This window comes from Lethenteron reissneri, chromosome 51, assembly GCF_015708825.2.
Source record: "Lethenteron reissneri isolate LAM-NWPU_2019-01 chromosome 51, ASM1570882v1, whole genome shotgun sequence".
In the NCBI taxonomy this organism is placed as follows: Eukaryota; Metazoa; Chordata; class Hyperoartia; order Petromyzontiformes; family Petromyzontidae; genus Lethenteron; species Lethenteron reissneri.
The window spans coordinates 9,861,783-9,933,871 of record NC_083829.1 but is presented as its reverse complement, the minus strand read 5'-3'; the positions used below and the strand labels follow the sequence as shown (position 1 = coordinate 9,933,871).

The 72,089-nt window shown below is 44.0% G+C and overlaps 1 protein-coding gene across 1 annotated transcript; it reads right to left on the bottom strand.

Moving 5' to 3' along the window:
- Positions 1-16,907: 16,907 nt before the first annotated feature.
- On the bottom strand, positions 16,908-70,967 carry LOC133355613 (E3 ubiquitin-protein ligase TRAIP-like). Its single transcript, XM_061572966.1, has 16 exons — positions 70,817-70,967; positions 66,923-67,057; positions 65,216-65,273; positions 57,322-57,405; positions 53,306-53,345; positions 50,961-51,088; positions 48,900-48,994; positions 47,843-47,956; positions 44,955-45,042; positions 43,490-43,579; positions 39,216-39,304; positions 36,035-36,193; positions 31,879-31,918; positions 23,093-23,206; positions 22,439-22,489; positions 16,908-21,191 (listed from the first exon to the last, which is right to left on the bottom strand). The coding sequence occupies exons 2-16, from the start codon at positions 67,018-67,020 to the stop codon at positions 21,054-21,056; spliced, it is 1,386 nt and encodes a 461-aa protein (XP_061428950.1). The 5' UTR covers positions 67,021-67,057; positions 70,817-70,967; the 3' UTR covers positions 16,908-21,053.
- Positions 70,968-72,089: the final 1,122 nt, after the last annotated feature.

The window sequence follows — 72,089 nt, the reverse complement described above, 5'->3', positions numbered from 1 at the left end:
ACTGGTGTTGGACGTGAGCGGGAATCGAACCCCGGTGGCCGGGTTCGTAGCGCAGCGTAGTGCTAACCACGACACCACCGCTCCCCACACTGCAGTGTTTCAAATACTTCTTTAGAGAAATTGGCCACACTTGATAAAACACAAACTACTGAAAATGCCCGAAATCGAGCCTTTGTCTGGGAATGCAGAGGGTATCGTTTCACTTTACATGTAGCTCTCTTTCTTAGCAGAGGCTCCTAAAAACAATGGCGTAATAAATAACAAAAAATATTTGAAAAAATGATGTCATTTAGTTGAGTGGCTGCGCTTTCACGGGCCCGCTAACCCTGACCTGCACACATCTCAAGTTCAAGATGACGCCATGACTGCAAGCGAGCAAGGGGTCAGCTTAATCAGAGGAGAGTAACCAGCCGTGTCACCTGAGCTTCATGGGAGGAGGGCATGCGAGGTGACGCACGCGCAATGCACGTTGCATTAGCAAGTTGAAGCGACGTCTCCTTGCTAATGTCGGCACGGGGCAGTGTTCATTTCTGACAGAGTGCCCGGGAGCTCGCCCGTGAGAATTCCACATTGCAATAGGCCGAAGCACCGATGCGTGCGTTTCTCACACTCGGGGAGTTTTCAAGATTTATCCATAACAAAGGGGTATTGTTTCTTTTGGGTTAGAGCGCGTAAGTTTATAAATGCGTCGATAAAACACGCCACTACCCGACACAGCCAATGAACAAGGTTTGTCACGTAAACAAAACGTGGCCAATTCGTTACAAGTACGTTGGAGAATAAATTCCCCACAACTTCTCCACAATTCCGGTAAATCGCCTCATCAAGCTGATTGTAAATGTTGTTGGCTTTGCTTTCCAATGCACAACCGGTGTGCTGAAGTAGTAACTAATTGCCACGTTTTGTTTCCGTGACAAACCGTACTAATTGGCTGTGGTCGGGTGGTGGCGGGTTTAACGACACAAAAAAACAATTATCATATTTTTCTACTGGCAAAGGAAGTTCCAATGGTGTAAATGCTTACCCCGAGCTCTCATACTCTGATGGTGCATTGTCTTTGAGTTGTGCGCCTTTTGGCGTCATCTGGTCCAACACAATATGAGACTAGGCTCTAAGTAAAAGCTGTCTCGGGTGTGGACCAATCAATTCCAAGGACAGTGCATACATTATCAGAGTTGTGTTTTTTGTTTGCATTCCGACCGCAGGTATTCTGGTCAATGCAAACATGACTCCTTGTAAAAATTGTGTCAGTTTTGTTGCCAGATAAAAGGGTAAAAAACAAATCATCATATTTTGCTACTGGCAAAGGAGGTTCCAATGGTGTAACCCAACAACAACTTTTTTTATGGATAATATTGGTCGATAAAGCCCTACTAATACGACTATAAGTGTTCAACTGTTCGAGACTCGCCAAAGACGAGGGTGCCAACGTGGACGTGAAGCGTCTCGCCAAAAAACAACGAGCAGCCCGCTGCGAAACGCCGCTGCGTTTCACGTCACGGTTGGGATCATGCTGCTAATTACATTCATAGAGCGGATGTTGATCAAGTATCTCAAAGCGCTGTACCAAGACACAGCAGCAGCAGACACTCGATACATGAAAATAATGATATAAATACATACAAATAATTATCCGTATAGCAGTTGTTGTTTTTGTCATCGCCACGGAAGTTGATACATACTAGCACCATAGTGCACTGCCAATTGTTCAGAGTGTGTAAGTTATACATGCGTGTTATAGAGGGGCGATAGTTGCTGTATAAACTTAAACTATCTTAAACTAGTTTTAATTTTACCAGGTTAAAAAAAATTGCTATGGATGATATTGGTCGCGAAAGCCTATGTGTTAAAATAAAAAATAATGATATTATATTCCAGTTACCAAATGAACTAAAAGTTTAATAAGCGAAGATGCAGAAACGCTCACAGTGACGGCTCATAGTTAATGTACAACCTGCGTTGGAAGGGCGACTTTTCAAAAGTAATTAGCTTCTTGTTATTAATATTTTTTTTATATTTCACCTGGAAAAACATCGACATTGAACGGCGCCCATGTGCGCAGATGCCCGAGTTGTCGGCTGACACGTGCATTTTCAAACGCGCGTCGAAGCATGCGTTGAAACATTTTAAATCCATCCTGCAACTTAATTGTGGACCCCTTGAGGTATCTTAACAGTAATTCATCATCCCGTAGCCGTTGTTTTTCAAAGTAACATGATCTGAATAAAGTATTTGATTACTGTTATGATGTGCATTCCTCGAAACCGATGGACATCGTTGGGGCTTGATTTACAGGCGCGGTCTTGGGAGTGTGGTTTAGACTTTGTGCCTTAGGCCCAAGATTTAGGCACATTCATTTACACCTTTGTGGGATTTTTTCGTTTTTGGGGAGAAATTATTTTCGACTTTTTCCCAAAATGAAAGTAATCGTGAAACAGAAAGTCTACCGGTACATGTCCACTTCACGGTAATCTGATTCCACACGGACGCAGAACAACAATAATAACCACAACATGAGATTACTCGTAACCGTATTGGGTAATCTTATTACATTTTTGATTTAAAGCTTTCGTGACTGCAGGGATTCATATTCACGTAGACGGGAAATAATAAAATAATACAAATATAAAAAATAAAAATTCTCACGACGTTTCGACTGCAACACAAGCAATGGTCATCAGGTGTGAAATAAACAGCAAGAAAATTTGAAAAAAAAATTATTGCTGTGGATTTCACAGAGGCGCAGTACAACATAAAAAACGTTGTACTCTACCTCTAAGCTCCCACGTTTACCAACGGACACTGACCCAGTGTGGTGAAGTATGGTTAAATAACACACCACGACGCGCATTGCTTGGGGAGTAGACCCCTACCCCCCTCTCCATCCAGCAGTGGACTGACACACGAGGCTGTAAATGTGCACGCATGCTGCAAATTTGCTGCCGAGTGTAACCACGGATACACATGTATAATGCAAAGGTGCTTGAAATGCAAATGCGAGGGTGGTCTTCTTCGTGTTCTCCTCCCCAGCCTCTCCACGGTGGTCTTTGCCCAATATTCTGCACAGGCCACCGCTTCTGGCGTTGGCATCGCCAAATCTTGCGGAGGAGCATTGTGGGTGCTGCCAGGGCATCTCGGGAGACGTCCCACCGTGGGCTTCTCTGGACAAAATATTCTCAGGTTTTTTCGGTAAAGTCACGTAGGAAAAAAATTAAAATTAATAAAAGTAAAATAAAAATCACGACGTCTCGGAGGCAACACAAGCCTCCGTCTTCAGGTGGAATCTCTGGACAAAGCAAATAGTTTGGTTGCGCAGAATTCCCGTGATTTCATGGGCCTTCTGCGCGAGGGGTGGTACGATACCACATTTGGAATTGCACTCTTTGCATTGACGGCATTTTATCGGTAGAAATACACCCAGCGCTCGCTGGCTTCAGTGCACAAATCATTGTAGATTGCGCGCACACACACACACACAAACCTCTGAAGCTTGACAAAAGAAACAGCTATCGATAATGAACCGCGTAACCAAAGAGATAAACCGGAGCCCCGAGTGGCTTTGGTGCTAATTGACGTAAACAAACCCTCGAAGACAAATCACAGACAACGTCAATTGATAAAAAAAAACCCTACGATATCTTGCTCGGCAAAAGTTTTAATTTATCATCAGCAGCTGATAAGAGGATGGACCTACAACCCTCCCCGCCCGCCCCCCTACTCTCCTTGCGAGCAAAATTGTCGCGGTGCAACTTGAATGCCCAGAGAGATGAACAACGCGAGGTGTGTAACCTCGGATGGAGGGAGGATTGGGAGAGAGAGATAGAGGCGCGCGGGGCCATCCAATGTCGCGTTGAACTTTGCTCGCCGGCGCATACGCGCGTCGGCTGTAAGTCAACAGAGGGTAATGAAATCCAGCTAAAGGCCACCCATCTGTGTCCAGGGTCCCAGACAGGAGTCACCTGATAAAGCCCTTTGATAAACAAGGAGAGATGAGGAGGAGGAGGTGAGGCTCGCCCGCGCGTCACACACCGTTGAGCCGTGTCAGACCTCCTGCCTCCCGGACCACTGACGACAACGCGAGTTCTGCATCACGCTGGTAGCGGCACAATGCGCCGTCTTTATGGCCGTGGGGGGGGTGCGGGGTGCCCACTTCAAAGCCACGTCCTTGGCACGAGACAGACACAGAGGGCTCCTGTTTAGACACAGCTCTGTGCAGTCTCAAAATGTCACCCCCCTTCACCCCCGTCCAGCCACCTCCAGCTGAGCGCGTGTTTTCCTGCCGCAATCGGCACGCGTCGGTTGCTCTGTGCTGAACGCGATTTGTCCCATGTGTGTGTGTGTGTCAGTGTGTGCGTGCGTACATGGGGAGCGGTGGTGTTGCGGTTAGCGCTGCGCTACGCTACGAACCCGGCCACCCGTGTTCGATTCCCGCTCACGGCCACCAACACCCAGTGACGATTGTCTGAACCAAAGTTCAAAGTTCATTGATTAGGTACAGCCCTGTGAGCCATTCGGCTCTTGAATCGGGTGCAACCGCAACAAACAAAAAAGAAAAACATGAACAAGAAAACATCTTAAAGTGACTGTGTGCAAACAGAAAATCCAAGAAAAGACAGCAAAATATTGCAGAAAAAATCACCGTACACCAACCCTGTGCAAATATCCCAGTGGGATGCAAGAACCGGGCCTGGGCCTCCCCTAGGTTGACTGCCTCAAATGAGAACCTGGTGAGGCGTGTGTAAACATCGCCACTAGGGGAGACAAAGGCGGCCGGGCGTGGTGCTGGCCACCCACCCTCTCGTGTGCCATTCCGGCCTTCATAGGTGCTCGCGAACAGCACTTGCACCAACAGTCTGTTCAGGCTACACGGGGGATCTTTGTTTTTTGTGTGCGTGTCTTTCTCTTTTACGGATGAGTATCAAATGAGCGGCGATTCAAGCCGAGGGATAATCATCTGAAGCCTCGTCACCACCGCCGCGGCCATCATCTTCGCCGTCGCCTCGGAAGTTGATAAATATTAGCACCAGAGTTCACTGCCAATCGCTGTTATAACTGTTTGTAAGTTATGTGTGTGTTATGGAGTGGTAATGTTGGCGGTATAAACTTAAAACTATTTTAAACCATTTATATTTTCACAGGTAAGGCCCACTGAGCTGAATAGCTGTTTTTCAGAAGTGACCTGGCAATCCCAAATGATAGCCCAACGAAGTGGCTTATTACGTGGGCATTTATATCAGACATACTGTAAACGCACGTTCATTCTAAATGTGGAAGGGGAAAAAAACCAGGGTACCTGGAGAAAAATCCACGCGACCGCGGGGAGAACGTGCTAATATTCCACAGGGGTCAGGATCGGGATCGAACCTACGAACTCCTGTGTACCAGGCGAGGTAGTCAACATCTCCCAGCCACCGCACCGCTCCAGTGCCCTCCCACAAACAAAGCATTCCTTGGAAACGAATTGCTAAAAACACAAACAATTCTCAATGCCTGCCAGACATTGCTGTGAGCCTGGAGAAAGACAACCCCGGACTGGTGGCAAAAGGCCCTTCATCCCTCCCCAGGTGAGAGGGCCTGGCCTCTAGCAAGCACTCGCTCCTCAGACGGGTTCAGGGCAAAGGAAGGTGCCGCGTGACTTGGGGAGATGACACGTGCGTTGCACGTGGAGCTGGCGCAGAGCCAAGAGTGGCGAGCATCAGAGTCACTTTAATAATGAATCTGCAAGCCACTTGGATTCAATTTTGGAGCTCTGAGTTTGCCACAGGAGAAAACGGATACCTGTGAGAGTGCTAAATTCGATTAACTTGTGTTCCCCGCCGTTCTAAGTTCGAACGCGACAGTGTGATATTTCACCCGTGCTCCAGCTTTAATTCGATTGAGGGCTCGTATCTGGTGTTGATTAATCATTGCCTCTGAATGCTTTTGCGACCGTTAAACGAATGCAATCGTTCCTGCGGATTTCCAGGTTTCTAGCTGCAATCATTACTCGCGCTCAAATTAGATTACGATGCAATTGAACTTCTACGCATGCGGTGATTTGCAGCAATGCTTTGCTGTTTTGCTCGCGCACCTTGAAGGGCGTTGCAGTCCTCGGTTCCTGCAGTCGAGTTAAAGTCAAAGTGCCCCGCTGCAAATGCAACGGGGAAGCGTTCATTTACGTTGGCTGAGCCAAGGGCGGAAATTCCACGTTCCCATGGTTGTCGATCAGTGCATTCTCAAAAGCGTGAGTCGTGAACGCCAAGGCCATCGGGGTAGCGGAAGGTCTTCCCTCCCTCCCTGCCGCTTTCTTTGCAGATCTCGCTCAACGTCTCTCTCCTTGTCATTCTCCAACCTCGCGTGCAAGGGGCGTCGCGGTGGCTAGGAGATGTTAACTACCTCGCCTGGTACACAGGAGGTCGTGGGTTCGATCCCGACCCTGACGCCTGCTGCTGTATATCTGGAATTTGCATGTTCTCTCACCTTAGTCATGTGTATTTTTCTCTGGGTCCTCCGGTTTTTCGCTCTACATTTAGAATCAACATCATGCGTTTAGAGTATTCGGCTGCTATAAATCTCCACGTGATAAGCCACTTCGTTGAGTTATCATTTGTTGCCAGGTCGCTTATGAAAAAGAGCTATATAGCTCAGTGGGCCTTAGTAAAAACTATTTTTAAAAAATTGTTTATACTCATTGGTTTTTTCGGTAAAATCACGTATGTAGAAATAAAATAAAATGTAAATAAATAAATTGTAATAAATCACCATTGGTTTTTTCGGTAAAGTCACGTATGTAGAAATGAAATAAAATTTAAATAAATTAAATAAAATTTAAATACATCATAATATTAAAATTTTATTTCATTTCTACATACGTGACTTTACCGAAAAAACCAATGAGTATAGTTTCTACAGTCACGAAAGCTTCAATCCTAGATAAAAAAAATAGTTAAGTTTATCTCTCGTCATGTCGCTCCTTCCTCGTGTCTCTCGTGATGCATTCTTTCCTCAAGTCTCTCTTCTCGTGTCCCTCCTTGTATTGAGGTGCTCCCTAATGCTCCTTCTAGTGGAGGCCCTTCTGCCAGCAGTGGCGTGAGCGGGCAATTGCAGAGCTGCGCCTTTATCCTGCCGTTATTAATGAGCTATTTTTTTTAAACGTGAGCCAAGCACTATGGCAAACAGTGCCTTCTTCTTTAGAGCTAAGCCCCCGGAATATTTAACGTCTACTGCAGATGTGCGCACCGATAATAATCATGGCCTACAGCATTACCGGCACAAAGGTGGGATCCAAGTGGCAATCTGCCATCTGTCTGGTGACTTCCAAAGACATCCGCGGAAGAAGTCACGGCTTTGTCGACAGCCAACCTGGAGTGGTGACCTGGATTGGTGAAATCATTGAGCGACCGACTCCCCCCCCCCTCCCCACCGCGGCACTTTGTGGTAACAGTGACGGGCTGAGACGATTGGCCCAGGCGGGCATTCGTAGACGCACAGGAGGCCCAAATTGCCGTTGCGATCTCATCGGGCCCCGTTTGGAGACTGGGTCCTAAAAACAAATGGGAGCCGCGAGGAAGAATCTTTGGGGCGCCCGAATGTGCCAGCCGAGAGCGTAAATAAGCAATGAAGCGTACACATAGGAGGGAGTAAAATATTTTAATTGCAAAAATAAATACATTTAGAATTTAAAGCTTTCGTGACTGCAGGGATTCATCTTCTTGGTTCTTTCGGTAAAGTCACGTAGCAGGGAAATAATGAAATAAAATAAATAAAACATAATAAAATACAATTCTCACGACGTTTCGGCCACAACGCAAGCAGCCGTCCTCAGGTGAAGAACAGGTCTGTCGGAAAGACAGCACACAGACCGGCCCTCCTCGGAATTGACCGGGCCCACCACGGGCATTTGCCCTCGGCACTGCGGCCTCGTGGCCAGTTGGGGGCCCGTCTGTGGCTGCCGTGAAAGTGGCCTCTTTCGCTGCTCTCGCCGCGCTTCCCAATGGATGTAATTTTTTCTAGATTTGAAGCTTTCGTGACTGCAAGGATTCATATTCTTAGGTTTTTTCGGTAAAGTCACGTAGGTAAAAAATTTAAATTAATAAAAGTACAATAAATAAAAATCACGACGTTTCGGAGGCAACACAAGCCGCCGTCTTCAGGTGGAACCGTCACAGCACGATAGCTGTATGAGAGAAATTTCTCTCACTTGATACGTCGTGATTTTTTATTTATTTTACTTTTATTAATTTAATTTTTTTACTTACGTGACTTTACCGAAAAAACCTACGAATAATGGATGTCATCTCAACGCGGCCGTGTGAATCCGCGTTCGCCCGTGCTGCTGTGGGTGCTAATTTCCGATTCGTCTCGTGCTGCTGTGCGGGTACGTCGACACAATGGCAACTATTGATGCCCAGAACGCTCCATGACGACACTCGTCATCTGACCCTGCTGAGCTGGGGTGGAGTGGCCGGGGGCTTGTTGAGATGAGGGCTAACTGCCCGGTTCATTCTTTAATGAGTATCGCCCACGTGCTGTGCACAAGGTCGCTTCGGCTGGTCCCTAAAACTGAGAGGGCATTTAGCGGCCCGAGTTCATTGAAGACACAAATCAATTGTGCAACACACGCGATTATGATGTTAGTCTGTAGTTGGTATGTTTTGGGAAAAGTGACAGGTTTCAACAATAAACGTTATAGTTCATTTCTTTAGAACAAACGTTTGCTGTCCTTCCCCCGCACCTCCGATTAGCAGGGTTGGCTCCTTACAATGCGAAAAGAGTTCAGCATTGTCACTCTACAATATCTAGCGCGGTATTATAAACATACGGGGTGGAGTGGTGGTGCAGTGGTGAGTACACTCCACCATGCACCTGGCGATCCGAGTTTAATTCCCGATTCTGTGGGTCCCTTCTGCCCCCCGCTACGGCAGTGACCAGTGTGGTGAAGTATGGTCGAACAGCCCCCATGACCTAAAGGCTCGAGGTCTTTATCCGGCAGTGGGTTGACAGAGGCTTGCAAATGATTACGATACATTTTCTACGACAAAACGTGTCGTTCAGTTGGGTGGCACTGTGGGCAAAAATCACAAAACTAGTATACGCAAGATTGCGAATTAAAATGCTATACTCAGCCCATTGTTTTGCCCACGGTCGATAAAATACCTACCACTTTGCGAGAAGTAAACCGTGATTGTCCCACCGTAGGAATATAGAATTGTCACCAGCGGTTAACGGCACATGTTGTACGGAATACGTGTCCACCCCTTATCAGTGCTCTCCCTATCTTATTACAGACCAATTCAGACCTTATTGCTCACCCCGTTCCCGTATAAATCTCAACATTCATCCCACAAAATCACAAGGGAGAAACACAAACAAATAGACCAATAAACAAAGTTTGTTTTGCTCGTATTGAAACGGCTGTACGCCGTATAGACTTGAAAACTCTCTTTTGTTGCACAAAGAATGCGGCTAAACCGAATGCGGCTCAACTGTTGACGGGTACGGACACGCTTTGGCTATCCGGCATTCACTCCCCCTTTGCTAATATTGCCTTGAGAGCACAAATACTGGAGCATATTCGAGTGACCTCAAGTATATTTTGTGAGTGATTAGTTTTTACCTTTCTATACTCTGCACTCCTATCGTTTTGTTGTTGTTGCATCGTTCGTTCTTGTTACTTTCTGACCTGCCAACCCCTCTACTGGACATCCGTGAAAAAATAGCTTCATAGGCTCATCGGATTCCTCCCGTGGTATAAATACATGTTCCGATTCTGGCTGTCTGTGGCATACTCTTAGTTTTTTCGGTAAAGTCACGTAGTTAAAAAATGAAATTAAAATTAATTGTAGGTAAAAATGAAATTAAAATTAATTTTAATTTCATTTTTTACCTACGTGACTTTACCGAAGCCGGGTTTCGGGTAGGGTACGGGTATCGGGTACCCGGTTGCGACCTCTGCCAGGTACACATTTTGAGGCTGAGTCCCCGGTTCAGATAGTCATCACTGGTGTTGGCCGTGAGCGGGAATTGAATCCGGGTGGGCGGGTTTGTAGCGCAGCGCGCTAACCGCTACACCACCGCTCATAATCCCCTCCGCATACACACATAGACATTCGGGTTTTTTTTCTACACTTGCACTCACAGAGACAAAGGCGATACTAAGATCTATCAAATCTCATGTCAAGCATCGTAATGTGTCGGTGTCTGCATATGTCTTTAAATGTGTTTATCTCTCTCTATCATTGAAGGTCTCTGTGTTGGAATCTCTGTTTCTCTCTGTGTCTCTGTGTGTGTCAGGATCTCTCCGTGTCTTTCTCCGTGTCACTTTGTGTCAATCTCTCTCCTTGTTTCTTTTCATCTGTTCTCTGCATCTCCTCTGTGTGTCTATCTCTGTCGGTATCTCTCCATCTCTCTGTGTGCCTCTGCGTCGGTCTCATCTCTGTCAGTATCTCTCATCTCTCTGGCTCTGTCTGCCACTCTCTGTCGGTATCTCTCCATCTCTGTTGTGTGTGTCAGACTCTGCATGTCTCTCTCCATCTCTCTCTCTCTCTGTGTGTCTGTATCACACTCTGCATGTCTCTCTCTCCGTATCTGCCTCCACGTCTCATTCGAGGCTGAGTGGACCTAGGCGAGGCCCAGGACCGATTCAGATAATCGTCACCGGTGTTGGTGGCCGTGGAGCTGAGATCGAACGCGGGTGGCCGGGTTCGTAGCGCGGCGTAGCGCTGACCGCGTACTACGCTACCGCTCCCCCAGATTGCTGGGTCCACCCACTCGCGCCTAATGTGGTCAGATAAGAGCAAGGCGCCTCTGGGCGTGGTTGCCGAGTGCACGGCGGAGTGAGAGTGCAAACACATCCATCTGCCAGGGGGGGGGGCGGGGGCTCTCTCCCGAGAGACGGCCCCTAATGCAATTTCACACAATTTCATTCTGGAGGGTGGGGGTGGTGGTGGTGGAGTGGGGGCATATTGAAAAACATTGGACAAGGTAACAGAATACAGCAAAGAGGCGAATGGGTGAAGGGGCGGCCGTGGGTTTCGGCGTCGTGGGTGAGTGTTGGACAGATTGGGGGGGGGGGGGGGGGGGGTGCAACCATTGGCACACAGCTCAATGCGTGTCGGCCTGATAGGAAGAGGCTGCGCGCGGCTGCAGGGAGCCTACAAAGGTGCACGTGGGGGGGGGGGATGAAGAGCTGCATAGCTCATCGGATTCCGAGAGTATAAATTCTTAAACGGATTCTGAGAAACGCCTGTGTCTGTCAACTGAGCCGGCAATTCTGCGTCTGAGTCGAGGTTTTCAGCCACTATTGAACCAGGGTCTCAAACACAGAAAGTTGCCGGTAATTTTCTTTTCGTGTGCCAATGGCTGCCAAAAAAACAAATATCCCAAATCGAGCCGATTGACGTGGGGGGAGATGATGTCTAGCCACATGGACTACGACCAAATCGCAGTCGAGCGGCGACCGGGGGGAAATCTTCGTCGAGAAAAGAAGTCTCCGTCACTGTGGGCGAGCAGCACAAATGAAGGCCCGCATGGCACGGGAAGGAGTCAACACCACCACGCTCGGCCGCCTGTGTCTCCCCAGTGTGCGATGTTTACACCGCACACCAGGTCCTATTTTGAGGCCGAGTCGAGCTAGGAGAGGCCCAGGACCGATTCAGATAATCGTCACTGGTGTTGGCCGTGAGCGGGAATCGAACCCGGGTCGCCAGGTTCATAGCGCAGCGCGCTAACCGCTACACTACCGCCCCCCCCCCACACACACAACACACACACCTACATCACACACAACACACACTGCACACCCCCACACACTGCACATACACACCCACAACACAACACATACAACACACTGCACACACACACCCACAACACACACACATACAACACACTGCGCACACACACACACCCACAACACACAAACCCACATCACACACTGCACCCACACACACACATAGCGCACCCACACACAACAGCAGCAGCAGCAGCAGCCTGCATGACCTCCCGACACCCGCCGCTGATTACGGAGGAGGCAGGGAGAGCCGTGGACGCAGGGAGCCCTGCAGGAGGCGCGGGGCTACCCCCACCCCCCCAAACCTCCCGGCACGGCTTCCCAGAGAGAGATGGTGGGGGGTGGGGTGGTGGGTGGTGTGGGGAGAGAGTGGGTGGGGTGGGGGGATGGTGGGGGGAGGGTGGGGGGAGAGTGGGGGGTCGGTGGGTGGGGGGATGGTGGGTGGGGTGGGGGGATGGTGGGTGGGGTGGGGGGATGGTGGGTGGTGTGGGGGGAGAGTGGGTGGGGTGGGGGGATGGTGGGAGGTGGGGTGGGGGGATGGTGGGTGGTGTGGGGAGAGAGTGGGTGAGGTGGGGTGGGTGGGGTGGCTGTAGCTGTATCTGTAGAACCTTCATGTCAGCTATCGTGACGATGGTTACCACCAATCCTGGTTAGCCCTAATTCAGAAGCACATGGAGAGGCTAGAGACAGATTGGGTAGATGACAGCTGGGGACAGCACTTTCTCCCATCGGGCTTTATACGCATCACATTTTTCAAATGATTCCTGATGACAACTGGAAAACTAGTCAAACGGGTTTGGCCAAAACTCGGTGATACATAAAATAAAAACCAGCGCTAAATGGCAAGACTTTTTTTGCGATAGCGATTCCATCCCACGCCATGCACTCACGTCACACATACGTCATTGCACGTGGTGTCATCGCGTTAGCCGGACAATAATATCACGACCATCAACCACATGTATGCATGTTGATTTTTTTTCGCACCGTACGTAGCCAACCGCGTTAATCGGAGGTGTGGGGGAAGGACAACAAACTAAACACACCAACGAGCAGTTTAAAAAATAAACGAGTTTTCAATCTAGATTCAAAAGTGCATATCTGCCAGTGGCTTCCTTATATGGGAAGAGCGTTCCAGACGGTCGCAGAAGCGCATCTGAAAGTGCCATGCGGTGACCACCGCCTTTGTTCGATGGCGGAGCCAAAAAGCCGCCGCTGCTGCTACTGCAGCGAGAATGAGCGGAGTTCGCGTGATGATGGTTTATGCTCCTTGACGAGATCAGCAAGGAATTGTGGTTCATTTGTGGCGAGCACTCTGCGTGTGTGCCATGAGTGCTACCTTACAACAATGTTTGTTCGGCAACCGGTAACCAATGCAGCTCGGCTGGCACGGTCGGACCTTGCAGTGCCCGTCACGAGCACGTGTCAGAGAGTGTTGTACAACACTGCAGCTTGCTAATACTTTTGTTTGGAAGATGTCCCGTATGGTAGCGAGTTGCAAGAAGTACTGTGGAGGATTTGTCTGATTTATAAGCCCCAGTTCAAATTACATTTCACACATTTGGAATCGATGTATCACATTTTAATGGCATCAATGTGTACGTGCTAAATACATTTTTTTTTAATTATTACATTTTAAAGAAGGTCTTGTCGGTTTTCGCAACATTTAAATTTACTTATTTATTTAATCAAAACTTTGTTACTGTGTGAAGTCATTAAACACGTTCTGCTCATGGACAATCAACTTTTTTTGCGATTCGTACGTAATTTTGCTTTCAAAATGGAAAGCAATAATTGTTGAATTTAATTAATCAGTGCAGTCAGGAACAGACCAGAGCGTTGTCTGTAAATTAACACTGCCATCGTGTTGGGCTGTGTGTGTGCACTCAACTTGCATGTGCAACACAGTGATTATACATACATCATTAATGGTCAAAGGTCTTTATAAATATTAAACGCAATGGAACATTGTGCCAAAAAACACATTGCCTGGGGTCGGGTTTTCTTTAATCACACTATTTCTTTTTTTAAAAGAGCGATTATTTTAAAATTAATGAGCACTTACAGGGCATTCACATCATACAACACTTTCACAAAATTGATGTTTAAAATCTACTGTTATGACGGCTTATGATACCACGCGCGGTTGTAACATATTTCTTCGAAATACATTTCCTGGGCATGCAATGTGGTTCTTCGGACAGAAAAAGTAACTTCACGAGCGTGGAGTCAAGAACATTTTTTAAAAATAATTTCATACAATGTTCTCCTTCAGATTTCCACCTTTTCCACAGACACAAACCCTGACGTTACAGTATTCTCAATCGGTCTACGTCCGTAACGCCTTACCTCCCGATATCAAAGTGCGGCAAGCCCATTTTTTTTAAAGAGGGGGTATGAGAGAGCGAGCAGTTGCAGATACATCCCCATTGTTGTACTCTACTATCCCCCCGTGGCAATTCCCGCCACCTTCAACAACAGAGTGGCCAGCGAGGGTTGAAGTGTGGCGAATTCATTTCCACCACTCACCAGCCGCATACAAAAAAACCACGCAAACACACGAGGGCTGATTCAGAGAGATGTATTGCTTCAGCGGGACAGGTTTTGGATAGACAATAACAATGACGAGAGATTTTAAAAAAACACTTCGTATATCTCACTGTGGAAGGGAGAGGTAGTGAGCACAGTGAGGGACCACAGGCGAGTCATCTGAGCCAGTCCAACCCATGGCACCACCTGGGGGTTTGTCCCGTGACCTCCTGCCAGCGGGACGTCCCACACTTCGTGGCCTTGAAGTGCACATGGCCTGGCACAAAGCGTCGTGGCGACGTCACTTCGTGACAATTGGCGGTTGATGTTGCTTAGCACGGTTTGCTACGTACGGTGCGAAAGAAGCTCAACGCACAGACGGACCTGCGGGGGTGATGCCCGTTACTGAACGTGGCAGAGCTCGATTTGAGCCCTTTACATTTTGACGCTTTCATTTAACTCACTCGGTTGTTGTTGTTGTTGTCGTCGTATTCTCAAATCTTGTAACTCAATGTTAACCCACTTCCCAATGTGGTATCGACTGCAAACTTGGCATACTTATGTCATACTGATGACAATATTATATTATATCATACAAAATATCTATTTTTAAACATTCTTTTTCATCTGTTGTTTCGGCTTGGGTCTAATTGTCCACGGTCAACTGACGTTGGCTGTAATTGGAGTTCTCCCATTACTAGTACATTTCATAAAAGCGTGTTTAAATAAAAAGTTTTTTTTTAATATTACTTTTTAACGCAGATGCAACCCGCAATAGTTCCAGGAACGGCACGACAGCGCAAGCGACTTGGAATCGCAGAAGAGAACGTACGGTGGGACATCCTCGGGAAGGGCAGGTTGTGACCGGCTCGTGCGACTGATGGGAGGACAGCTTAAAGGGTGGACATTGGAGTCTCACTCAGAGGGTGTAGGAGACACAGATCGAGATTATGGAACACTCGACCACGATGGCGGATCTCGGAGGTCGAGGTGTAGGCCGTGCAACAGGTGACATCTGACAGAAGGAAGCAATGCCGAGGTGTTGGGGGGAGTTGGTGGTGGCGGCGTGCGATTCGAGCTACGATGACCCCGTGGATTTGCATCTTTTCAAACTCATCGATTTTGACCGCCACCTTTGGTATTTCCACGCTAATGATTCGATGTCTAAACACCCCTCACTGCAGCAGGCAGGCACGCTTTGAAGAGAGGCAGTGGGTAGCGTGCGTGCTCATGCAAGCAGGCGTCACACACACACACAGAGGGATGATGCATCAGTGTGCGTTGTCTCTCATTGCGTCAAGAAAAAATGCGCGAGAACGACATTGATGCGGGAACGCGCGTAGTTTCTCACCGCTTCATCAGATGCCTCTTTAAGTAATGAAGCGTCACTCCGAATAACGATGATTTACCGGCTCGGCGCGTTACTTTAATTCGCGAGCGAGGTTTGTGTGTTAGCGCTCCTCATCAAAAAAAAACCGATGTGACGGTGCAAAGCAAATGGACACCCTTCTGTAGCAATTACCATCCAACGACAACTGGCAAATGCAGCCTCGACTGCTTGACAATGCACTCAAAATCATGAGTTTGAGTTCATGATGACATTACTGAAAAAAAAGATAACTCACATATTGAAAAAATAAAGTTAAGTATGGACGTTAATTTTCATTCTTATCACTCCGGATGCTACATTTTCTCCCGTATTTATATTGTATGCATAAATAACGCACATCGATGAGCCAGACGCCATTTCCACTGTGGTGAGATGTTAACTGCCTCGCCTGGTATACAGGTCGTGGGCTCAATCCCAACCCTGACGCCTGCTGCTGTTTAATTGGAGTTTGCGGTGCCTCTCTGTGGTCGCGTGGATTTTTCTCCGGGTCCTCCGGGTTTTCACTCCACATTTAGAATCAACATCACCGCGTTTGCAGAGCATTTGGCCGCTGCAAATTTCCACGCGATAAGCCTCCTCGTTCAGCTGCCATGTATGTACACAGACCGTTTCTGAAAAAGAGCGAAATAGCTCAATGGTGCCTTACCCGGTAAAAACAACAAAAAACTTCAGTGTTTTACGACTCACTTTGCCCATTAAAAAAAAATAACGCAGTAACGATTGCCCCCGTTGCGAGCTCCAAGCCAGCATTTGAATTTGCACAATTCCGAGGACATACACACAGTTGAGACTTTACTATTACATTCAGGGGTCAACTACAATCCGTTAGGGGTCAACACACGAGGAGCACTCCTACGAGTGCCACATCAAAGTGGATTGTTTCTCTCCACCGCGGGCGTATGCCCCATGGTCATTTGAACAAGCTTCTTCCCCACGGGGGTCAATCAATGGAGTACCCGGCTTCGTGGGCAAAGCCAACAGCGGGTGTCACGTGGATATAGCCATGGACGTGTGGCACCTCCATCACTGGCCCGATGGCTTTAAACAGGACATCAGATGACGGATTAAACAAAATTAACAACGGAATTGAGAACACTGGATGAGATTAGACAATTGGGATGTACACACCGGGATGCCGGTGGAGCCATGAAGCGAAAAAAACATTGCAGAACACCTTTTGAATGGCACAATTTTATTTCCACCTGATACATATATAACAAATCGTGGGCACGCGTATCCTGGGCAGTGGGTCGGCAACCTACGACGGCTCCTCAAGGGCCGCTTCGTGAGGTTATTCATCAAGCGCCGTCGTTTCGTATTCACCGCAAGAGCATTGCGGCTCTTGAAAAAGCGACTTTTTACCGAATTTGTTATTTTGGTTGTCGATTCCCATGCCCTAGGGGTTTAAGAAAGCTGCACGGTGAATGAAGTACACACGGGTTAGCATTCAAAGTGCTGCCGTGGATACAAAAAAACGTATCCAAGGCGCTCTGCAGACCACCATCTGCTCGAGTGCGAAACCACTGCACTTGGTGGGACTTCAGTGCCCTCTGCTGTTCAATTATTACAACTGTTTTTCAACAACCGTTCAAAAGTAAATGTGGTCATTAGATCAGTTTCCATACCAAAACAAATGGACAAGCGCTCCCCTCTCTCTCTCCACCGGCGATGGAAATTCCACATTGCCATGGTAGGAAACACTTTCTCCGTAGGACTACCACAATTAAGCTTGGCTGACTTGAACCCGATTAGGGATTTTAAATGTTCGACCTCCAAACTAAGTTGAGTGCTCCAAAAACCACGGCGAGTGGCAGGGTTATTACAAATGAGCATTTTAAAAATGCAAATGTTAACAGTCAAGATCACAAAGTCATTATGCTCAGCGCCGTTCATTCCACCACACCAATCCATCCTTGTGCCAGAACCTACAACGTATCGGCCTTGGTCTGATCACCACCGGTTTCACCAACTTGTGGTGCCACTCCAATGCCTGTCCTGGGAACCCCCGCACGGCTGTACATATTCTAGAACGTGTTGCTTACGTTACGATGCAATGGAATTGTGACTCAATCCTGTCATTGAATTTCTGGTGTCTCTCACACACGCGGCAGTTCAAAGGGGCCAGAATCTGCTAAGCGTAATGTAATAAGGGCGCTGGGAGCAGAAGAACATGTAGTTGGAGGTACTGAAACTCTTAGGTTTTTGCGGTAAAGTCACGTAGGTAAAAAATGACAATAAAATAATAAATGAAAATAACTCAATTAAATCACGACATTTCGGAGGCAACACAAGTCTCCGTCTTCAGGTGGGACCGTCACAGCCAAATTTACTCTATCAAGTACACAAAAGCTTCAAATCTAGAGGTACTGAAATATGCAATCTGACATCGGTCCCAAATTGAATGAACACAAATTGAGTAAATACTGACGATGGGAAAAAGAAAAAAAACAGCCATACAAAGAAATTGCAATCGTGACCGCAGCAATCCATACTCTTTGGTCGAAACATCGTGATCTATTAATTTTGTATCTACGTGACTTTACCGAAAGAACCAAAGAGTAAAGAAATTGAATTTTATAAAATGATCGCATGTTATACAATGTCGATGGACTGCTGTATGTAAATAGAAGAAAATCTGGAACGTTTTGAAATGGGTGAACAAAAACAGATTAGAAGACTTTAAATGAAAGAGAAAACATGCATGCACACAAATTATATCGCCTCGGGAAAGATCATACAATGTGCCCAGAATATACAAAACAATAACCACAACGTATTTACAAATATATACATGTTCAAGTAGAATTCCAAAATGCTTAATGCACAATCTACATCCTTTCGAGGCTCCTAATAGTGTACAACAATGTTCCAATAATTGGCAATCACAGGTCCAATAAGTCTAGTCCTCCCAGTGAGGCTTCACGGGCGAGTCAACAAATGTACACGCGCACAGTCAGTCTGATCAAAGTGTTATTGTAGTGGTCAAAATGCAAGCTTTCCGATCAATTCTAATAACTTACGTGGACATGAATTGCCTTATAGAGCTACGGAGAATTGTGTGGCTTGATTCAAGACCATAGTATTCAGGCTCTTAAAGGAAAATAACTTTTGTATCACACATCTATAAACTAAAAAGCTACGACTAAACCAATTTTATTCTACCAGGCAAGACCCACTGAGCAATGAGGCTCTTTTACAGAAGCGAGCTGGCCACAAATGATAGCTCAACGAAGTGGCTTATCAAGTGGAAATTGATAGCAAACGAACATTCTAAATCTACGTTTCTAAATGTGGAGGAAAAAACCGGAGGACCCGAAGAAAAATCCACGCGACCACAGGAGAACATGCAAACACCAAATATACAGACGTCAGGGACGGGATCGAATCCACGCCCTCCTTCATATCGGGCTTGGGAGCACTAGTGTCTCAATGCTTAGCACAGCAGTGGGTGGCGATCACATCTCTGTTGCTATCCCTGAGATAAATATGTCCCATCAAGTGGTGCTCATGTTAATGAGAGAGGGCCGACAGAGTTGACCCCTGACAAGGATTTGAATTTCTAACCTTTGCGAATGCTCCGACACTGCACCACCTGGTCATAGCATGATATTTATAATTCGAAGATCCATCAATAACTTGCATTTAAGAATTAAGAAATATTGGTCATAATGTGGTAAACAACTCCAGTTGCAAATACAGATGTAACCAACAGCAACAATCTTCGTATAAATGTTCCAGCTAACACCAACATATTCAAGCTAACACATCAACAAGTGTGCTTCCACAAAAGGGGTCAACCATCGAAAAAAAATGTTCAGAGTTCTTGGCCATATAATAGTTTGTTTTGGAATGTTCCTCTTTGCATTCGAGTCCATCGAATATTCCACTTGTTGACAAATGACACACACGATGAGCATTCATATTACCCGACTCATCTTCTTGGTTCTTTCGGTAAAGCCACGTAGAAGGGAAATAATAAAATAATAATAAAACATAATAAAATACAATTCTCACGACGTTTTCGGCCACAACGCAAGCAGCCGTCCTCAGGTGAAGAACAGGTCTGTCGGAAAGGCGTCTGAATGAACACCACCAAGCTTGGCAGCGTATATTTAAGCTGGGTTAGAGGAAGGAAACACCGTTAGAATTGTATTGCATTGTTTAATTTGTCTTATTTTATTATTTCCCTTCTACGTGACTTCACCGAAAGAACCAAGAAGATCAATTGCTCTGGTCACAAATTGTAACCATGACCCACGTTAGCTCTTGACCAGAGTAAAAGCGTTCTCACATCTAAACAAGCCACAGGGCGGAGCAGCTAAATGCCCCCAAGTAGCCTGGGAAATTCCTTCTCTCCATAGGACTCCCCTCTTGATCTTCACAAAAAAATGCTCGTTCTGTACACCCCGAAAAAGTACGACGGGCTCGGAACATGGGGCTGAACTTCACCAGTACCGTATATACCGATGCCAGCCTCTCCTCATAGTGAGACGAATCGGTTTGAGACCTACACCGCTCACCTTTGTCGCACCCCCGGCCACAGCTACCGACGACACAAAGAATGGGAGATCCTGTTCCGTGCACGCTGCCGTGCCCCTCGCCGCCAACTTGAGCTTGCTCCGTGCCAGCGGGTTTCACCGCGAGGGATCGGTGGAATTAAAAAAGCACGCGATCCGGTTAGCGGTAGCGGTTCCCAACATTTTCGAGTGTGCGCACCCCCATTGCGACCTCCAAACACATTTCGAGGACCGCCACAACCCTGCCAGCTGTTTGAAATGCACATTTCCATGGCGATGGACGTCATTGCTTTTATTTTCCGCGGACCCCCCTGTAGTAGCCCTTCAGACCACCAGGGGGTCCGTGACCCACATGTCGGGTGGGAATGCGAGACGGTGGCGGTCCTCACAAAAAAGCAGCCCTTAAAGAGCCACCCCGCATGTGGCTACGGAGCCACAGTATGCCAACCCCTGGGCGCCACGGTGGCTATGAGATGTTAACTACCTCGCCTGGTATACAGGAGGTCGTGGGTTCGATCCCGACCCTGACGCCTGCTGCTGTATATTTGGAGTTGCATGTCTCTCCCCGTGGTTGTGTGGATTTTTCTCCAGGTCCTCCAGAATCATCAACATTCATTTATAGTAATGTGGCTGCAATACATTTCCAGATGATGATAAACCACTTCTGTTCAGCTATCATTTGTGACAGCAAAGTCGCTTCTGAAAAATAGTTTTATAGCTCAAGTGGAGCCTTACCTGGTAAAACACAAAAACATATCATGCCCAGGACACCAAGGTGGGGGGGGGGGGGGTGGCGGGGAAAGAGGGAGTTGAGGGTGAACTGCAAGGCGGTGGTGGCGGTGCAACGTCGTCACTGGAGGAAGACGTCCAGCTTCGGCTGGTTTTCCGGCACGGTTTTTTTGTGAGAGCACCGCGCCAGCCCGCCGGGCGGACGGCTCACTTTCTTCTTAATCGCCACCAGCGCCGGGCGGATTTCAGCCACGTTGGTCTGCAGCGGTAGCGAGTCAAGGGGCTGACCGACATCCAGTGGAGCATAGTTTTGGACTTCATGCGTGTCTCTCTCTCGCGCTCTCTCTCCCCGTGGTCGCGTGGATTTTTTTTATCCGGGTCCTCCGGTTTCTGCCTCCATGTCTAGAAAAAAAGCGCTGAAGATTGTTCGTCTGCTCTGAATTCCCCACGCGATAAGCCACTTTCGTTGAGCTATACATGTGGCCAAGTCGCTTCTGAAAAAGAGATAGATAGCTCAGTGGGCCTTACCTGGTCAAACAAAAAAAAGTTCAGTTCAGTATAGTACTCCTTGGGAACCTCATTTGCCAGTAAAAATATGATAATTTGTTTTTTACCCTTCTATCTGGCAACAAAACTGACACCTTTTTACAAGGAGTCATGTTTGCATAGCCCGCAATACCTGCAGTCATAATGCAAACAAAAAACATAACTCTGATAATGTGCACTGTCCTTGAAGTTGATTGGTCCACACCCGAGACAGCTTTCCTTAGAGCCTAGTCTCACATGGGTTGGACCAGATGACGCCAAAAGGCACACAACTCAAAGACAATGCACCATCAGAGTATGAGAGCTCGGGGTAAGCAATTACACCATGGGAACCTCATTTGCCAGTAAAAATATGATAATTGTTTTTTTACCCTTCTATCTGGCAACAAAATCAACTTCAAGGACAGTGCACATTATCAGAGTTATGTTTTTGTTTGCATTATGACTGCAGGTATTGTGGTCTATACAAACATGACTCCTTGTAAAAAGGTGTCAGTTTTGTTGCCAGATAGAAGGGTAAAAAACCAATTATCATATAATACTCCTGTTTGAAACCTAATTTTTGTGCTGAAATTCGTGTTGGGCGTCATGGGGTGGGATACTGCTGATGTCCACTGGTGGTTCTGCACTCATGGTGTGAATTCCATAAAGTTATGATGGGGACCAGTCTCTCTGTAGGAACACCCATTGATAACTACCCACTAAAAAGGTACTCAATGTTATTGACCTGACGATGGGCTGAGCTAATGCTTAACCAAGATGCGAAATTTAAAATGTTCCAAACATGCAGTACCATGTTACTATATTGTACAGTTTGTGACCATACAGTGGCAGAAAAGAGATACATTAATACATTACATATCCAGACAAATGTGTTCATATACTTGATAATGGCATATTTCTTGATAATGCCATATACTTGATAATGCCATATTTCTTGATAATGCATAAAAAGGATACAGGTTCAATGAACTTTGTTCTTCCTCCCATTCCATCAAAACCTGTCCGCACCTGCACACAGAGAGAGGCACAATTATTAGTATTTCTCTACAATATTATTTTTCATCATTCTCAGGTGAACAATTCATGTAAATACATCTCCAGCTAGTTAGCGAACGGCTCAAGCGAAATACTTCTGCTGTCACTTCAATAGATCCCTCAACTGTGTGATGGTCAGCTGAGCTTGTGAACCAACAACACTACACAGCTTTGGGTTTATGTTGGCAAAGGTAAAAGCCATTTGGCAAGAAATGCTCATTTTTAATGTGGACATAGTGACAGAAACCTGGTTATGGCAACAAAACAACATGAACATTATTTTATAAATACTGCTGTACATGGCCAAGGTCGTGCATCAACAATCGGGGGTACGACCAACGCACAAAATACACACGAGGCTAAAAGAACACATCACATACCAAAAAAAAAAACACATTTATAATGTAAAGTCTGCGAAGCATAGCCAGCAACTGCAAACACGCTTGAAATAAAAAAACGAGATCAAACGGTGATTTAAAGTAAGACAAGGGTGGCGAGGTTTTGCATCCTAAATATTTTTGCTCGGCTATTCCCTGGCCGCTGTTCGTGCATCGTCAACGTCCTGTTCGTACGCACCGAGCCTTTTGTCGAGCAGCCCTTGGGTGTGCCCGCATATGACCTTTTCTTGAACAGCGTTGAGGTCTTCAGAAAGTGCGACATCTTGATTTCATCCTCGCTGTCATTCTCATCCTGCAAATGAAGAGAACAAGATAACGCTCAGTTTCGTCGTCATCGCAGTCATGAATGTCTCTTCTTGGTTCTTTCTGTAAAGTCACGTAGAAGGAAAATATTAAAATAATAAAACATAATAAAATAATTCTCACGACGTTTCGGCCACAACGCAAGCAGCCGTCTTCAGGTGGAGAACAGGTCTGTCGAGAAGGCAGAGTCTGAATGGCACCGCCCCAGGCTTGGAGCGACTATTTATGCTGGGATGGAGAGGCGAAGAACGTCTTGACAAAATAATTTACATATCAAGAGGAATTTAGCATATTTATGTGAAATGCAGATATGCGATTAGTACTACTGTCTGTCGGCAAGGCTCTTCCTTGACGGTCTAAATATGAGCGTTTAAGTACGTACGTGAATAAGAGGCTTTTAAGTACGTGCAGGCACTCTCCGCTTTTACGACATAATGTTCCTAGGAACCCACGTCTGAAATGCTGCCTCAACACTGCCACAAGGCATAGCATAGTCACAAAATCTACCTCCCAAGTCTGACTTTAAATAATCTACCGTATTTCAGCATCCAGCCAGTCATCCCTCTAAGTTCGATACAACTACTCTATGTAATCCAAAAGTGTTTGCCCTATGGGAAAAAACTGGCAATTACCATAAAAATGCACCACTGTTCAGAGCTGGAAAAGGATGCAAAGCACCACCCTACTGCTTGTTTAAGAAGCGAGACAATTTCACTTTGTTGACAGGATCAAATTTATGCCAAAACTAACACTCCTCTAGAATTTTTTAAAAAATATTCTGACGTCGCACATCAGCCAAATACTGCCATGTAAATAATTTGGACACCAGCATGCCAATCCCTGAACAATAATTACTTTAAATAATCTTAAAAAGCAATATGAATTCATGAAATGTAAACAAAAGCTGGGTAAATTATCAATAAAACAGTCCTGACATGAAGCAGCATGTAACATTGAAACACAAAGTTCCCGTCAAAGTAAGTGCCCAAGGCAATGCTCAGCAGCTTTGATATCACGTACGAAATTGTAACCAAGCATTTGTCCATGTACTATAAATTATAAAACAGATATTCTGATGCACGCTAAAAATTTAATCTTCAAAAGGAATAAGAATTGGCCATTTGATCAAGTTTGACTTAAACATTATTGTTTGCAATATGGATTAAGGTTGTGCTATAATTTTCCAATTAAAACTTCTCATGTTAAATTTTAAGTTAAATCATTTGTTTTTCTTTCATGTACCCAAAAATACGACGTGAAAAGAAGTGCACAATTTAATCAGAATACATTTGAAATATGAGCACCCTAATAAATCCTATATTTAAAAAAACAAGGTAATATTTTTCGGTGGTATAATCCACAAAATGCTATTTCAGCAGTTGTATGAAAACGATCACAAAACGTTGCTTCAAATTAAATTCCAACTTTTAACTACGCGCATCTCCCAGCTGTGCGGCACGGTGGCTAGAGCACTCGCCTTAGATGCCCACAGGTTCACAATTCAATTGAGGGTTAGCTCAGCCAGACAAGCTCCAGTCTTGTGACATCAACAGCGGTTGTAGCGAGCAGACCGGCTCACCCACGGTATGAATTATGAAATATACACGGACGCGTCAAGATTACCAATGAATAGGAGCACATATCTACGCCAATTCTGGCAGGGACACGCTGTGACTGTGTATGGGGCAGGCAGTCATGCAGTGAATACGTATGCAAAAGAAAACACTACCGAAACACATTCCTGCGGAGGGAGCTGGTAGGAACGTTTGGTTGCTCGGTCAATGGCCAGGGTCAACGGCGGCGTGGTGTATTCCGCAAATATGCCCGACTGTGAGGGCGGGCACAAGCCGGCGTGAGTAGGTTAAACGTTGAGTTGTATAAGGGCACCACGGGGTGACCAGCCCCTCCCCACCCAGCCCCTCCCCTCCCAAACCCCACCAAGCCCCACCCAGCCCCTCCCCACCCAGCCCCACCCCTCCCATTTTTGGATGCACGACGGACGGACACAATAATCCCGTGGGCTGGTGGAACCAGGTGGTTCCTACCAGTATAAACAATCTGCTATTCAAAAGTGGTCAACGTTAAAATGGGGAGGGGATGTTAGCATCTTTGGCAAGCAAACAATTCTTAAACTTTGCAATGCACATTGCACTCACTTTATAGAAACCTCTATGACACGCCCAAACATATCAACATCTCTCCCTTTCACAAATGAGCCACAGGGAAAGTATTCAGCTCAGGTGGATTCTCTGAACCACTGCTCGAAATCCCATATTCCTCTGGCAAGAACGAGATATCGGGTTGCTTTTAAAGGAGTTCCACTCCCTCCCCTCCACCCCACCGAGCCCACCCCCCCAACCCCCTTTGCGCGATCGGCATATTGTACCGGCTCGCGTTGTGGCAATAAAAACATTTTTTTAAAGAACTCACTCACCACGAGCTGAGCACTGATAAGCACTAACCTACAATGGATGAAAGAAAAACAATGACGAGTGCAATTTCATTCTGGATGACTGCAAATCATTGTATTGCCAGCCACGCGTGTCGGTTATGGCGAATATCAAACTATTTCCCTTCAACGTATTCAACTGCAGATAGCGCAGCACAAGAAATGTAAACGTACACCTGAATAAACGAGACAAGCAGATTATTACGACGAATTTGTATTTCACCATCTCTGAATCAAGCGTTGTAAAACAAAGTGACGGAGCCCATTGTGTTATTATTTTTTAAATCCCACTGGTAATCATGAACTCATGAATATGCATTCTCCAGACTATGGGCATCCAGCAGCAGTGCCATAAGCCACAACATAATTTATTTATCATGTTCTTGTTTCTTTCGGTAAAGTCACGTAGAAGGGAAGTAATAAAATAATAAAAATAAAACATAATAAAACAATTCTCACGACGTTTCGGCTACAACGCAAGCAGCCGTCTTCAGGTGAAGAATGAGACACTACCAAACTAGGAGCTTATATATAAGCTGCATTGGGGGTTGAAGAGCGCCTTAACAAAAAGAATGTGCATGTGAAGAGGGATTTAGCATATTCATGGGAAATGCGTAGGCGTTGGGCGGGGGGGTGTCAAAGTCATATTATGCCCATGCATTATGCAGGATCAGCAGCAACCAAGGGGGGTGCAGGGATTAGCAGTAACAAAGGAAAGGAATGTTAATGATATGTAGCTGCAGTTACTCAACAACCACGTAGAAAACTAAAGTATAAACTACATAAAAAACTAAAGTATAAACTGCATCGCACCATCAGTATACTTACTATACTCTATAATAAGCTGAGTTACTAACAGCAAGTAATACATTACAATTTTACCTCGTAAAAATTCTATAATATGCTTCCATCTAAACCTTATTCTCTTACATCACACGAGCATATACCGTACTATATACTGCCATAGATAAACCCAACATTAAATTATATACTGTATTGCTGTAAACCAACCTATATCTTATACATTTAATATCACACTATGTATTATTCTACACACCCTAATGTGTATCGAAATGGTTTATTACGTCCTTCCAATGATTGCTGAGCCAGAATCATTGGAAGGACGTAATAAACCATTTCGATACACATTAGGGTGTGTAGAATAATACATAGTGTGATATTAAATGTATAAGATATAGGTTGGTTTACAGCAATACAGTATATAATTTAATGTTGGGTTTATCTATGGCAGTATATAGTACGGTATATGCTCGTGTGATGTAAGAGAATAAGGTTTAGATGGAAGCATATTATAGAATTTTTACGAGGTAAAATTGTAATGTATTACTTGCTGTTAGTAACTCAGCTTATTATAGAGTATAGTAAGTATACTGATGGTGCGATGCAGTTTATACTTTAGTTTTTTATGTAGTTTATACTTTAGTTTTCTACGTGGTTGTTGAGTAACTGCAGCTACATATCATTAACATTCCTTTCCTTTGTTACTGCTAATCCCTGCACCCCCCTTGGTTGCTGCTGATCCTGCATAATGCATGGGCATAATATGACTTTGACACCCCCCCGCCCAACGCCTACGCATTTCCCATGAATATGCTAAATCCCTCTTCACATGCACATTCTTTTTGTTAAGGCGCTCTTCAACCCCCAATGCAGCTTATATATAAGCTCCTAGTTTGGTAGTGTCTCATTCTTCACCTGAAGACGGCTGCTTGCGTTGTAGCCGAAACGTCGTGAGAATTGTTTTATTATGTTTTATTTTTATTATTTTATTACTTCCCTTCTACGTGACTTTACCGAAAGAAACAAGAAGATGAATCCCTGCAGTCACGAAAGCTTTAAATCGAAATTTATTTATCATGCTCAATTTATTTAACATGTCTTTTTAACGATGTGATAAAACAAGTCGCTTGTTCAACATAACCGTTCAATTAATTATTCAACGCAATTCGAATTATTCCACAAATGTGTTCGCCATTACCCACAATGCCTTGGAACATAACCAGAACTCCAGTGAATTTTTTTCTCCCGGAGTGCTCTCATGCGATTCACTTATCATTAACCTTTTCAATCACGTTTACTGCCAGCACTTGCAACACATTAATATCAATGTACACTAACTTTTAAGTACAAAAATTCCGCAACTTTCACAATGTTATTTTGGAAATTACTTGAAAGTCATTAAATGCGGTGTGAAACATTCTGTTTTTCCCATATATTTATTTTTAACTTCCCACAATTAAGAGACTGTGCATGCTACAATTTAATGTTAGTCATTCACTCTGCCAGTTTCAATCACCCAACGAATCTATACATAAAATTCACCAGTCTGGCCGTCATGCGCTGAATCTCGCAAACCGCTAAGTCACACAACAACAACAACAAAATCTCTACACGAGAACATTTTAGCTCAATTGTCGCCTTCCCAATCAACAATGCGCGCCCAAAACATTAACAAACCAACGTCCAATACAGACGTAAGGGAGCCGAAATCGTCCAGAAGGGTGACTGGTGTCGTATTGGTAGAGTTGAACTATTGGGAGGCTGTGCTTTCCCATTCAGAGGCAGTCCTCGACTTACGAACGGGTTACGTTCCCGAGACCCGTTCTGAAATGTGTTATGGCTCAACAAAGGGAAATAATTTTTCAACTCATAAATAAGAAGAAATAGTGTACATTTGCATGCAATACTCTACTAAATAAAATAACATAAAGTAACGTGAAAAGAAAACAAATATTTAATATTTTCACTTAACTCGAGTCCTGGTGCTGGCTTGCTTGTCAGGAGGTTCGGTTTGTAAGTACGACCGAACGTTCTCAGGTCGGACGGTAAAAATAATAACAACTTATGGCGGTCCGTTCGTAAGTGCAGATGTCTGTAAGTCGGACGTTAGTATCTTGGGGGCTGCCTGTACTTACGTTTAAACCCATTTCACAAGACGTCATCGTCTCTTATAACAAACCTATGGCTATGCTGCAGTGACGTCACTCTATGGGCCTGAATAATGACGTGATGACATCATCACACTTACTGCCAAATCCTTATGCAATGTACAAGCGGGCAAATGTGCAGACAATACTAGCTGCAAATAATTTGGTACAATGTGGTTTTGGAAATGTACAAAATCTGTAAAATGTAACGTACTTTCAGACTCTGTCGCCTCGACGGACCTGGTTTTCACCTGAGGACGGCTGCTTGCGTTGTGGCCGAAACGTCGTGAGAATTGTTTTATTATGTTTTATTTTTATTATTTTATTACTTCCCTTCTACGTGACTACCGAAAGAACCAAGAAGATGTAACGTACTATAAATAACTGCGTTGTACTTAAACACACGTGTGTTTGGCTTGTTGTCACAGTGCAAATCATATAATGCATTTACGTAAAACAAATATCTTCAAACTTAAGTCTTCAAGGCTGTCTCGTAAGGTGCAGTTAGCCAGCACCTATTAAGGTAATCACACCACACAAGGCGAATATTTTTGACAGCATAATTTCTGACCAAATCTGTGTGTAAGCACAACACATTTAAGTAAGCACTCGTTTGTGGCCGAGTCAACCTAGGGGCAGGCCCAGGAAAGATTAAGATTCCACTTGTCACATATTCATGGTTGGGAATGTAACCAATTACCCAGGATTGTAATGAAGTGCACTAACTACTGCGCCACAGTTCTCCATAATACAAATGCCTGCCCACATATAACAAAGACAAAGATCCCCCATATAGCCTGGAACAGACTTTTGGGGCAAGTGCTGTTAGCGAGCACCTATGAAGGCCGGAACGGTACACGAGGGGGTGGGTGGCCAGCACCACGCCCGACCGCCTTTGTCTCCCTAGTGGCGATGTTTACACACCGCACCAGGTACTCATTTAAGGCTGAGTCGACCTAGGGGAGGCCCAGGACCGGTTCAGATAATCGTCACTGGTGTTAGCCGTGAGCGGGAATCGAACCCGGGTCGCCAGGTTCATAGCGCAGCGCGCTAACCGCTACACACACGCACGCACACACAATCATACGTTCATGCATACATTATAGAAATGATTACTTAATAACGTGGAAATTACTATAAATTATCAACTTAATAATGGCAGTGTTTGTGCGAAATAAACACTGTTGAAGAAAATGTATGAAAATGTTCCGGATTAAAATAATTATTTAATAAGTAAACATCTATGCTGAGACTGTGAATAATTAATCACGTTGTGTTCCGCATAGTACATTCACTGTCACACATAATTTGCTCAATAATTGAAAAATGCTTAAATTATTAATCACAAAACACACATACATTTAAATGATTCAAAATTGCAATAAATCCCACCCAATTTATCAACATCAGTTCACTTATTGCTACCCACATATTTAACCTTTACTATGCCGAGCATATTGCAGTAGTTTAAAACATCCCAATACAACATAACAAATATTTTTCAGCAAATGCATGTGGTCCCAGTTTGAGCACCACTGAGGTTATTATAGCCATCCACTTACATGATCATTTTCATCTCGCCTTAGACACATAACTGTACAAATACAAATCCTACATGAACACATTTGAATAAGGCACGCGAGTCTACATGGTTAGTGGTATACAAGCATGAGCCACCGTCATATTAATTTCCACTGCTTTTACAGCCCTTTGCCATGGTGGTGTGATGTTATATTCCCCGCCTGGTATGCAGGAAGTCGGGGGCGTTCAATCCCGACCCTGACGTCTGTCTATTTGAAGTTTGCATTTTTGACCCCATGGTCGCTTGGATTTTTTCTCCGGGTCCTCCGGTTTTTCCCACCACATTTAGATTATTTATATTATTTGGCTGCTAGACATTTCCTAATGATAAGCCACTTCGTTGAGCTATCGTTTGTGGCCAGGTCGCTTGTGAAAAATAAGCTAATAGCTCACTGGGATTTTTGCACACAGCGTTGGTGTACGGTGATTTTTTTCTGCAATGTTTTGCTGTCTTTTCTTGGATTTCTGTTTGCACTTAGTCACATATTCACTTTAAGATGTTTATTTGTTAATGTTTTAGTTTTTTGTTTGTTGCGGTTGCACACGAATCAAGAGCCGAATGGCTCACATAGCTATACCTAATAAATTAACTTGAACCTGGAAAAATAAAAAAAAGAGTTTTCGTGATTTGCCTACCTTTCCTATACTTTGCACTCCTATCATGTTTTTGCGTTGTTTGTTGCTATAACTTTCTGACCCGCGCCGACATCTGTGAAAACGAGCTTCATAGCTCATCGGATTCCTCCAGCATATATCAATATTCTGATTCTGAACTGCTGGATGAAGGCCTGCCACATGGGGTTTGTTTGACCATACTTCATTATGCAGGTCACTGTGGATTGCCGCTGCTGGGTCATGTCACCGTCCCTCTAAGTCAGCGGCTCTTAACCTTCACCGCAGCCTTGCACCCCCCCCCCCCCCTATGGTTCTCAATTGTTAAAAAATGTAGAATGTTAATCAATACATAAGTTTCATGAACCAAAGTAGTTGTACTTGGGTGCCCGTGCTTCATTTGCGCTTTGAAGAATTACCTCTAAAATAATCTGGCTATGGCTCGCACCGCCAGAAAGGGCATCTCACACCCCCAGAGGGCGCGTGGCACCCCAGGTCAAGAACCACTGCTCAGAGTCAAAATGTGGGAGCCCTGTGACTCTGGCTACAACATCAAGACATGTCGCTTTGGTGTTTGCAGACCCATGGTCAGCCCATTGTGCCCATCGCATGATGGCGAGGAGTTTTAACAACAGAATGGGGGCAACACCTCTCTTGTGGCCAGGAACCAGAAATTGCTGAGAGGCGATCTGAGAGCACTGCCGTAGATCGATACCGTTTCAGTAATTACATGGAGCCTCAAGATCACAAGACCCGTTAATGTGCCTGATTCCGCCAGACCCCCCAGAAACAAAGCCGGCTTGAGGCTGGATTAGTGCATGGACACGTGACCACAATGCACAAAGGACAGGTGCAATAGGTGTGCTGTGTGCAGCAGGCAGCAGTACAGAGAAAAAACAACCTATTGTTCTTTAGCATTCTCCCACCCACCATGACAAACCTGTACTGCTGAAGTAATGATCAAATGTCTCTCTCAACCAGCCATGTGTGAGGAGACCCTTTCATCCAGCAGTGAAATGTTGAACGTGGAATGCGCGCGCGTGTGTGTGTGTGCTCAATGTGAGAACTTGCCTGGTTGTGAGAAGGAGCTAGCCTGCTCAGCTTTGCGGCTCTGTAAATGCGCACACAAAAAAACCACACAAGCACACAGTTTTACAGTTGTGGCGATCATCTGCGTGTGTGTGTGTCGTGTGCAACATATTACGAAGAGTGCGCTGCGTAACGTAGCACTATCGTGAAGTCCACGCTTTGCAGCCAAGGCTGCGACATTTTACGCCGCGTAACAATCCAGTCCAAAGTTGCGGCAGTAGCACTTGCTTACAATAGTGAAGGTTGCAACAAGCTTGGATCCCGGTAGGGGGTTCATTGAGAACGCTTCAACGTTGCCCGATAGACCGGCCAATGGCTGGGAATGTAAAATATCCCCGCATGTAAGCATACTTTCAATGTTGACGGTGCACTGTATGAGCTAATGTAGAGTTTTCAATGCAACTTAACACAATACAGTGGCCCATCCACAAATTTACAAAAAAAGGGGGTTCTTTGCTTGTAGAAAGGTAAGAGTGAATTATCACCAACCCCCTAATTGCATTTCCCACAAAAGTGGAATTTTCAACATTTCAGCATTGGTTCATGGTGGGTAACAGATACGAGTTCTCTCTAAGACGTATGGTCACCAGGAGATTACATTATGGTTTCTTCCATGCAGCTCACTGGTTTGAGACGACCATTTAACTCGACCTGAACATCTGGTTTCTCAATCACGGATGGATAAAACGCCGCATTTTAACCCCGGGTCCCTCAACATCAGAGGCAGGCTCAAAGCTCCGACGTAGAAATTACAAGCAATAATTTTTTTTTTTTACCCTATAATTTAAAAGGTAAGATTGACGAAAATGCAGGCGAGTAGGAAATTAATCTCTGGGCGCACCACATTTTATACAGGCACGACGAAGGCCCGACCCCCTAAGTGATTTACACCGCAGTTAGCCTCACGTGCCAAGCTTCATTACAGCAAACCATTACTCCTGCAAGCAGCAGCCCCTTCCGTTCAACCATCCGAGGCAAAACGGAGCCATACATTCTCTGCTGTTGCTTTTGTAGCTGGCAAATGGGGCGTAGGCCACAAATTGCCTGCAATACGGACAACATTATCCGAACAACAAGCACTGTTTAAGCGATTTGGCGCAAGGGGCGACAGATGCTTGTTAAGCCGTAAAACCTAAAATAATCTGCCGTTGCCCTGCTCTAACGAACAAGACGACAGTGTTAGTGGTCCTGAGAGCAGTCATATAAATTCTATATTCTAACGGCAGGGGCCACTCTGTACTTAGAAGAATGACTACTATTGATTTCTTACAAAAGTGGTGCTTATTTTATTAAGCTCGAAGAAATGATTGGCAGCCTGTCGACCGAAACGGGAGTGGAAGCAAGCTGGATATTGACAACGGTGAATGCCTGCAATGTTAGTCTTTAAATAACTTCACATGATTAGCACAAAATAAAATTGTTCCCTTTACCAAGCAATGCACATTACACATTGCATCCATGTGTTTGTGTGAATTGTGGGCAATTTATCACACTTGCATACCAGGAGGGTGGGGGCGATGTTTAAGGAACTGCATTCAAATCCCATGTTTCAACCCTAAATTCGAATTGTCCATTTCTATTCCCACGTAAAAAGTGTGATTCTAACAGAGATAACTGGATGGGTTTCTGTTGCAATTCTATTGTGAATCCAGCTTAGCGAAAATTCCATGCGCTCGCTAACAGCACTTGCCTCAGCAGTCTGTTAAAGGTTCTTTGCCTTAGCGGTTAGATGTATACACACATGTACACTTGCGCAAGTGCGCTCGTGCACACACCTGCTTGCAGGCGCGGATATGTGTACACTGTTGCATGTGCATGTGTGAATGTTGGAGGCAGTATATATGTAGCAGCTAGCTCACTATGCTGCTAACAAGTTCGATTTCCACTTACGGCCAACGTCAGTGACCATTACCAGTCCCGGGCCTCCCCTCCAAGGTCGATCTAGCTTCAAATGAGTACCAGGTTCTGTGTGTAAACATCAGCATTGCGGATACAAAGGTGGCCAGGTGCGGTGCTGGCCACCCACACCCTCGTGTGCCGCGTCGGCCTTCATAGGTGCTGTTCGCGATCAGCCCTTGCCCCAACAGTCTGTGAAGGCTACATGAGGGGGGATCTTTGTCTGTTTTTTGGTCAAGTGTGGCTAATTTCTCTGAAGAAGTATCGAGACACAGCACCTGTCATGAAGAAGCATCTTCCTGCGGAGAGATTCACATCATCTTTTAACATCCACAATGGCAACGCAGCTTAACCTCCTATCATCGGCAATCCATTCTCGTTGACTCATCCACCCTTCTACCTGCCCATCGACTCCATCCAGCCATCTACTCCTACAAACGTACAATCGTCAGTCCATTTCGCCATCTCATCTCATTAAAAAATGTTTTACCAGGTAAGGCCCACCGAGCCATACAGCTCGTCTTCATAAAGGACCTGATCACATATTCCAAAGAACACAGGATGAGATGTTACTATCCTTTGTGCAAGCACATCCAAGAGTTCATGAACAGTGAGCCTGGTGAAATTTGGGGAGCGCATCGTCAGTAGTGACCCTTTGGTTCCTAGGGTGTTTCGGCCTTTCATACTATACACCCTCCCCAAAGGCGGCCAGCGACAGGGTGATCAATCCTACGCTTGCGTCCCATTCCCAATTAGTCATAGGAGTTGCCTTGTTGTTGGTAGCCAACATCCCATGGGACTATGCATGGCAGGGGCGTCCTACTCCCTGAGTCAAGCATTGTTGACTGCATACCTCCTGGCCCTCTCACTTTGGGGCCCAGCTGGGGTCTTTCCTCTTCATCCAGAGCCACTGACTGCTGCCTTCTGCCGCCTCCGATACAGCTTTGATTGCCGAACGCTGGCTCTGGCCCTTAATCCCCAGGTCTCTAAGCAGTCTGGTTGTAGATGTTGCCACAAAACCTCTGCAGCCCACCTCCACTGGTCGGACTTCTGTGTTCCAGCCATGGTTGCCGTGCTTCGGCAGCTAGATCGGCATAGCGCAGATGTTTTCGCTCATAAGCCTCATCTACTGAGTCCTCCCAGGGTACTGTGAGCTCAATGATGAAGACCTTCTTGAGCGAACGGGACCAGAGCACCACGTCAGGTCTTAGGGTGGTGGTTGCGATCTCCGGAGGAAACACAAGTTGCCGGCCAATGTCAGCTAGCATTTTCCAGTCGCGGGCCAAGCGCAGCTGGTCTCGCTCTATTGGTGTAGAGCCGCTCTTCGGTGGTTTAGCCCCTTCGCGGACAAAGGTCGTCCGTAAGGGGTGTGATGCTGCTGGGGGTGGTAGGGAGTTGGTGGCAGCTCGCTTGTCCTCCAGGGCGGACGCAAGGTTTTTAAGGACTTGGTTGTGACGCCAAGTGTAGCGTCCTTGGGTGAGGCTTGTTTTACACCCTGTGAGAATGTGCCTGAGGTTGGCTGGCATGGAACAGAGGGCACAGTCCGGATCTTCACCATACCATTGGTGAAGATTAACTGGTGTTGGAAGGATGTCATATGTTGCTCTGATGGAGAAGCTCAACCGCCTCGCTTCCGTGGCCCACAGATCCTTCCAGCTGATCTTCCTCTTCTCCACACTGTCCCATCGAGTCCACTGTCCTTGTTTGGCAAGAGAGACTGCCTTGGCCCACCTTGCAGCCTCCTCCTGATGGCGTACTTCCTGCACAAATGATAGCTCAACAAAGGGGCTAATTACTCTAAACGCGTGATATTGATTTTAAATATGGAGGGAAAAGCCGGAGGACCCGGAGAAAAATCCACAAGACCACGGGGAGAGAACATGTATGTGCACGCAAACAAACGAGTGTGTGTATGTATGTGTGTGGGGAGCGGTAGTGTAGCGGTTAGCGCGCTGCGCTATGAACCTGGTGACCCAGGTTCGATTCCCGCTCACGGCCAACACCAGTGACGATTATCTGAACCGGTCCTGGGCCTCCCCTAGGTCGACTCAGCCTGAAATGAGTACCTGGTGCGGTGTGTAAACATCGCCACTAGGGAGACAAAGGCGGTCGGGCGTGGTGCTGGCCACCCACCCCCTCGTGTACCGTTCCGGCCTTCATAGGTGCTCGCCAACAGCACTTGCTCCTACAGTCTGTTAAGGCTGTACGGGGGATCTTTGTGTGCGTGTGGTGGAGGCCGTACTGGTTGGCCAAGCCGTCGGTTTGCTTGCGCTTGGCAGGGCCGCCCGCGGAGGTGCCTGGCTGGGGAGGCGGCTCCGGCGTGTCCGGGCTGTAGAATCCGTCCAGGTCGAGGTGCACGAACTGCCCCCTTTCTGGCCTCCGCAGCTCCAGTGGCGCTGGGCTGCACGTCACATGGTCCAACCCAACCATCAATCAATCAACCAATCGCCTTATCTACTGCATGTATGCAGAACCGACACAGCATCACAGTGGTTCTTCTCTTCCTCTGCTCATGACCGACTAGATTTCGCTCTACAGGGTGGCAGGGGTGGCACAGTGGTAACACAAGTGGCTCGCACAAAGAAGTGCCTGGGTTCGATTCATGACCTGGATGCCTTTCTGTGTGCACTGTGCATTCTAGATTTGAAGCTTTCGTGACTGCAAGGATTCACACTCTTAGGTTTTTTTTGGTGACTTTACCGAAAAAACCTAAGAGTATGGACTGTGCATATTCACCCCCTGTTCTGCATGGGGTTTGTCTGGGTTCTCCGGTTTCCTATCATAGCTAAAGAACAAACAAAACATCCCAGTCAATGTAAATGGTGCTGGCAAAAAGAAAATCCCAATGTTGAAAAATTACCTGTAAATTACTCAATTAGGATTACACACAGCAACATTGCCCCCTACCTGTTACCCTTAATGGTCATGTACTAATATTGAACATTTACATTTTGGACTAGCTCATCTTCCTTCATCATCCACCAATCTACTCATATATTCGTGCATGCATCATTCCACCCGTCTTCCAACCTATGCATGTGGTGCCATTCATTCAAATGTCACACAATAGCCCATCAGTCCCGTGAACAATTTTGTACCATATTTGAGCGTGAGCTCTGATATTGAAGTCTTCTTTTCCTCTCTGACATGTACTAGCCTGCTCTTCACCAAACAAAAATCACCACGTTGGCTTCTTAAAATAATCCTTCCTCTATCACAAGCCCAAAGGCACATACAAGAGCCTCACTCCCTGTACATCATCTTGGTACGCGGTCACATTAAGACGCTTAAGAAATCGAATTTCCTCTGCATTGTTCCAAAACCTAATTGAACGCAGCACCCCTATATAGACTCAAAAAAGCTCTTCAAGCCCATTAGAGTGAAGAACATCGTCAATGTCCAAGTGGTTCCCCGCTGCTCTCACGAGGCTTGGACCGTGTTCACCTCCGATGGTGGCCCCTAAAAGCCAGCAGCGGCGATACCGACATTCGTGAAGGGGCAAGAGCAGAGGTCGCAAACGGGTTTTGATTCCTTACCCGTACCCGGCCGCACCAGGGTCGCAAACAGATACCCGTACCCTTCCCGATACCCGGCTACCCGTACCCAGCCGGGTATCAGGTAGGGTACGGGTACCCGATTGCGACCTCTGGGATGAAGCCATGTTGCAGACGTGGGTGGGTTGATTCTAGGAACTTGAATTGTGAGAAGAGACAAGACGTTGGGAAATGAGTGACAAACGGTTACTCACCGGTGACTCACGGTCTACCCGTACCTGTACCCGGCCGCACCAGGGTCGCAAACGGTACCCGTACCCGGCCGGGTACGGGTAGCCGGGTATCGGGTAGGGTACGGGTATCGGGTACCCGATTGCGACCTCTGGGCAAGAGCCAGTCTCTCCCTAAGACAACCCCGGTTGGCTTCTCTCAGGCAGGGCATTTGTTTAATCCACCGTGAGAAGGATGGGGCCCCCCCGAGTCGAACCCAGACTCGGATCTGAACTCGTGACATTGCAGAAGGATGCGGCCGCTTACAGCGAGCCCCACTAAGGCGGTGGGGTCTGAATTCAGCAAACACATTTGCGTGACCATCGTTGCGAGAAGCAATTAGCACGGATGACGAAATTAAAATTGCTTCCAGTGAAAAGATTGTTGCACAAAGAACACCACATGTGCAAAACATGAGTGTGTGTTTAATATCCAGTGGGTGTCTGGGATTTGAACTCCGAAACTGGGTCAACGCTTTGAGGAAGGAAATAACAAGTTACCAAGCCACCAAAAGGCTACAACTTTTTGCAAATAGCTGAACTGAATTCAGGAAGCCATTCTCAACACGCACCAAAGTGTGTTGTGAAAGCTGTTTGTTTCCAAGTCTACATTCATGGCTATTTGTGATAAATTATCTTCAATTACAGATATAAATTATCATTACCCTGGGGCAAGTGCTAACAGGGTACCAAATCATGTACAAGGCCTCTCCATATATGGGGCTCCCAGAGGCATATGGCAGCAGCAAACTGTACTCCGACTGACGAGTCGAAATGATAAAAAAACGGACTACAGTTGTGTATTTTTGTTACAACGCTTCCTGTTGGGATGGCCACATTTTCTCAACTCTGAATTGGTCTCGGCGACATTCATTCAGTTCTTTTAAGCTGGTGGTCAGGGCCGAGAGCTCTTATACATTCAATGCACACATCTGTGCGCTGCTAAATTATAAGCTGTCCGACCCCCCCTCAAAAGTGTTTAATCTCTTGTCATAAATACCAAATGTATGGTGCCATCTGCTCTCGTTGATCAAACTGCACGAGTGCTATTTTGAGCCTGTTCCACTTTGCATTAAATATCCCGTCAGGTTATTTCAAGAGCTACCACAAGGTGGCTCCACAAACTCACTTTAGGTCACTAGCCTGGGACAGATTGCACATATGGAACAACCAACTGCACGTTAACCAATGCCAGGGGTTGAGACTTCAAATAATCAGCGCAGCACAGAACACACATCATGGTCAGGAGCCGACTCACCCCATAAACTCATCATATCCCCGTGGCCAGTAAAGTAAGTGGTTCTATGTAAGTAGTAAATGGTGTGTGTTATTGTATCCTGTTTAATCGGATGAAATAAATCCACTGAGACACGTAAAACATTGCTTCTATTCCAAGGGTGGCTTGGGTTACAGCAACAACAATATAAGATTCCCGCTCACGGCCACCAGCACCAGTGACGATTATCTGAACCGGTCCTGGGCCTCCCCTAGGTCGACTCGAGTTGGTTCAGGTGTGTAAACATCGCCACTGGGAAGACAACGGCCGTCAAGCGTGGTGCTGACCACCCAACCCCCTTATGTGCCGTGCCGACCTTCATAGGTGCTACCTTACGCCAGTTGCGCGAAAAATCTTTGTCCTTGTACCTGGTCCATTACTCACCTTTCCTGTATGAGCCGGGTGATGGCTTCATTAGCTCGGCATGGTGAACTGAGGGCCTTCTGCAGGAAATCCACCTTCTTCTTAAGGCTCTACAAGGGAGGACACATACACCGGTGGGCGAGCATAAACAGATCGAATTGTCCGACAACATCAAGAGCGGAGACCACACTGAGGGGTGCAGGGAAAACAAGATAAGTTGTGCTGGGTAATTATTAGAAAAGATTAATCGATCATCAGGCACGATAACTGCATTCATTAACCGACATTTATTCTTGTGCTCGTGATGCACGCATCGAATCATGCATTTATGAATCAATTATTTCGATGTGTGTGTTGTACGTGACTGCTTTGCAATGAAGCCTGCAGCCTCAAAAATTCCAGAAGCATTGCGATGGCAAAAAAAAATTCCATTCTTGAATTGAATCGTGACCCCAAATTGTCACAATCCTTCGAATTGTGTGAAGGGCAATTAATTTCATTCCACGTCATTATGTGACACCCATAATGGCCATTATTATTTTATTCAATAAGGCACCATTTTTCCCCCAAATAACATGAACCGAGGGCGAAAGAGAAAAGCTCATCAATGCATCGCCGATAAAGCCAGTTGCGATAGATGTGCCGTTTTCACAATGGAGAACTGGGTGAATTTCATGTTTTGTTGGGGGCAATTCACAAACGGTGCTGTGTGGTTCGAGCACTGTTGGGAGGGTGTCGTCTGCCCGTCATCCTTCAAGGATTGACAATTAAAAATTTTAAATGTTAAACCGCTTCGTGGCAAGTCAAGAGCCGATGTCCTCTGGAGAGACTGGTCCCCACAGTGAACACCAGGAAATTCCCACCGCTGGCTCGGAAGCAAACGGTGGAGATGACCACTTCCCTATAGCTCATTTGAGAAAGGAGACAAGTAACATGTGTTTAACTTTACACGGCAGTTGTCCGGTGTGTGTGTGTGTGTGTATATAGACTAGGGGTTGTTCGGGGGCGCCTGCAGTGCCCCTCACAACCATTGACGGCCTTCGGCCAGGAAAGTCACAAAATAAATGGCACACGAACGACGCATTCACGCAAGCACCCGATGCTCCGTTTTGAAGTTTTAAAATGACACATCTTTGAACTGTATTACGTTTTGAATTAGATAATTTTACTTCTTCACTAAAAGCTTATATCATTTTACATCTGGAAGACTTAATTGAAAAGGACATTTCGTGTGAATTTTCTCTCGTCGTTAAGTAAGTGGCCTTGCTGGGGGTTAGGTTCGGTGCGGACTTTCACCCGTTTGGGATTGCGGGATCGAGATAAGGCGACACAGAGCTGCTGGCTGTACGAGAAGACCGCCGTCAAGAGATCGATTCCCACGTAATCGAGCGTCTGTCCCTGCGCCTCCGTCGTTCATGCAGGGGGCGCGCAGGTTTGCAGCGCCCCCTGCATGAAAACGACGAAAAGTGCAGCGTTCATCACAGATAAAGTTGTGCGCTTATATAAGAGTATTATTTGAATATGGCATTTCTAGCACTAGCCCAGGAAGGCATATGCTTGTTTGAGGACTGAGCCACTTTGAAGGCAAAACTTTTCTGTGCAACGTCATGACCAATGCGAAAGGTTACTCCGTTGGCTTGCGTGTCGTCGTCGACAGCGCGTCACCAGTAATGCACAGAGAGATGTGACTGACACGTTGAACGAGTGCGTGTTATGTGGAGTCGCGCACAGCGCCGGCAACACCAACGCAGCAGCCGGGTTTTGTGTTGCCACCGGGCGGCATAGCGGGAGCAGGGCGAGCGCAACAGGGCGCACAGAGAAGGAGAACAAGCGTGCAGATCAGCGTACAAGTTGAGCACCGTGTGTGGTGCACAGCCACCAAATATAAATCACGCTGGGGTTGGTGCGGCATCCAGAGCACACATTTCCCCGTTTAACAGCATGCGGGCGCACCGCTCGCACGCAGTGTGCACTACAAAACACAGATAGGAAGAATTTAGAAACTAGGAATTACATCAGACACGAGGAAAACTGAAAGGACAAATCAAGACTAAGTATGTCAGCTCAAAATGAGAATAATCATTGACAAATATTCATAAATGAACCGAAAAGACACGTTGCCGCATTTGGTATAAGTGCAATCCTTAGAGCAAAAAAGATATCATCAATGCCCCGTGGGTTTGCTTTGTAGGCTTTACAGAACATGTCCATCTTGAGTCTACTGCGGAACTGGCTCAGTTTGTGACAAATTTCAGACAGTGGCCAGCAACGAGTTCCACATATATTGGCCAACGCCACACAAACGGTGAGGGAGTGGCTGAGCACATGAGTGAGTGCATCACTGAGTGGATTCGTGAGTTTGCGAGTAAGGGATTGGGTGAATATGTTAAGCGAGCAGATTAAATGGGTGCGTCCATTTTTCTCCAGGTCCTCCGGTTTTTCCCTTCACATTTAGAAACATGCCTTCAAGAACATTTAGCTGCCATTAATTTCCACATGACAAGATACTTAGATGCGCTATCATTTGTGGCCAGGTCACATTTCAAAAAAAGAGCTATGTAGCTCAGTGGGTCTTGCATGCGTTAAGACGTGTGCGCTCTGTCACAAGTCGTAACGCGTGCTTTGCCATGTTCCCTTGACGACTTACTCATGCCTGCTTGGTCCCCGATAATGAGTTAGTGCCGGGTGGCCGGTGACATGTTTTGACAGGAAATCTTTCACGCCGTGATTGATAGGGTTACGCACGGGGGCACAGACGATCTTTCCTACCCACGCAGGTAAGCGGAAGAATTGTGATGGATCGCGGTGGTGACAGGTGGCTTGATTAATTGAGGCCTCACAAAGAGCCACCACACAGGAAGGTGAGCAAATCTATGCCGAGTAAATGCAACGTGACAAAGGTTGCATTTTGCATGCACTCACACTCTACATCTCAATGGATCGGAAGGTAGTTACCGAAATGGACTCGCAATCGAAAGGTTCGGAGGTCAAATCACCATCAGGGATTAGCTGGGACTTTTGCGTGCACTTATAAAACACATTCCTGCAGAGGGAGCTGGTAGGAACGTTGGGTTGCTCGGTCAATGGCCAGGGTCAACGGCGGCGTGGTGTATTCCGCAAATATGCCCGACTGTGGGCGGGCACAAGCCGGCGTGAGTAGGTTAAACGCTGAGTTTTATAAGGGCACCACGGGGTGACCAGCCCCTCCCCACCCAGCCCCACCCCTCCCAACCCAGCCTCTCCCCAACCTCCCCTCCCCACCCAGCCCCACCCTCCCCACCCAGCCCCTCCCTGCACGACGGACACAATAATCTCCTGTTGGCTGGTGTAACCAGGAGGTTCCTACCAATATTAATGCAGACTTGATTCCTTCAAGAAGGTATCCCATTTGGTGTTTGAACATCTTAACACGTCCTGTTTTATTGCCAGAAAGGGTAAAACCTATCCTTATTTTTCACGAACAAACGAATCCTCACACGGTACGCAATTCCAAAAAAATCGTCAAGGAAAGCACTCCGCGTGTAAACAATGTGGAGCACGATGGTGGACTGAGAATCAGAATATTAAATTATACTGCTCGAGGAATCCGATGGGCCACAAAGCTCTTTATCACAAATGTCCAAGTAGGGGGGGGGGGCAGGTCAGAACGTTGCAACAACAAACAGTACCAAAAACACAACAGGAGTGCAAAGGCATAGGAAAGGTAATCAAATCGCTTTCTTGTCGAGTAGCACCCTGCGGACAGGGCCCTGAATATAGAAAAACACAACTCCAGGAACGTCAAATATCACTCCAATAACTGTGGCAAATAAGCAAAAAACTGCGATGGTAAAACCCGCGAATAGGAAGGATTTGCTGGACTCGGTGATTGCCTATGGAGAAATTGGCCTCCTACCATGGGCAAGTGGGGTTCAGTGTCACTACGCGATTAGCACCGCTGCAGAACGCTACAACAAACAACAATACAGAGTGCAAAGTGTAGGAAAGGTAAGTGGGTCACTTTCTCGATGGTTAGCAGCGTGCTACGGCCCCGAATATTGAAAAGAGAACCCTCCAGGCGTTTCAAATAGCACTCGAATAATTTCGTCGCGAATATGCAAAAAAACCACGATTATAAAACCCGCAAATGTGAAGGGTTCTCTGTACTCGGCGATTTCCTACAGAGGGACTGGCCTCCTACAATGGAAAAGTGGTTCAGCGTCACTCCAAGATTAGCACCGGCCTATTCTAGTTTTAGCACGGAAGCAATTTTACGTGAAAGGATTCTTATATTACACAGCTATGCCAGGGAGTACCAGATTTTCCTTGTCTGCTTGTTGGATGTCTTCCTTGGTGACCTTCAGGTGCTCCTCTGTCTGTTCTAACTTGCTGGATGTTCTCTGCAGCTGGATAACAAGACATGCGAGAACAACACAATATCAAACAATACAAAATGACCGCATTAAATGCATTTTTTTATTTCTATGCAGTGTTATGGGGAAACCCACAATACCACCCACACAAGTTCACGATGGGCGAGTGCTTTTTCGAGTCTGACGATCGTCATGATTCCTAGCCTGGAATCGCAATTAATATCCTTGGAATCAAATAAAATTCATTATCATAAAATAGTTTTTTTTTTCATTAAAGGCTCTCAAATGAACACTCATTTATTGACATTGGTGGAGCGATGTAGGAATTTTACCTTGCCAGATAGAAAGCTTCAACGTGTGTGCGCTGCTACTGCTATTGTTAATCCGGCTGTTATGGATTAACTTACGCAGCTCGCGAAGGATGCTAGGTTTAGTGATGTGTCGCTATTGTAAACTTTTAATCACAGTTGTTGGGAAAACTGTTACGTTGTTGTAGTAGATTTTTACCCTTTCAACTGGTACAAAAACTGACACCTTTATACAAGGCATCTACTACTATATTTTGCCACTGGTAAAGGAGATGTCTCAGTGTAAATGCTTACCCCGAGCTCTCAATATTCTGATAATGCGCTGTCGTTGAGTTGTGCGCCTTTTGGCATCATCTGGTCCAACACCATGTGAGACTGGGCTCTAAAAAATGCTGTCTCGGGTGTGGACCAATCAACTTCAAGGACAGTGCATATCATTATCAGAGTTGTTTCTTTTTGTTTGAATTTTGACTGCTTGTGTTGTGGTTATTGCAAACATGATGCCTTGTATAAAGGTGTCAGTTTTGTACCAGTTAAAAGGGTTAAAACCTACTACTATATTTTGCCACTGGTAAAGGAGATGTCTCAGTGTTACGTTGTTTATATAGCATTGTTTTAGTAAGTTTTAGAGGGGCTTGGTTTAGCCAGATTTTTTTTTATTAAGTATAGATATATACTTTTTTTTTAATATCTGTATTGTATTATCATTGTTATTGGGATCAAACATCGAAATTGCACTTTCTGTACGCAGCATGGACGGGTTGTGCTTTTTCTCTAGGATTTTATTGTTTACGTACATGATGTTCAGATTTGTGTACAATGAATTTTAGGTGTATCTTGTAATTTTATTGTTTGTTGCGGTTGAACCCAAATCAAGAGCCGAATGGCTCACAGGGCAAATCCTAATAAATTAAACTGAAAACTGAAACACGGGGTGCATGTTGGACGTTGTCTAACCGTGCGTTATCAGCAAGCTGGCGACCAGGATGATGTAAATGCAGATTGTGCGATGCTTTTAAGTGACAGCGAGGTGTTGTGGCATCCAACACAATTGGCCATCAGGTCCTGTTCACACTTAAGAGCAGCAGCCAGCTTCTTACCAGATTTTGGAATGAAAGACGCTCCCTTTGGATTCGATCCTTTTCTTCTACCACCAATTTGAGATTATCTTTCAGTTTGTCGTACTCCCTAAGGAAAAGCATTTAGCAAATTAATTAAAAAAACACAATGTGATACACGCCAAATCTAGACTTGAAGCTTTCGTGACTGCAGGAATCCATACTCTTTGGTTCTTTCGGTAAAGTCACGTAGATAGAAAATATTTTTTTTTGTATTACATCTTCCCATGAACATCAAATAAAGCACACGGGATGATTAAATATAAAGTAATGTCTAAATATCAAAGAATATGGCATTCATGCTTTGGTAACAGTTACACATTTAGCATATGCTAAATATTATATCCTACAGACCTTGATATTTGGAAACACAAATGCAATTATTGCTCGTTTAAAATTGCTAATTTATAAACGTAGCAACATCAACCACATCTAGCTCTCACTGAGAAATAATTGCATTATTTAAAGTTTCCTTCATATCTATGCACAGCCAAACATTCAAAACGATTAATATCATGAACAAAAAAACTTTGGGATAATAAAAAAATAAGTACCAACAATAAACTTAAAATTTTTTAACAAATTTAGTTTTTACTAAATTTACTAAATTATATCGAAAATAAATTGCATGTTAATATCACAATGTATTTTTTCGTGCAGCTGATTTTTAGAATGCAAAATAATCTACAATACTCAACCAGTGAATACCTTTCTTAAAAAAATGCTAAACTGATATCTTTAAATAGTATAGTGAAGTCAGTGAAATCTGTCTCTTTGCCATCGACCAATGGGGGCCGCACTCATCTGCGCTGGTGTCCACATTACTATGGCAGGGCCAGTCAGCAGACGAAGATGAAACCATTGTGCAAGCCCTCACTTGATGCAGCAAATCTGGCTGTGACGGTCCCACCTGATGACGGAGACTTGTGTTGCCTCCGAAACGTCGTGATTTTTATTTTTATTCATTTTTATTTCACTTTTCTACCTACGTGACTTTACCGAAAGAGCTAAGAGTATGAATCCTTGCAGTCACGAAAGCTTCAAATCTAGAATGAAACCATTGGCTTTACTCAATGCCAATCATTTTATTTACCCTGGAACAGTGAATTTACCAATAGAAAACCTTCAAAGCATTCTGCCCTGTTTTTATCAATGGGCAGTGCATACATCGACCGTTTGATCTGAAACCATGAATATTCTAAATTTGTATTCCATAGAGATCAGTCTTTCGTTACCCCAACAGCAGCTGGCTTCTCTTAAAATAGAGCAGCCTCACCATGTGAAGCTCCTTTTCTTATACCCCAAAGGGATGTCAGGGCTAAGTCAACTCTGACCGGGATTTGAACTCGGGTACTTGTGGTCAGGAGACTGCTGTATCTATCCCTCCCGAGGAAGGTTTCCGGGCCAAGTTGGTAACGATGTGTGTCGGGATGAGCCATTTCCCGTGTGAAATGGTGCAAAATATTTAAAGGAACGTGCTCAACGTGCACCGACAATAATGTGCCTTGTTTAAAGGCGTATTTAAAGTTTAACATCTTTTTAGATAAGACGTGAACTATTACCCATTGAAATGAATACACGTTTACAACAGCAGACACTAGCCTACGTGCCATATTGTTAGGAAGGGCCAATTCATTCATAATGTGAATGTGAAATGATCACCTTGAAAAAATGTGGCCAAAAGGAATCTCCCCCCTCCAGACCCAAATCCAGGCTAAGAAATGGGGTTTCTTATGATGGCAAATGTGACGTGAATGGACCGCGATTATTCATTCTCTCCAACTTTCAATACAGAGGTTATTTTAACATTTATAAAACTGGCTAATGACACCAGCGCACAATAACCTTCTCATGTGAAGGTGACATCACGGTAATGTACACGTGACTTTAGCAGTAGTGGCAACGTGGTAAGAAAGCATGAATCACAATCAGAAGGTCATGAGTTTAAAGTCCTGTAGGGAATGCGTTCAGCCTATTATCCAGCCTTGGTCGATACGATGAGCACCGCTTTGTAAGAAATCAAAAGGAATCATTGACTGATCCTGGACATGGAAATGTTGAATTTTCACAAATGCCTCAGGACTGCCAATGAAGGCAAGCATCACACCATTGCTAGTTTGAGCAAGAAGATAGTTACTATATTTTACTTTCTAAATATGCTTTGATAATGGCCAGATTTGAGGCCATTATCACGGTTGATGTGAGCTGTATATATGTTAAACTTCTTTCGCACCGTACATCCGAGCTACTGAACCCTCCCCAAACTGCCATCTTAGTGGCGTTGGTGCCAAGCAGCAGTGTGTGTCCAGTCGTGTTAATAATCATAGTAGCTCAGCTTATTGAGAGTATATTTAGTATAATGATGATAATATGTAGTTTATACTTTAGTTTTTTACGTGGTTGTTTAGTGACTGCAGCTACATACTATTAACATTCCTTCCCTTTATTAATGCTATCCCTATCCCCTCCCTTTGATGCTGCTAATCCTGCATAATGCACGAGCATAATATGACTTTGAAAACCCCCCGCCCACCTCCTACGCATTTCACAAGTAGTACTAATCACATTCCTGCATTTCACATAAATATGCTAAATGCCGATTGATATGCAAATTATTTTGTCAAAGCGCACTTCCCCCATTCCAACCCAGCTTAAATATACGCTCCAAGCGTTTTCATTCAAACGCTGTCTCCCCGACAGACCTGGTCTTCACCTGAGGACGGCTGCTTGCGTTGTGGCCGAAACGTCGTGAGAATTATTTTATGTTTTATTTGTATTATTTTATTACTTCCCTTCTACGTGACTTTACCGAAAGAACCAAGAAGAATCATAACAGTAACAAAGGTGACGGTGAGGATGACATCAGGTACCTTTTCATAGAAATGCAGTAGAGCGAGAGATGTTCCACAGCAACTGCACCCGTGCCAACATCTCCTACCAGGCTCTTCACCTCATCTCCTTGTGCACTAAGAAAGCTCTCGAGTCTACAGTAACACCCACAAAATGCCATCGAGTGAAACTCCCACAATAACGTTCATTCACAGCAATGACACACGTGTCAACAAATCATCGTCACACACACAGTGAGCGTAGACTTGCTATTATTATCTTTTAAACCTTTTCTCACAAATGTATTACACTCGTGAGATTGTGTCATATCAAGTGATCAAGTCCACGTATAGATCTCGCATAACGGTGCATCCCCACAGAAGCAAACATCACAAAGCTGCCACTGAGATCTCTTTAAGTGATCTCTTTTCCACAAAAGGGGGCAACACTTTCCCACCTGCTCTGCCACTGAGTCATACAGGTAGTCCCCGACTTACGATGGTCTGACTTACGATATTTCGATCTTACGATGGCGATAGCGATATGACAAAATTGTAACATATTTTACATTTCGCGCGCGGCAGGCAAACGTAGCAGTGTACGAGGTACGATACTGTACGTTGGGACGCTGCCGGGATGTACTGTACGCATATAGTTTATACAGTACAGTACTGTAAATTGCTCTGTTTTGCTAAATTATCACCATTCTTTATAACTCCTGGGTAGGCTAGGCCATTTTCGACTCACGATATTTTCGACTTACGATGGGGTCGTCGTAACGCATCTCCATCGTAAGTCGGGGACTACCTGTATTTATGCATTAGAATCCAACCAGTAATTTTCATTCTGAGCGTTCAGAATTGGCCAAAGTGCAAGGATGAATGTCACGCGATGGTATTATTGTGCGGTCGCAGGTGACCCGGGGCTCTTGACAACCAACTAACTACACTTGAGGGTCGTGGTTTAATCACAGGCCTAAATTCTAACAGAGGATCTCAATGGTGCCAGCTCAATGCTCTGACCACTGAGCCAGCCGGCCACCTCTTCAGGAGTGTAGACTGAAAAGAATGAACGTTGGCTCTACAACAAAAATAATACCTCTCCATACTCTGCATCTTGGTTCGAAGGCGTTGAAGCTCAGCCTTGGTTGCCTTGGCATCTGCATTCTGCTTGTTAAAAAACTTCATTTGTTCCTGCATAATGCACATCGATGTTCGCAATGACCAATAATGAATAACAGTTATGAAAGCAACCCTCAAGGCAGGGTTGACTGTCCCATTGAAGCCACATTAATTATCGAATTAACGGCATATTAGTGGGCATGTTACTTGCCGGCTTGTGCAGACACATTGACTCTATTCCAGCAGCTGCCTGGTCATTTCAAAAGTATTTACCAAAGTGCATTATCTACTGGAATATAGATAGCAAAGAACTTGTGACATAATTTACACACAATTATGTACCATTGTCAAAGCTGGAATCGCATCATGAAAAATTCCTGCAAGGAAATGTGTTTGACTTATTTGTAGGCTTCGAGGAAATTTCCACATTTCTTGGCGGAATAAAAAACGGTGGAAAAATGTGCATGTTTCAAAACAGTTGGGAGATACCGCATTTCTGCAAACACAATAATGAAGCCCAATGAATAGAAATAGTGCATAAAACTCTAACATGTTTAAACAAAGATAATTGGTTTTTTTACCCTTCTATTTAGCAACAAAACTGACACCTTTTTACAAAGAGTCATGTTTGCATAGACCACAATACCTGCAGTCATAATGCAAACAAAAAACAAGTCTGATAATGTGCACTGTCCTTGAAATTGATTGGTCCACACCCAAGACAGCTTTCCTTAGAGCCTAGTCTCACATGGGTTGGACCAGATGACACCAAAAGGCGCACAACTCAAAGACAATGCACCATCATGTTTAAACAAAGTGTATCATATTTATATTTAAATATGCACAGCATGAAACACAATTTCTATGCGATCACCTACACCAGGCTCCCATTAATGGGCCACTGTGTTGTCGTCAGGGTTCAATTGCAATACAGGGACACGTTCCGGAGCTGCTCGTGAATAACAAAGTTACGGAAAATATTGGCCGATTAAAATAAAAACATAAATAAGCTATTAAATACATGAAAATTGTGTTGCGACCGAAACATCATGTTTTCTTTCATTATTTTGTCTATCGACGTAACGTTACCGAAAGAACCAGAGAGTAATAAACATAAAGTAAATAAAAATATATATTACAAAATTAAATAACAGCTTACAAATTAACTTAGCTTAAATCATGGTGATGCTGTGCATGATCACTTTATCTCATCACTTTCTCGCATCACCATTCTCTCTCTGATGACTTTCACTCTCCTTCTCGATGCAGCAGTATATAATTTAATGTTGGGTTTGTCTATGGCAGTATATAGTACGGGGTAGACCCGTGTGATGTAAGAGAAAAAAGTTTAGCTGGAAGCATATTAGATTTTTTGCGACGTAGAATTGTAATGTATTACTTACTGTTAGTAGCTCAGCTTATTGGAGAGTATATTTAGTATACTGATAATACTATGTAGTTTATACTTTAGTTTTCTACGTGGTTTAGTTACTGCAGCTACATACTATTAACATTCCTTTCATTTATTAATGCTACCCCTATCCCCTCCCTTTGATGCTGCTAATCCTGCATAATGCACGGGCATAATATGACTTTGAAACCCCCTGCCCACCTCCTACGCATTTCACAAGTAGTACTAATTCCATTACTGCATTTCCCATAAATATGCTAAATTCCTCTTAATATGAAAATTATTTTGGCAAGGCGCTCTTCCCCCTCCAACCCAGCTTAAATATACGCCCCAAGCCTGGTGGTGTTTCATTCAGACATTGTCTTTCCGACAGACCTGTTCTCCACCTGAGGACGGCTGCTTGCGTTGTGGCCGAAACGTCGTGAGAATTATTTTATAATGTTTTATTTTATTATTTTATTATTTCCCTTCTACGTGACTTTACCGAAAGAACCAAGAAGATGAATCCCTGCAGTCACGACAGCTTTAAATCGAAAGATGCAGCAGTCGTGAAGAGTTCCGCAAGCGATTCGCGGACAGCCCTAAGTCGCGGACAGCAAGTTGGCGACAGGCGACGGGATGGTGTACCTGGAGAGCTGCGCAGATCTCTTGGCTCTCCTGCAGCTGCTTGTTCACCACCTCCAACCTTGTGGACTTGTTCCCCAGGGAGTGCTCCAGGACACCCATCGCTTTCCTTACCTCCGTCAATTCCTTCACTGAAAGGACGCGGCAGTCAACGGTGCTGCTTTTGGTCAACAAATTCCCCCTTGCTGTTCATTCATCAATCTTTGGGTTGGCTCATGGAATTATCTGGCCGTGTGTGCGTCGTTAAATCCCTCCACCACCCGATTCAGGAATTCAAATGTAGCGTGGTTAGCACACTATACTTTCCTGTCAGTTGGCAGCGTTGTGCTTGTACGCCACTGCCAAGACTAACATTGAATCGAGTACGACTACAACTATTAGATAAAGCTTTCGCAAGTTTCCATTCATTATGTGAAAAAATAAATTATTAAAGACACCATTCACAGCTAATATAGAGAATGTGGCAAGTATATTGTCCTGTTGGTAGGTCAATCCTTCCAAATAATGAGAACAAATATTCTCTTGACTGTCGCACACAAACTGGTGGAATATCAAAGGTGGGTCAGGGTAAGGAACTGTACATGCCATGGGCATGTGGAATGTCCAGCCCTTGCACAGAATCAGTAACGAATAAGTATAACCCGTAAAAACGCTGTCTGACGGTCCGAAAAATAAAGCATCGCACCGAACGAGAAGCAAGGGGCAACCGTGTGACAATGTCAAACACCGTACGTGCAATGTGGGCACAGAAGGCAAAAGCTGCCCGCAACGAGCTGTGAGAAAACAAAATGACTGGGTTTGGTGGACGCTGCTGCTCCTGCTGCGTTAGCACAGTTAACAAGTATAACCCGTAAAAACAAAGTTTTTCACTCTAAATCCTTTATATGCGTGGCGGCTAGAGTCCTCTCGTCCTCTGGCTTGAGATGGCTGCCACCTATGGGTCAGATGATTGTCTGCAGTATTAAACAATTGGTAATTAAATATTTAATTTGTTTTCCCTAAACAGTGTACAATTTTGGAATTTGTTTTTCACGAACATTAATTGTCTCGCACAACGAGTATGTTTGCAAAATGTCAGCTCGATTGGATCACGGGAAGTGGGTTAAAAAACGACCGAAAGGTTTGCACGGTCGTAAGCAAGCAAGCAAGCACGCAAGCGAACTTAATATAAAGGATTTAAAAATACAAACAACCAAATCGTGTTAGATCATGAGGACACTGATTTAACAGACGCTAATAATAAGGGTTCATAGACACTTCTCGGTGTGAGAATCTCCCATTTTTGAATCGCATCACTGGGCCAATGTCCTTGTGGAATGTCTTTGCATGGGAGATGTTGGAATTTAATGGTCCATCCCATCTTCCGTAATGTAGCTTAATGTACTAGATTTTGAAAATGCCTTTCATGCAGTCCCTGAACGTGGATGAATATTTCATGCGTTTTTAGAAATGAATCCAACAGCATTTAATAATGCATTGATTCCTGGCACCCACGATGCTGGAGGCAATTTCCTTACAATATTAATTTTAAAATCGAAAAATCTCACCATGTACAGAATGTGAAATTGGGTTAATAACATGTGACGTAAAATATAAAATTGGATTTGCTTGAAATATGTTTTTAAAAGTCAATATCATTGTCAACTTGACACAATGTCAAGTAAAATATGACAATTCTCATTGACTAAAGTTTAGTTATATTATATTCAAGTCTTTTATTTGCGTATGTGTATATATGTGTATATCCTGTCGGGGAGCACTTTGGCAGAGCATTCAAATCTCATTCAGAAGGTCAGAAGTTAAATTTCAATCACCAGCCACATCCATTGATGCTTACTTGCTAAGACTTTCAGTGAAACGAATTTGATGACATTGTATTACAATTTTACATTCGATTTCAACAGGTATTGAATATGAAACAATGATTAAAGAAAAAGAAAAACATAATGGTGCCACTTAAAACTCAAGTTGTTCAATTCAAGGTCATGCCTCCAGGGTTTATTCATTTTCATGTTACGCCGAAGGCCTGCGAGTCAATCGTTCAAAATGTATCAGTTGCTCAACGGAGTTTAATAATGCATTGAGGTCAATGCATAGCCATGCTTGTGGCATAGATGCAGAGAGGTAGGTGGTGGTTTCTGAGCTAGACTTACATACAAATATTAAAAGATTACAATGACATTCTCAGCTCCTGACTGTTACACAAAAAACTAGCACACATAGGTGAGGAGGAGGGTGTGATCCAAGTCATTTGAAGCTTGCCTTCTCGAATGCATTGGGTGACATCATACGTATGTGCCTAAAACTATAATGCAGTGCCTGCACGTTTATTAAATGCTCCGACTCACTTTTCACCACAAGTTGTAAATTCTTCTTGTCCAACTCATTCTAAAACGAAACAAGTATATCGATTAAAAATGGGTCAAAGGAAAGATCAAAATATAGAGCAATGGCATATAATGTTCTATATATGTTTAAAAGAGCATACATTAACACATAATTACTCCATCTTTTCATTCAAAAGCAATAAATCATTACTTATTCCCTAAAAAGCAGTCACAATATCAAATATGCATGCACGTTGTGTGTGCGTCACCAATGCTCCTATAAATTGATGCATTTATTTTCCAAATATCAACATGGTGAAGCTGGTTAAGTAACCTTCAAGAAATTGTTTTTTTTTTACCATTAAAATTAGGGCTTAAAACATGTATGAGCCGACCTCAATAATGTTAATTTGGTGCTCGCTTCATTACCGATCAGATCCAAACGGAATCGACTTAAATGTGAAAGACGTCAAAGTTTCTCCCCGCTCAACAAGAGAGCATGGGGACACCGCTCAGCGATGTTGGCAGCCTTGATCGCCAGTGTGGTGGAAAGTTCGCATCGCTTGAAGACAGGGCAAAAACCAAACTTTACTTCCCGCAGAAGGAATTAAAACTCACAAACGTTCACAATGCGAGCCAAGCATGATGACAGCGCAAAGGTCGCAAACGGGTTTTGATTCCTTACCCGTACCCGGCCGGACCAGGGTCGCAAATGGGTACCCGTACCGGGTCGGGTACAGGTACCCGGCCGGGTACGGGTACCCGTTCCCTACCCGTACCCTACCCGAAATGAGTGACAAACGGTTACTCACCAGTGACTCACGTCATACCCGTACCCGTACCTGGCCGCACCAGGGTCGCAAACAGGTACCCGTACCTGGCCGGGTACGGGTAGCCGGGTATCGGGTAGGGTACGGGTATCGGGTACCCGGTTGTGACCTCTGCGACAGCGGCCCCCAGATGTGATTAAAGCTTCAGGGATTATCAGTCCAAAAGCAAGATGGTCAAGAGCGACATCATACGAGTCTTTTTTTCCTTCTGTCATTTTTGTCAAACATAAATTATTCCCAGTGGCATACATCAGCTGTATAGGGCAATGAGTTAATGCATCATTAGGATAAATGTGCTTATGGCATTGGGGGTATTAACGGTTATGTAAAGCATATGCTATTTAAAAATGTATGCGTGCTATTCGGTGCCACGTCTTGGTGGGCAGGAAGCAATGCATGCTGCCCAGCAGACAAGAACGTTTTGGAAAACATTCATTCAAAATGTTTTATTGTTATTATTTAATTATTTCCCTTCTACGTGACTTTACCGAAAGAACCAAGAAGATAAAAGAACCCGTCAAGCTAATACAGAGTGACAATCTGTATGTTATTTTTACATTATGTAAGCCCGAATGGAATTGAACCAAGCATGATTATTTGGGTTGAACATACTTTCTCAAATTAAAATACCTCTTAAAATACATGCTCAAGTTCAGGCAATTTTCGCGAGGGCTGGGAAGTTCTGACGATTTAAAATTGTGGAATCCATCCTTTACAACTGAAAATGACTCCTAACGGGGACATAGGATCAGCATAATAATACAATTGTGGGAGAGATAGACTGCCTGGAGCATTGCCTGGTGTTCAGGCTAAAAATGAAGCTCTGTAAGTAGGGGCTTGGCCAGCAAAGTGAATTCCCCACTGAAACAAATCCCTCTACAATATGTTCCATCGCCAATTCTGGTCGATACACCGGTGTGTCCTCGGTAGCGGTGTCTGAACACACCACGTGGTCAAGCACCAGTGCTTCACACACGAGAGGTTTTCTGAAGGCCCCTCCTGCCCTATTTTTGGCCCTGCTTGAGATTGTTTGCCGAGTACCGGATCCAGTATTTTCCTGCTCTCGCCGTATTTGGCGCGTCCTCTAATGGTAGGCAAGTCGCTCATTACAGTCACTCGCTTACCGGCGGCGGTCAGTTGCCTCATCACTCTTTTAGCGCTCCTACAATGGTTACCATTCCTGTAAACTTTACTCATCGATGGCTCCACCCAAGTTAAGATAACTCGGGGTCTACAAGACTGGCTGTTTCATCTCACTGCGAGATACTGGACATGGAACAGCCGAATCGCTCATCGGATTTTTCCAGGATAAATAAAGATTCTGATTCTTCCACAGTGCGTTCGGCCACCACATTGCAGGGCACAACACTTCCCTTTTATGCCTTTACTCCATTGCACTTGGGACAAATCTGAAATTATCCCCCCATAGTTGTTTACCCCAACAAGCTCCAATTAAAAACCTCGTTCGTTTGAAGAAACTTGTTAAATCTCATCTATTGTAACTAAAGGCAGTAGTGTGGGTTGTGGCCACTTGGTGTGTTATGGTTCCGCTGAACCTCTGCTCAGCAACTGTGTTAAAAATAAATACATAATATAGAAATATATTACATCTGATTTATCCACAGCTGGAATGACGTTTATCCTGTGGAAAGATTGGCCCTGCCAAAAGAAAGTGTAATTCACACCACTGGCTCAGAGCCATCAACAGGGATGAGCAGAGCCCAAGGCTCATTTGAATATGAAGATGATTGGATTAGTTTGACGTTATGCATACATTTCCATTAATTTAATATAGATTGATAGAGCACCATCCTTTTCCTAAATATGAACATACTTATTTGGTTATCAATAAACTGCGAATGTGGATTTTAGGAGCATCGTATTGTACATTCCTATCAAGCGCCCACCAGACTTAAGATTAAAACAACATGGCCCAGCTGCAGCCGAGCTAAAATTAATCTGCAAAGTGCAAATCCTCGAATGCGAACGCGAGACGATAAATGAAGAAGCTTTTGTTCCGTTTTTAATTGGATCTCACCAAGATGCATATAGTGCCACTATAAATGCAAACAGATAGGCTACAAAAAAAACGGTAACAAGCCATTTCAATGTTTGTAAGATGTATAAAATTTAAATAGCTTATTTTGTTTAAATTTCATATCCGGTATATATGTATGCAAATGCATTTCTCTGAAAAGGAATTAATTTAACGTGTAGTTTTTCATATGCAGGTCTTGAATACCAATACTTGCACTCACCGTTTACACTCGCAAAACTAATGTTTGTAAAAAAACACGGAGAAATAACGATGCAATATGCATTCAAATAAATATATGGCCCAATGTATCTTTCTCAAGACATTTCCTGTAAGTCCTTTACCATGTATCATTACTGCAAATGTGGTGCATGACCAAAAATATTACATCCATGCATTTCAATTTTGAAGGTGTCTCTGTCAGGCTTAAACGCTGTAAGGACAAGAAACCACTACGCTTTAACACTACAGTTTAGGAATCTAGCTATCCGAAGATTACTTGAAAACAAATGGATTTTTATTTAAATCAATTTTCAAATGAGCATGGAGTTGGCTGCTCTAAAACAATGGTGGAAATTCCACATTCCTCTGGTGAAGGTCAAAAAACACAGCCTCTGCTGTTGTCTTCCCACAAAAATATACTCATTATTAATGAATATTGAGTAAAAAAACGGACTAGAATGTTAACCCACACCATTGCTTCCGAATATAAATTGATCATTCTAACCACATTTTTACTCGGCTGTTAAGCGATTTTAATTTTGGAGCTTTCGTGACTGCAGGAATTATTCTTTGGTTCTTTCGGTAAAGTCACGTATAAAGATAAAATAATAAATTAAATAATAGCATACGACGTTTCGATTGCAACACAAGCAATCATCATCAGGTATAAATGAAATAGCAACAAAAAATCTAACCAGGTTAGATTTTTAGATTTTTTGTTGCTATTTCATTTATACCTGATGATGATTGCTTGTGTTGCAATCGAAACGTCGTATGCTATTATTTAATTTATTATTTTATCTTTATACGTGACTTTACCGAAAGAACCAAAGAATGTTAAGCGATTGTTAATGACGGGGCAAAAGTATGTTCAGTCTCGCTAATTAAGACACGTCCACACCTTCAAGTCACACAAGCCTGGACATGAATAGCCACTCGAAGGATTTTACCTGCAGTGTTTCTGGATCCTGCAGGAAGCTACTTTCGTCAGCCACATCAAAGAAAAGCTTGCTGATTATGTTTTGGGCATTCACCTGTGAACACAGAACGACAGTAGACATCTCACAGCGCAACGTATAAACACACGGGGCATTCGCACGAAAAACTCAACTCAAATTTGGTTGTCATGCTCCAATAAGAATGTGTTGGTGGTGCTCATCCGTTCTGGAAATCCCAAACCAGTGATGGAAGTGTAAAACTCATTGTGGGGAGGGGGGGCCCGCTCCCTCCATCGGACAACCACTACTGACTCGCCATAAAGTGGCACTGCTCATTTTAACGCCATCCAAGTAAAACCTTGGATTGCGAGCATAATTCGTTCCGGAAACGTGTTTGTAATCCAAAGCACTCGTGTATCGAAGCGAATTTCCCCGTAAGAAATCATGGAAACTCAGATGATTCGTTCCACAACCCAAAAAATACCGTATTCATATATAAAAAATATTAAGACAAAATACCTTTTCATATTTTTATTACTTAACTTTTATATAAAGTAATCAAATTTATGAATTACATTTAATCGTGGCTGGTGTGAAGGAGACGAGAGAGAGGAGAGGAGGGTTGTTGTGTAGGATGACTTTCACTTGCAGTACAATTACTAAAGAACAGTCACTACACTTGGACACAAAATAAAAAAAATGCTTTACGCACACACACGTGGTCACAACACTACAGTAAACAGTATATACGCTCGCACGGATGTTGGCTATACGAGTGAGGCACGCCGACTGAGACCGAGCATGGGAGACGATTACCCACAATCCCGCAGCGAGAGAAAGAGAGAAGAACCATCGGCTCAGTTGCGATCACGTGACGCTCGGCAGACAAAGCGTATACTGTACGTACTACAGTACTCGTATTTCAAGACATCGCTCGTTTATCAAATTAATATTTATTTAAAAATTTGCTCGTCTTGCAAAACACTCGCAGACCAAGTTACTCGCAATCCAAGGTTTTACTGTACGTTGGGGTGATGACTCGAATTGATCCCCAATCAGGATATGAGGTATAGGTTGGAGATTACAACCACAGCACCACAGGGCAAAATTACCCAGTCATGTAAAAAGAACGATCCGTGCCCGACACTTAGTGGGACATTGTAACTTTTGTTCACAACAGCGGGAACAATATACCAGGCTGGCAAAAGACTTTTTTTCCGCACGAAAACCCACGCGAAAAATGTGTAGTTGTGGCCAGTGAAATATTGATACATTCATTTCCTGACAAGGGACCAAACATGCCACTGTTGCATTCTTTCAACTTTTTTGATTCCCAGAGTGCCTCATGTGCACAATGCTGAGAATGCACCTCACACAAGAACCGGCATGAGGTCAGGTCAACACAGACACAAAGGTGCCTATGTTTAGCACGCAGAGCCAGCGTGTGTTGCTTACAATCAAAGAAGAGAACAAAGATTGCAACAATTAACTGCTCTTCACACCTCTGAATTGCACATATCGGTTGTGAAACACTTCACGCAAAACATGGGCAGAATCTTCAGCTAAGGTGACATATTTGTAAGGGTTTGCCATTAATATCACAATTGTATTTTTCACGTACCTTCCATCTCTATCCGAAACATGATTTTGATTGATAATTGTTTTTTTACCCTTTTATCTGGCTACAAAACCGACACCTTTTTTACAAGGAGTCATGTTTGCATTGACCACAATACCTGTGGTCAGAATGCAAACAAAAACACAACTCTGATAATGTATGCACTGTCCTTGAAATTGATTGGTCCACACCCGAGACAGCTTTTCTTATAGCCTAGTCTCACATGGTGTTGGACCAGATGACGCTAAGAGGCGCACAAAAAAGGTGTCAGTTTTGTTGCCAAATAAAAGGGTAAAAAAACAACTATCATATTTGGCTACTGGCAAAAGAGGTTCCAATGATGATTTTGATTCTTTGAATATATACATTTTTCCCGATATCTCACATTATTATAAGATATCTATTATATATTACAGTTCCATTTCCTGCCCCCCCCCCCCCCTCTGAGGGCTTCATTAGTGAATTACCACTCATAAACCTCCACTCTGCTGCTCTCATGCTCCCACGATGATCAGGTCAGGTGGACGAGGCAGATGGATTGTTGCCTCGGAGAACTTTAGCGCTGGCTTCGGGGCATTTTCATCCAGCAGCGGATAAACAGTGGCTGACGATTGAGACAGATTTCAAATATTTCTCCAGCAAAGTGCTCAATGAGTGCAAGAATGCCCTACTGTGCACTCAAGACGATTATTCAGAATACTGATCAAGACATAAGGTTAGGGTTAGGGTTTCAAGTACTGCTGTAATGTGGTAGGAAACTAGGGAATAACATTTTGCCACATACACACGCGCAGGCCACACTCCCACACACACACGCGTAGGCCACCCACCCTGCAATATTTTTTTTTGCAATATTTTGCTGTCTTTTCTTGGATTTTCTGTTTGCACTCAGTCACATATTCACTTTAAGATGTTTTTTGTTAATGTTTAGTTTTTTGTTTGTTGCAGTTGCACCCGATTCAAGAGCCTAATGGCTCACAGGGCTATTACCTAATAGATAAACTTGAACCTACACACACACGCCCGCCATATAACCACTGGAAGCCCCCTGCATTTTAGACGCTTTTACTTAACTCACCTCTGTCTGTTGTATCCTCAACTCTGTCTGTTGTCGTATCCTCAAATCTTGTAACTCAATTTTAACCCACTTCCCAATGTCGTATCGACTGCAACCTTGGTATACATATGTCATGCAGATGACAATACTATATTTTATCATAAAAATATATATTTATATATATATTTAAATATATATATTTTTAAAGCAATCTTTTTTTATGTTATGTTTCAGCTTGGGTCTAATTGTCCACGCTCAACTAATGTTGGCTGTATATCACCACGGTCCCTTACGTTATGGCAAGCTTCGGGGCCACTTCCTGGAGTCGTGGAGTTCTGCCATTACGGGACATTTCATTAAAGCGTGTTTTTAAAAAAGTATTTTTAAATATTACTTTTTTAAGAACATTTTGCAAACAGCATTCATTCACAATTTTAAGCAACATGGAGGTGTCAAAACCCGAGACAAATAATAAAAATAACAAACCACACTGACGAGAACAAATCATAGACTGGCCACCTTCGATGCTTGTATTGCCACTAAGCTTAAAAATATAAACCAGCCAGACCTTTTGGGAGAGTGGCCCCTTTAACACACAAAATGCCAAAACCATAGAACCACACTCTTAAGATAGAACACAACATGCCGAGATCAGAGCAGACTACGTACCCTGAAATAAAAAAAAGTACAGAGGACATGTATAAAAAAGAGCACACTGAAAAAAAAATGAGAAATGATAACACACAGCACACCCTGGAGAGAACAGCTGTTACACACTTTGAAATCCAGATCACGACTAGATTGCCATTCTCCACCGTCCACTTATTGATGTATGCTCCAAAATAACACTAAATGTGCGTCTATAAATCAGACACTCCCATGATGCAGTGTCAGCAAATGTCAGTGAGCGGTCAGTATATTATAAGGTCGCATTTTAAGACATCTGCATGAGACTGGGGTCAAATGTTCACCGGCCAGTTGCAGTTTATGCATCAAAGCTGGTTGGATTGGCAGATAAAGCATTATTTTGGGAATGTGCATGATGGCATTTGTTCTGGTATTCATTCTCAATAAGCTATAAGGTGAATTTTCCAGTTCAGAATCAGAGTGGTGAGTTAGATCATTTAATGAAGCCTTTCAGGGAAGGTGTTTAACGATGGAACAAACAAGCAAATTCAATTCTAGATTTGAAGTTTTCGTGACTGCAAGGGTCCATACTCTTTGGTTTTTTCGGTAAAGTAAATAAAAATAAAAGAAAATAAATTAAATCACGTTTCGGAGGCAACACAAGCTTGCGTCTTCAGGTTGTATATATGTATTTATACAATCTGTATATAGTGTCGTGTCTCAGAGTTCTCTCCACTTGATACAGTAATTTTACTGTGATGGTGCCACCTGAAGACGGAAGCTTGTGTTGCCTCCGAAACGTCGTGATTTAATTTATTTTATTTTTTACCTACTTGACTTTACCGAAAAAACCAAAGAGTAAGCAAATGAAAGCCCGCGTGGTTTCGGAGGCAGGTGGGGTTGTACTGAACATTGTTAACGTTCACGTCGTTAATGAAGCACTTGGAATGAGCCATGGATGTTTCGGGGACCTTAAAACAGCATACGACTGTTTCAAAATAATAGCTACGGGAAATCCTATGTTGCTATTATACGTCAGGTTAAATAAGCGTCCTGCTTAGAGATAGCGTGTTAGTTATAGGCGCGTTAGGATTATAGCAAAAGGGTATACGCTAGGGTGCATTTTAGGCGTGTTACTTCTAATACTCGGGTAAGGATAAAGGCTAGGCTTGTTAGGATTCAGGTTATTCTGCTTAGCAGTTGATCGTTAAGTGGCACGCTTATTAACATGCAAATTGATTTTCAATACATCACCACATGTGAAGAGATGAGCTAATTTTAGCATAAAAATCTATATGATACGATCGCCATGGAGACACATCACGTTGTTTCCTTACAGGGCAGTCCCTACAGCCACGTGAGTGGCTGTAATCCATCTCACGATATTTCAGCTCATGTCGAAAATCTCCCCCGCTCAAATGAGCACTGGGTGATGCTCACCTCCAGTCGCGGCCCCTCGCAGCCGATTGTGGAAACTTCATATTACAATAACAGGGACCAGTCTCTCCAAAGGACATCTGCTGTTGACTTCGCATTTAATTGGTGTCAATTTTATTGACCAGTTAGTGTTGATGGGCATAGTAAAAACTCGATTTTAGTCAAGATTTACCTGGTTTTCATAAGTGGTTACTGGTACGCTCCCCACTGCATGAATAACCCAGTCATTATTTGAACTCCCAGATTTAATTGACCATTGCAACTGAGTGCTGGCCAGAGCACCAGCAGATTTGGGCATGTGGTAGCACCTGTCAGCACCTGTCATTCTCGTCTCTGGCCTCTTTAATTACCGGAAGGGCCATTGCCTTGACACGTCACCTGTTTATATATATATTTCTTTATTTTACTGGTAGGAACCACCTGGTTCCTACCAGTAAAATAGGAACCACCTGGTTCCACCAGCCCACAGGGGATTATTGTGTCCGTCCGTCGTACATTCAAAAATGGGAGGGGTGGGGCTGGGTGGAGAGGGGAGGGTGGGGAGGGGCTGGGTGGGGAGGGGCTGGTCACCCCGTGGTGCCCTTATAAAACTCAACGTTTAACCTACTCACGCCGGCTTGTGCCCGCCCTCACAGTCGGCCATATTTGCGGAATACACCACGCCGCCGTTGACCCTGGCCATTGACTGAGCAACCCAACGTTCCTACCAGCTCCCTCCGCAGGAATTTGTTTAAGGCCAGTGTTAATAATGAATGCGTTGAGTCGTGGGATATTTGTGCTCGTGCACCACGGTCAATGCAGTATGAACAAATACTTTGTTTAAAAAAAAAAATTACGAAAGGCAGCTGGAAGTTTTGGGCAGCTTAGCTAGCATCTAATTAGACTCAGAGCTCAACTTCAAACACCTGAATTTCTCCAAGAATCAACAAATTATTCTTGTGTAAATAGAATATAACTTATACAGCTTGGAAATCCTTAATGAAAGCAACATTTTCAGAAGAACTGCGCTACAGGATGTCTCACACAATAGAAAATGTTTGAAGTGTCACAGCACTTGACGTTCTCTTCATGATCCACCTACCGTGCCTCCAAAGCACCTGTTTATAAGCGTGTGCCACCACAATACACTCAAAAGCTTTCCCTGTATCTTGCACATAGCACAGGTGATCAGGCCCGCATGTTTCTATCCAGCGAGACGCAACAGCCCACAGATAGCGCCGATTCCTACAGGATATAATTTGGTATAGTTCAAGGATTCCCCCACTGCTCACCATCGCGATGAGCTCAGTCATGGAATAACATCCCAGTGAGCACCGTCAGTCAGACCCTCATTACACTACACCCAACTGTGGGCCAACAGAGAATCAAAACTCAGAGATTGGTGGGTGGGTGACAGCAGTGCCCCATAGGCTTTGGATAAGGGGCATAATATATAATACTCTGTGTTGGATAAGGGCAAAGCCATAAAAAATGATCCACGTGTGATATTCAACGGGTTCGCGTGTCAACGATCCAACCTGCTCATGTTTATTTGATGATGTGCTGGTAAGAAAAGATGGTTAAAAAAAAATTATGCGTTTTCATTTTGGTTAACGTCACAAGTAAATAATGTCACGGTTACATTTGTGACCTTGGTCTGGGCCTGCAGGTAACCGCGATTCATTGAGATACACTGGGACAGGCCCCCATGGTGTCTCATTCTGAAGCTGTTCCCTGCCAAGATGTGTTTCTCGGAGGTCTGCAGGGGGGTTATCCTTAATGGGGGGAAAAAAGTGCTTTGTTCAACATTTGCCATTTATAGCACAATCGGGGGAGTGGGTGGGGGGAATCAATATATTTTTTACATAATGTTCAACCATTATGGAAGCATTTTATACAACATAAAAAAACATCCATGTTCAAACAAGCAATGGGTGGCGCTCAACTCAATTTGTAGCGCCGAGCCATAAGTGTGAATTCTACATTGCTGTGGTATCAGCTTCTGCACAGTAGAGCCACTGTTGAATTCGTACTCATTAATGCAGCCTTACCAAATCGTGCTCATTTTAGACGGCCTAAAAGTATGATGAGCTCCGAGCACAAATAAACGATGTTCAAGATAACCATAGAAACCACGTTATTGACTGTCCTCTTCATTATTAACAGCAAAAATTACAGCCTGCATTCTGACAGTTGGGCTGTTGTGTTTTTGACGTATGCCGTGGTGGTGCCCTAAGGGCTGCTGAAAGATGGCGTTTTGATAGGAGCCAGTAGAAATCACGTGCCACGGATTGCAGCACTCACAATCGGATTCCAATCAACACCACCATGATCTCAGTAATTAGGACGTGTCCTGAAACACATCATAATTGGTGAAGATCACTCTGCCATTGGTGAACAATAAAGAATGCTGCAGTACGAGTCCAGGAATGGAGTGACTATTTTAGTGCCGTAAATCCTCGCTTAACGCGCGCTGACACTACGAGTCTTCGCCTTAACCCGTTTTTTATTTTATGGAACGTTTTCGCTTAAAGTGTACCGTGCCCGCGATGACGCCAGAAGTCTAGCGCATCAGGGACTACTTTTCCGAGCGGCGTGGGGGGGTGGCAGCATTGTTGGGTGATGCTGAGAGCTGGTGCTGCACTGGTGTCAGCGCTGTGATACATGGCGTCCCCTACTCACCCTCATCTCTTTGTTCCGGCATCATTGTGTGCGTAATGTCATCTCACTTTAAACACACCACATTAAAAAAAGACACGTGTAAAATAGTGTACTGGACTGTAAAATAAAAATAAGAAAATTACGGCCTGGAACGGCACCCCCCATTTTCGTCATTATTCCCTTCGAGAAAATGACTCTCGCTTATTGCAAATACGGTTCATGCGGCAGCCCCATTTTGTTAAGCGAGGACTTGCTGTACTGTATTTCAAATGAGGATGCTGTAGCACTGGCTATGACCCCTGACTTAATTTCCAAGGGCCAGCAGCCACACGAAGCCTACCACTTCGAAACGGCTCGAAAAACTATAATCTATTAATGCAAGCGTCTCAGCTAGGATGGCCAATCTATGCCCATCCAAGCTTCGGGCTTTTTACCAACCCTCTCAGGAGACGTTGGTTGAGAAACCTGCCATGGGGTAAATACATATTTTCACGCGGAGAAATCTGGAAGAGGTGAGAAATACTTACGCTGACGCGGCACTGTGGACATGTTTTGCGGGCAGCAGTCTGCAGCCAGTGCGTCAAGCTATTTGAAAAAAAAGAGATACGTGTTAGACAAGATATTATTCATATGTCTTGCACTTTATACAGAAACAGTTGCCACCCGGCAAAATTATGTAGAATAACCATTGTCTTATGTCTTGGTATAGCTATACGCCTGACCTTTTCTGAAAGTGAAAAGTGTAAGGCTATTCCTGTAAGGGGGCGATACTATTATCATTATTACACCATTCTAATGTACATGCGCAGTATGACCTCTCACAATTTTCTCTAAAACCCCTCTAAGAGAACCTAATGTAATCATTAAATTATGCCCAACAGATGATTTTTTGGCTCCAGTCCCAGACAAAGAATGAAAATGTCTCGCGTTCTAAACAGCTGTCTCAAGAATGTGTGATACAGATGAAATTAAACTTTAACGGTGACAAAAAAAGCTATAATCATCGTGATGTGACGAGTCTTCATCACAAAGTCCTATGACATTTGCAATTTTATTTTAAATTCACAGTTTAATTTTATTATAGTTCAACAGTATGTAAAATATATATATTAAGCATTATCCATACACAAGGAAATAGGCGAGGCCATACATGTACACCCTTTCGCCAATTAAAGTGTTCATTAATTGTACATTTTAAATCAAGTCAGTGTCTCCCTGCTCTACTGGGCAGTATTCATAAGCACCGACAGACATTCAACACTTCATAATAAACGTTTTTGAGTTAGATCGCGTTATTTATAAATGTGTCGTAACCCTCCACCACCCGACACGGCCAATCAGCAAAAAATTGTCACGTTGACAAAAGACAAATAGTTCACTACTTTAGCCCACCGGTGTGTTGAAGAGTGAATCCACAACATTTACAGTTTTTGAGTACGACGTTTTGCTGGTAATTGCATCCAGCATCAGAGCAATTCGCCAGAACTTGTATGGCAAAGTGCATTCTGTCCATAGCACCACTGTTGACTTTCCACAAAATAGTATTTAATTTATGGTCCATGGAGAGCTGATGGGCTTGGGTCAAACCCCACGTGGGATTTTAACTTGCAGGCTTCCAATTTTGAGTCGAGCACTCTAAACACCCCACCCCACTGAGCCAGATAAGATGTATCCCTCGGTGTTATGCTCTAAGATAATCATTATTTTTCACTGCAATCAGTGGTTGACCAGGTGGAAACCATCAATTCAATACGCATGAAAAACTTATTTCCATTGGGAGCCCAGGACTCAAAGCCCAAGTCTCAGCAGTGCTGGTTCAGTATCTCTGATATGGACATAAGTTAACCCCAAGAGCCTCCAAAGCCACATTGAGCATTTTTCATTTCCTGTGAAAAGTGAGATAAAACACAACAATGTTACACCTGAGGCCCATTTGCGAAGTATTGCGGAGAACAAGTCAGAATAATATAACGTTATATACTGCACCTTTTATCCACCATCGTTGCTCTTTAAAATTCTTACTCAATTTCTCCCAGTGAGCAAAACTACGGACCCAAAGGTTAATTGTTGTCTGAGAATATCCTTCAATCGGTTTTACACTAACGTTGCACAATAACTAACCTTTGTGCGAGAAGCATAACAGCAAAACTGATCATTTTATTTTATTTCATACACATGCAAAGTATTTAGATCTTGAACCCTGAATAGTGCTGTAATGTAATGTAGGCACATACCACTCTTCATGGAACGTGTGTCCGCAAAGAATGGCTGATATGTTGCTTTTGTTATCAAAAAGGTCAGAACAGATGGTACACTGAGCTCGGATGGGCATTGTGACTACTCTCCCAGCTCCTTTTCCAATGCCTTGCCTGCACACAAACACACAAAGACAGAAAGCCTTAATTTAGTCAATTGTTCTGGCACCAACCTCAGCCATCTTTTGTCTCCCCTTTGTTGATATTCACACACACACACACAGTACCAAGCGACCGTTCAAGGTTGCATGGACCTAGGAGATGCCCAGAAACAGAGTTTACATACCGCTGGTTAGTATCACTGTGCATATTGATAAATTATAATTTCACTCGTACATATCAATTCATACATCTCTTTTATTTTACGGGGTGAAAACACTCTTGGAAGAGTTGTTATTTGCAAGGAAGATCTAAAGTACCGTGGGGAAAGTTATTATGTTTATAACTGCATTTACATAATACATTATTTGGACTGATGGCGCTGTGGTTAGTGTCTGCCTCAGTTATAATCGCAGCCATGGGTCAAACTCAACCCAAAATCCCTCTGGTTTAAAGAAAATGAGTATAACATTATAATAAGAGGTGTTTTCCCCTTTTTTCTGGTAACAAAACTGAAACCTTTTTACAAGGATTCATGTCTGCATTAACCACAATACTTGTGGTGAAAATGCAAACAACGCTGGCCCTTGGTGTGGAGCAATCAGTTTCAAGAATGCATATATTATCATAGTATGTTTTTTGTTTGCATTTTGACTGCAAGTGTTGTGGTTAATGCAGACATGAATCCTTGTAAAAAAGTTTCAGTTTTGTTGCCATAAAAAAGGGGAAAACCCCTATTATTATATTTTGGTAGTGGCAAAGGAGGTCCAATGATGAGTATAACATTGTTGGTGGTGGATAATGGTAGTTGCTATCGAGAGTGTGGTTCACATGCGCTGAATGTGGAAATTATACTATACGCTTAGAATAGGAGAGAACACAGCATGAAATCAAAGGATATGTCCATATGTACACGATTACCCTCATTGGATGAACACAATAATAATTGTTTCGTGCCTAGAGTTTGCTTGGTATTTGGAAATGATACTAAACCTAACTATAGTGAAACCTCTCAAAGCTGTGGGGTGTCCAGAATACTGCATATAATAACGAGCAATTATTCCAGCTAAATTACATTTACACATCTTATTAACAAGTAATGAGGTAAAAACAAATGACTAAATATGCACAATTAAATGTTTACTGTTTAAGAACACTCAAAAGCACATTAGCTCTACAGTTTAATCCAAGCCACTTACCATCAACGACACAATGAAGCGGAGGTCACGCACCAATTCTTAAACTAAAAAAAACAGAGGCTATCCTCATAGGGTTGAAGAGTTTATTTGTAAATTTAAGACAAATGTAAAAATAAGAGAACATGGAGAGGGTAGCCTTCCCGGCTTAGCCAACATTTCAGTGTATGCAAATTAAGGATTAATTTGTCGCCAATGATTGCTTCTTAGTTCCAGCAGATTCAAAAATCCGCATGTTTGTTTATACTGGAGGAATCCGATCAGCCATAAAGCTCTTTTTAAATTCTTTATATTAAGTTCGCTTGCTTGCTTGCTTGCGTGCTTGCGTGCTTGCTTGCTTACGACCGTGCAAATCTTTCGGTCGTTTTTTAACCCACTTCCCGTGATCCAATCGAGCTGACATTTTCCACACAGACTCGTTGTGCCGGACAATTAATGTTCGTGAAAAAAAATTCCCCAAATTTTACACTTTTTAGGCAAAAAAAAATTATTTTACATATATTCAAATAGAACTCATTCTTGGCTTTGGCTGAACGTCACAGTATAAGAGCCCAGAGCGTAACCCCTCCACAGGCCGTGGTGGAGTAGCGCAGTTGGTAGCGCCCTCGCTTCCCATGCCAAAGGTCGCGGGATCGATCCCCGCGTCCTCCACAGGCGAATATATTTTTAAATCCTATATATTAGGTTCGCTGCCTCGCATATAAAGGATTTATAGTGATAAACCTTTGTTTTTACGGGTTACACTTATTAAAGATGTTCAGTAGGGGCAGGTCAGAACATTACAATGCGTCTAACCTGAAATAAACTGACTTACCGACTAGAGGTGTTACTGTGCAGTATAAAATTTAAATTGGACACCTTTCTCAAAAGAAAATTCCCCCAAAAAATACTGTACATTGATATTCATACAGTACTGCAATGCAAAAACATTAAAATTGCATTTGCACCTGGCCTTAATATGCACAAGGACTAGTATATGTAATAGGATATTTCATATTAGTTTCAATGTTCCACTATATCTCAATAAAAGCATATTCACATGCCAGAGATTATGCCAGACATTATGCAAGTGAAAAGTGGACATTTAAAAGTTATGTGTTTTATCTGTTTACACCATTTGTGTTTGAAGATGGTCAATTTATTTTTGTACAGCACACACTGTGACCAGCATTTTAATTGTAAGTTGAAACATTGCCATTTTCTGGAATACATTAAGTTGTGATCAAACTTTAAAAATAGAATCCATAATGTTCTGGCATTCATATGCAAGCACTGTTAGGGCATCATGATATATACATTTTATTCATTTCATTGTATTCAAAGCTTCGACTGGCAGTCATGAGGCCAGTTATTAAAATTCCACATCGCTACAGTGGGGTGCCAGTTGATCCAATGGAAACCCACCACTACCATCTCAACAAAGCGATACAGTAGGTATTTTATCGACCGTGGAAAAATGATGGGCAGTGAACTCCTGACCAAGATTTTCAATCATTACCACGTGAAGCCAAGTCAAAGCACTCTGCAACAGTGCCACCTGCATTAAGTGTTTCACTAATACACTACAATCAATGACCGATACAATTCCTTATAATGTACGGATGCATCCTGAACATAATTACATTGCGGATGGAAAACACTGCATTAAACAACAGAGTCTAAATTAAAAACATTACACTTAAGACCTTTGAACTCTTAGCAGGGCCATACATTATATGAGAAGGCAACAAACAGTCAAACTGGTGACATAATAGTGATCCACTAGGGACAGTGAAAGACAAATGGAGAAATAAAATAGGAGGGAATGTGGTAGATGGATTGCACCTGCTTATAGATCAGTGAAGGAGGCATCAGCAGGGGAATGGCCTTATCGAGCAGTAGATTAATAATAGGACATGACAATCTTCTTGGTTCTTTCGGTAAAGTCACGTAGAAGGGAAGCAATAAAATAATAAAAATAAAACATAATAAAATAAAATAATTCTCACGACGTTTCGGCTACAACGCAAGCAGCCGTCCTCAGGTTGCTTGCGTTGTAGCCGAAACGTCGTGAGAATTATTTTATTTTGTTTTATTTTTATTATTTTATTGCTTCCCTTCTACGTGACTTTACCGAAAGAACCAAGAAAAAGAACACATATATGTCATAAAAAATAAGTGTAATGTTTTGATTTAAATCTTTCGTGACCGCAGGGATTCATATTCTTGGTTCTTTCGGTAAAGTCACGTAGAAGGGAAACAATAAAATAATAAAAATATAAAACAATAAAAATTCCCACGACGTTTCGACTGCAACACGAGCAATCATCATCAGATGTGAAATCCCATTGTTCTTGCTGTGGATTTGAAGTACAGTACAACCAAAAAACTTGTCGAAATAGATAAATCACCAAAATAAAGCCATGCGTATGAAAGGCAACAGGGCTCGTTGCGATTGCAAGGCGAGACGAGTGGGTTACATTAAACCGAATTAACATTTCACAACGGGGCGAGAGAAACCCTGAAGCCTGTTTCGCGTAGGCCGCAGGCTTAACTCACAAGAACGCTTGCGCGTTCTCCTGTCTCAAAGTCCCCTTACTTTGATTCGCGTTGCAACGTGGAGGACGCATACGTCGGCGGCGTGATGCACGGGAGGTGTCCAGAGTGCCTGGTCTTGCCCCGGTCTCTATCAGTGGCCCGAGTGTTTCGCACGGACACACAGACAGAGAGCGGTGGAGGTTCGCGAAAACCGCGTCGATCAAGTCAAATGCGCGCGCGCTGGGCCGCCACTGGCGGTGTCGTCACGCCGGGCCAAACCAACTCAACCCTGGGGACAGGGACGGGGGGGGTGGGTAACATTTACACTTAGAAATTATCTTTTTAAATACATACACTTATATATAGGGCTATATTAAAACCATTGCACGTTGTGCGTTAATAGTTTATAACTACAGTTATAATACGTAGTTATGTAAAATCATTTTTAGATGTTTATCAAATGCAATAATATTTACACCCCCCCCCCCATCCGGGATTGTGTGTTGTGGTGTGGTATGGTCGAGTTCAAACTCCAGATGACCTGATCCTGCTGGGATGACACCTACCATTGAAATGAACGTCTCCTTCATCAATGGAATATTAAAGGCCATGCTAACCAAAAAGGATTGGACCATATGCTGTGGTAGCACTGTGGCGGTGGCTTCTCATGGGCTCGCCATGAGAAGGCGGCTACAGCAAGCGGACTAACATCCATCAGCTTCAATCTGTACGGGGATTGAGTGTTTCTCCCTCGCACGCGTGGGTTTTCTCCGGGTGCTCTGGTTTCCCTTCACACGTATCGACACGCATGCGTTGGCTGAAAACATCGTTACAACTTCAATGCAGGACCTCCTTGAAAAATAATCCTACGGCTTTAGTGTGGCTTTCCTGGATATATAAATCATTACTATTTATTCGTGATACCCAATAACCCATAGAGACCCATAGAGTCTTATATAGATGCAGAGAGACCCATATACATACAAAGATATGCATAGAGACCCATAGATGTAAATTAAAGACAAGCCACATGTGCGATTGTGGCCATGTAACCAAAAGTAAACCACTTGTCTGAGCTCCTTCAAGCGAGAAGGAATTATAAAACTACATGAACTCTTTTTGTTTTCACTTGATACAGCTTTCGTGCTGTGACGGTTCCACCTGAAGACGGAAGCTTGTGTTGCCTCCGAAACGTCCTGATTTTTTATTTATTTTTTATTTAACTTTTATTAATTTAAATTTTTTATCTACGTGACTTTACCGAAAAAACCTAAGAATATACATGAACTCTGGTCGTCCTGCGGATAGACTCGCCCCTGCCATAGGAACGTGGA

Excerpts from the sequence above, each read along its gene's own strand:
- LOC133355613 (XM_061572966.1), bottom strand. The coding sequence starts at position 67,020 with ATGCCCATCCGAGCTCAGTGTACCATCTGTTCTGACCTTTTTGATAAC. Across the intron at positions 22,490-23,092 it reads GCTGCTCGACAAAAGGCTCG|GTGCGGACAGGTTTTGATGG; the intron begins GTGCGTACGAAC and ends CTCTGTGTGCAG. Across the intron at positions 21,192-22,438 it reads GAACAAAGTTCATTGAACCT|ACCAACGTGGCTGAAATCCG; the intron begins GTATCCTTTTTA and ends CTACCGCTGCAG.